Source organism: Rissa tridactyla, chromosome 4 (genome assembly GCF_028500815.1).
Source record: "Rissa tridactyla isolate bRisTri1 chromosome 4, bRisTri1.patW.cur.20221130, whole genome shotgun sequence".
NCBI lineage: Eukaryota > Metazoa > Chordata > Aves > Charadriiformes > Laridae > Rissa > Rissa tridactyla.
Genome location: NC_071469.1, coordinates 1,008,311 through 1,077,897, shown reverse-complemented (window position 1 = coordinate 1,077,897; position 69,587 = coordinate 1,008,311). Strand labels below are relative to the sequence as shown.

Genomic DNA, 69,587 nt, shown 5'->3' with positions numbered 1-69,587 from the left:
GCATTCCCATGGCAACAGCCGGGAGCCCGCAAAAGGAGAATTATGACTCCGTTCCCCCTCCCGGCGCGAGGAGAAGCCGGGCTTTACGGGATTAGGCAGATCCCAGCTCAAACATCCAGGGTAACACTGGGGGGAATAATGGATAGTAATAGCAGAATAAATGGCTTTCGATATAAGGCTCTGTCCAAACAGCGCGAACAGCCCTCCTCGTCTAAACTCGGTGGATGCTGACGAGGTGTCCACGAGGAGTACGGACCCTTTGGGGTTTTTTTTGAGCTTGTCAAACTGTGTGTCCACCCAAACCGGTGTTTGGCACAGCTTTGGCCACTCTGGTCAAGGCAATCGCACCAACCTGCATGATCCAACCCCAAACGCTTTGCTCATCGTGAGGACCCCGGTGCGAGGACCGTTTTGCCCGAAACAGAGGATTCGTGAGCAGGTTGCAGACTCTTCTTCCCACAGACTCTGGCACTAAGTCCACGTCTGATGGCTGAACTCATGCCCTTGGCAGCAAGGCTGCTCACCCTGGGGAATGAACCCCCTCTTTAGGTTAATTTTGTTGATAAGCAACCGCCCCGACTGCTGAGAGCTCGCGGGTCACTGTCCCAGACAGTCAGCTCCGCTGGCCAGCCGAGGCCTCGCCAAAAACTTGCCTTCATGAATTGAAGTTCCCTTTGCTCCGGGTACGTTCGTATCTCAGGAAGGCAGAAATCTTCACGCAGCGGGAATGCTTCCGACTGGTGGAGCACAGATCCTCACATGAGTGTCTAGTGAGGGTATTGGGGTTAATAACTACTTTTGCAGGGGCTACAGCAGCCAGGACGCTGGTTTAAGCCTCCTGCCGAGCCCAGGGCCGTGGCCACCCGCAGCCGTGGGGCAGCGCCTGCAGAAGGACCCACGTCCCCACGTCCTCTGCAGCAGCACCTCCCGCGTCCCGCACCCCCTGCATCCTGAAACCCCACATCCCGTGCCCCTGGCATCCCACACCTCCCTCATCCCGCACTCCCTGCATCCTGAAACCCCACATCCCACACCCCTGGCATCCTGCACCTCCGGCATCCCGCACCCCCAGCATCCCACACCTCCCGCATCCCGCACTTCCCACATCCCGCACTCCCAGCATCATGCACCCCCTGCATCCCGCACTCCCCCATCCCAAAACCCCGCATCCCACACCCCCCCACATCCCGCAACCTCAAATCCCACAACCTCGCATCCCGCACCTCCCACATCCCGCATCCCCAGCATCACGCACCCCCCGCATCCCACAACCCCGCATCCCACAACCCCGCATCCTGCACCCCCCGCACCCCACACCTCCCACATCCCGCACCCCTCGCATCCTGCAATCCCCGCATCCCCCACCCCATCCCATGGGGAGATGCTGCCATCAGACATGTCAAAAGGGCCTCAACATCGATGGCTGTAGCAGCTCCACCCGTTTCCTGGCTTCTCGAGGCGCTGCTCTTCCTCCCTGCCGCGGTGTCCCCGCGCTGGGACGTCCCCGCGCTCACCCCGCCGTGACAGCGTTTGCTTCCCCTGCCAGCCCCGGTCCCTCCTGTCACCATCGGGTGACACCTTCGCGACACCGGTGCTGACGCTTCCCCGGGAAATGTCACACACTTGTAATGAGCTGGGAAAATCCGCTCAGCTCATCCCTCTGGCTTCTCCCCCGGCGGAATCGCCGAGCGAACCAGCCCCGTTTTCCCCCGACTTCCCGTTATCCCCCCAGAAAAGCCCCTTTTTGCGCAGCTGTGCAGCTTGAGCATCACCTGCGGCCCCGCCACGGCTCCTCCGGCCTCTGTGGCAGCGGCTGCCGCGTTTCCTCGGGCTGTTTGCGGGGAGCTGGGCGCTGCGGCGGCTTCTGCACAGCCCAACACTCTTCCCGAGGAAAAGGAGGCGGGAGAAGGAGGCTCCCCGGCTCCGCTCTTCACAGCTCGTTGACCCTGACAAGGTATTTAGTGACATTAGTGACATTTGCTGCTCAGCACCGACACAGGGGACAAACCCACGCTGAAAAAAAAAAGCAAAGTAAAGGGCAAAAATGACCAGAGAGCAGAGCCACGGCATGAAACTCCCCGTGGCCATCAGCCTGGGGCTGGCAGGGAGACGGGAGCTGGATTCCGGGCTCTCCAAAGCGGAGAATCCTTGGCCTTGCCTCCCATCATGGATGCCCCGTTCCCAGGCAGTAGAGCTGCAACGGTTTTTCTTTTCCCACAGGATCAAAACCCATCCTGACGCTGACGTCTGCTCCCAAGCCTGGGAGGAAATGCTGGATCGCCCCTTCCTTCTTTTCGTTCCTTTTTCTCTCTCCTGGTAATAAAACAACAATAAGGAAAGCTGTGGAAAGGGAAAATGAAGAGAAGTCCGGTGCCTTTCCAAAGGTTGGGTGCTCATCCCTGCTGGAATATGCGCGGCTGGGGGCTGGGTACGGAACCTCCAACCAAACCCCGTCCCCAGCCACCGCCGGCTCAGGAGAGCTTCATTCCTGCCAGGTGCCGCACCAGGGCTGGGTCTTCTTGGGAGTTACGAGCACGGGGCAGCATCTCCACGGCTGCCCGAAAACCCACCCAGCCCCTCCGCTTCCCACATTCCCCGTTTTCCCCTCCTCTTTCATGCTCACCTCTCCCCGCTCCGTCCCCCGGCTCAAATCCTCCTCCCCTGCCGCTGTTCCCCTCTGCTCCTCACATAAAGCCCCTTCCCCTCACTTTTACCTCTCCCCATGCTCATCCCCTGCCGCCCCCCTTCCCTCCCCTCGGGGCACGGGGCACGTCGTTTGCCCCAGCTAATTGCCAACCCCAACCCAAACGACTCTCCGCAGCACCACGGCAGCCCCAAATCCCGGAGCACTGCCCGATTTACTTCCCACAGGAACCGCCGTCCCCAGACAAATCTTCCTCTGCTCCCGACTCTGCCTTTCCGAGTATTTGTTGATTCAAGCCAGCCCCTCAGGGATTCAATTTCTGTGCAGAATGCGAGGATTTAGCCATACAGCTGATGTTAATGCTAATAGGATTTGTACAGCTAAACTCCGAACCTCCCCGTAAAACTTACTGCCCCGTTGTTATCTGAACCCTTTTGCGGCTCACCGCGTACCTGACCTACGGCCACCAAAGGATGGAGGTGCAGACGCTCCCCAGCATCCGCATGAGCCTCAAAATGTGGGTGCTGAACCCTAATTCATCCCTGCCACCCATGGGACTAACCAGAGGTTAATAGATGATGTGTCTGCGTGTACTTTCCTTCTCCAGTGAGAAGTCAGTATTGTCTTAATGAGGCTTTTGGAGCTTTGTCTGGTGTCCCCACCAAAAGCCCACGGGGGTGTTGCTCCTTCCTTGTGCTGCTCTGACCTCAAGCTACTGAAAATAAGGAGCAAAAAACAACCCTCAGGGCCGAAAACATCTCCAAGTGGGATGCTGGGTGCTGGGCATCTTTGGGAGCTTGGGGACAAGATGAGAACAAAGCATCCAGCAACCACATTTTTTTCACATTGAAGAAATAAATGAACAAATGGTCACAGCTCAACCAAGCCTTTCCCACCCGGGGACTCAATGGGTGCTGCTGGGTGTCCAACAAGCCTGCGGTGGGTGTCCGCCCCAGCAGATGGGGTGGGTGGTTTCAGACGGCTACGGGCCAGGAGCCAACATTGCCCTGAGGAGTGTCGGGATAACCGCTTGGGATAACCGGGCGGGATAACCGGTCGGGACAACTGGTGGGACCACGCGATGACAGCCAGGAAAACCCACCCGAGGTCTCCGTCGGGGCCGAGCACACGGAGCTGGCGGGTGCTGGTGGGCACAGAAAGGGAGAACCCCCCCCGATGCGGCTGTGTGTCCCCCCCCGCAAGCCCGGGGCTGTCCTCCGGAGGCGGCCGCTTTCGGGTCCTGGCTCGTTCCCCGAAGCCCGGCCCAAAGACGGACCCGGGAGGTTTCCACCCTCGGAAAACGGCGAAGAGATTTAGAAGAGAAACTTTTTTTCGGTCCGATACGTTGGGGTAACAGAAGCCCCCCCCGGATCCCCCTCCCCGGGAGGGAGCGCTGCCGCCGCCCCCCGCCCCCGGGCCGCCGATCGCCCCCGCCGGATCCGGTCCCGCCCCTTCCCCTCTTTGTCCCCGCTCTCCCCGCCCCGGGCCCCGACACCTCCCCCGGGCCCCGCCCGCGGCTGCACCGGGACCGCGGGATCCGGCCCCGCCGAGCATCTCTGCTCCGTGCCCCCCAGCATCCTCGCCCGGTGTCCCCAGCATCCCCGCTCCGTGCCCCCCAGCATCCTCGCCCTATCCCCCCCACCATCCTCGCCCGGTGCCCCCCAGCATCCCCCCTCCGTGCCCCCCAGCATCCTCTCCCAATGCCCCCCAGCATCCTCGCCCGGTGCCCCCCAGCATCCTCGCCCCGTGCCCCCCAGCATCCTCACCCCATAACCCCCAAGAATCCTCATCCTGTCCCCCCCAGCATCCTCACCGTGTCCCCTTCAGCATCCTCTCCCCATGCCCCCCAGCATCCTTGCCCTATCCCCCCGAGCATCCTCACCCCCTACCCCCCAAGAATCCTCACCCTGTCCCCCCCCCCCAGCATCCTCACTGTGTCCCCCACAGCATTCTCTCCCCATGCCCCCCAGCATCCTTGCCCTGTGCCCCCCAGGATCTCACCCCGAGTGCCATGCCCCCGTAGCAGTGGGGAGGGGCCAGAGAAGGGGGTGAGCCCCTGAGGGCAGAGGGGAGCAGCAGAGAGCCGGGGGGGGGCTTTTTTATTTCAACTCCTAGGTCGGAATTTGTTTTATTTACAATGGTTACCTATATATACACAGCCCAAATGGCGTATATCTAATATTATTGAAACCACGTGTTTACGAACCCACACTTTTTGCACATCACACTTGCCCGCTCGGCTCGGAGACCCGAAGCGAAGCCGGACCCGTCCGTCTGCGCTGCCAGACCTGCCCATTCCCACTCCATTCTGGTGACGAGCGGGTGCAGCAGAGCAGGGTCCCGCGCTGGCCCGGAGCCGCGCTGGCCTCGGGGGGAGCAGCTGATGTGTGGGGGCCAGTCACACACGCAGTACTGCAGTTGTGGGGAAACAGGACCCACAACTCTGAACACATACAGCCAACGGATCTATCACGTTTTTTAAAGGCAAATATCACTTCAGCGTTGCGTATCGCCCCGTATTTAAACTGCACATGCTTCATTCATGTTTTATTTTCACTTTATTGTGGGATTTTTTTCTTAAAAAGCCTTAGAGGTGGCATACAAAAGCTCTGCTTAGCGTTTTCCGTATTTGTTACACACAGAAACACTCCAGCAGTACTCTAACCTCATTGTTTCACTTTTTCTCTCTGTTTGAACAAAAAAAAGAGGGAGGAAAGCAAGTACCCCAGCTGATCCTGGACCTTCCCGAGGACACCTTGTGAGGATATCCCTCCTCGATGAGCTGCGCGAAAGACTCCTTTTTGCAGCGGTGCGTGAGGCAGGAGGTTACACGTATGTTCATCTCAACACCTGAAAGAGTTTCGAAACAAATGAGCACAGAAATCGCTCGCGCTTCCCGTTTCGGCGAGTCCTGGTGTGTGCAAAGGCAGGTGTAGTTTCTTACGGAAACACAAACATCTGGCAAAGCCCCTTCCAAATTAAAAACAAAATTTCTGGTAGACTCCATGCTGATGTTCGCTGCAGACCGGGGAGTGGCGGGCAGAGCCCCGGGAGCCCGAGTGCTCCTTCAGGACTTGCCTGGGCAGAGCCGAGTTTGCCCAATCTTGGCCTTTGTCAGTAGAATATTAAATATTGCACATCCCGTTCCTCCGTAGCATGAAAGCAGACAAGCAGGGCCTGGGAAAATTCAGGGCAGAAGTTCCTCAATAAAGCAGAAATGTGCCCAGAATCGTGCTTGATCCGTTCAGGCATGCCGGTGGGTGCGCTCCAGGATTTCTCCCACCAAAGTGGGAACCTCGGTGGCAGGCAACCGGGACAAATTCCCCAGAAGCAGCTTCACAAGCCCGAAACAGCAAGAGCTGCCGTACCCTGGGAGATGGAACAGTTTTCCAGCTAGAAAAAAAATAATACTGACGCCCTGCGGTGTCCGTTGCTGCGAGAGGTGTCCGTCCCGCCAAGGAGCACCCCTCACCCAGGCACGGGGGCCTGCCCCTGCCTGCGCCCCTGCGGGCACTCGCCGGTGCTTTGCTCCCACACGCGGCCCCTGGGACAATAAAAACTGCAATAAAACGGGATCTGGGTGGCTGACACCCCAGAAGGCCGTGCCACCATCCAGCCAGACCTGGACAGGTCGGAGATCTGGGCAAAGAGGAACCTTATCAAATTCAACAGGGCCAAGCGCAGGGTGCTGCACCTGGGGAGGAATAACCCCCCGCACCAGGACAGGTTGGGGGTGACCTGCTGGAGAGCAGCTCGGTGGGAAGAGACCTGGGAGTCCTGGTGGACAACGGGATGGCCATGAGCCAGCAATGGGCCCTTGTGGCCAAGAAGGCCAATGGCATCCTGGGGGGCATCAAGAAGAGTGTGGCCAGCAGGTGGAGGGAGGTCATCCTCCCCCTCTGCTCTGCCCTGGGGAGGGCACAGCTGGAGCGCTGTGTCCAGTTCTGGGCTCCCCGGGTCAAGAGGGACAGGGAACTGCTGGAGAGGGGACAGCAAAGGGCTACCAAGATGCTGAGGGGACGGGAACAGCTCTCTGATGAAGAAAGGCTGAGGGATTTGGGTCTCTTCAGTCTGGAAAAAAGACGACTGAGGGGGCACCTTATCAAGGCTTGTAAATACTGAAAGGGGGGGTGTCAGGAGGATGGGGCCAGGCTCTTCTCAGTGGTGCCCAGGGACAGGACAAGGGGTGACGGGCACAAACTTGACCATAGGAAGCTCCATCTGGACACGAGGAGGAACTTCTTTGCTGTGAGGGTGGCAGAGCCCTGGCACAGGCTGCCCAGAGAGGTGGGGGAGTCTCCGTCTCTGGAGACATTCAAACCGCCTGGACGCGTTCCTGTGCCACCTGCTCTGGGTGACCCTGCTCTGGCAGGGGGTTGGACTGGGTGATCTCCAGAGGGCCCTTCCAACCCCTGCCAGTCTGGGATTCTGTGATCTGGCTTGGGGTGATGGGTTTCCAGTGGTAACCACATTTCAGCCCTTTTCAGCACTTCAGATGTAAAATCTTGCTCTCGGCAGCACCCACCGTCGCTTCAGAGGCTGCCAAAGCTGCTGCTGCTGCTGCTGCTTCACACCCCGTTTCATTGCTGAGCAAAGAGCCGGTGCCACGGTTTGCCCCGGGGTGCTGGCGTGGGGGTGGTACGGACCAGGGTCCGTCGGGGCCGGGCTCTGTGGGGCCTCTCCCCGCTCCCTTCACCTGCCCCACACCTCACAGGGGCGACCTGGCACCAAAAAGTGAGGGAAAAGCTTGGCCAGGTAACGGCAGCCTGGCATTTTGGGGGCTTTTGGGGTTCAGACACTCCAGGGAGGAACCTCCAAGCTCTGACACTAACTCCAGACCCCTGAAATGGTGTTTGTTGTCGCTGATTTTGTTCCCTCGTGGTATTTAGTGGTACTGGTACCGCTTCTCCACAAAGGTCCTTGTGCCCGGGATCGGGTGCGACCTCCCAGGGTCACTGGAAGTGGTGGGGGGTTTATTTATCTCATGCCAATGTACCCCCAGGTGCTTTTCAATGTGCCTTGAGCTCTAGAGCCTCAGGGGTGAGGTACCTCAAGAGCATCGTTAGAGAGAAAGTGCTTGAGGCAAGGGCACGGGGGGGTTGTGCTCCGAAAAGCCGGATACCGTGGAGTCCTGTGTTAATGAGGTCTCAGTGGCCACAGGCCGGATTTGCTCAGTTTCCAACCACATCGTGGTTCGCCCGCTGAAATCAAACCCGTGTCCACCAACGTGAGCCAGGATGGGGGTCAGCTGCATCTGACATCTGTGCGGGTGCCCGAGGCCTGGCGTGGAGCGAAGAGCGGCGAGGAGAACCCAGAGTGGTAGGGGTTGGCAGGGACCTCTGGAGATCATCCGGTCCTACTTCATCACCCGTCCGGCAAGAAAGCCCTGCGCTCCCTATAAAACACTTTTGGGGCTGAATTGCTTTGTAAAGGCTGAGCCACCTTCAGTGGGAAAAGCCTGAAGCGTTAATCCGTGAGTAAGAGCGATCCGGAGACAAACGCGTTCCCTGCCTGCTCAGCGGTCTAAAGCTCAGCGGAATCGGGAAGCTGGGGGGGAACGGTATCCCCGGGCTCCATCAAGGCATCAGCATTTCTGATGTCACAACCTGCAAAACCCCACAGTGGGTTTTCTTGATGCTTGAATGAACACCCCCAGTTTCAGGTTTTTGATGTATCTGGGGTTTTTATCACCTGCGTGCACGCCAACGGAGATGGACAGCATCAGCTCCAGCTTGGGGGGGGCGGAAATCCAGCTCTGTGCAGGCTCCAGCCGCGGGATATCCCACGCCAGAGAGTTTTTATTGCGGGTGGCCACCGAGCAGTGGTGGATGCAGAGTGACGGAAAACCAGGAACTGCTTCTAACTCCCAGGGAACCTCCTGCCCCCCCCGCCCCCAATGCACTCAAACGTGCAAAACCCGGCAGGCCCCCCTCACCTTTCTGTGGAGATTTAATAGCGGGAAATCTCAGGTGGACTGGACTTCATTGTTTTCACAACATACGCTACAGACGCCACTACCAAGTATTATCATAAATAATTCAAACGAAGCTACAAATGATAAAATAAACCAGCAAAGTCCATTTTGGGAAACATTACCTTCCTTTTCGCCTGCGTTTTCCTTTGCTTAAGGCGCTAATTCACAACTCCAGGCGTTTGCAGGGGGATTCACCGCAAACTGATGAGGTTCTGCACAACGGCACCTTTCAGTGAACCCGAAAATGCGGGTAACGGAAGAGCTTTTTCTGCAGAGGTCACCGAATTCCCGGCCAGCTCGTAATATTTGAGATGGGTTTTGTGGGTATCACTCTTGATGGTGATGCCCGTGCCAGGTTGGAGGACGTCTCCCGGACTGGTGCGAGTCGGAGCAGAAAGGCGGAGGAGGGATGATTCTCCTCGGCAGCTCGAACCACTCGGTTATTAAATCAAGTCTCGTGGCCGGGGGCTCACAGTGCTCCTGGGTGCCCGGAGCTCCTGCAGAAGTGTCCGTGGGGAGGGCAGGGATGCTCCTCACCCCCACAAAGTCACGCTGTTTTATTTTGACTCCAGAACCCATGATTTTGCCTTTGCCTGGGCCATGAGAGCAGCAGGGGGGTCAGTGCCAGGCTGGTACGGAGGTGTGCAGGGGGGTTAATTCCCAGTTGAGCCTCTGGTCCTGCTCTCCATCTGCCCCGGGGCTCTCTCGCCTGCTCTAAGGACCCTCCGGGCCAAGGCAGCAGCATTAGCACCGTACGTGGATATTCAGCCGCTTGTGCAACACCTCCAGAAGCAGAGCAACATCATCTTGGTGCTGGATGAGAAGCTCAACATGAGCTGCCCATGTGCGCTGTCAGCCCAGAAACCCCCCCATCCTGGGCTGCATCCCCAGCAGCGTGGGCAGCAGGGCCAGGGGGGGATTCTGCCCCTCTGCTCCCCTCTGGGAGACCCCCCTGCAGTGCTGCCCCCAGCGCTGGGGCACCAACAGCAGAAGGACACGGAGCTGTTGGAGCGGGGCCAGAGGAGGCCCCGGAGATGCTGGGAGGGCTGGAGCCCCTCTGCTGTGGGGACAGGCTGAGAGAGCTGGGGGGGTTCAGCCTGGAGAAGAGAAGGCTCCGGGGAGACCTTCCAGCCCCTTCCAGGCCCTCAAGGGGCTCCAGGAAAGCTGGGGAGGGACTCTGGATCAGGGAGGGGAGCCATGGGACGAGGGGGAAGGGGTTTCCACTGAAAGAGGGGAGATTTAGGTGAGATCTGAGGGAGAAATTCTTTGCTGTGAGGGTGGTGAGCCCCTGGCCCAGGTTGCCCAGAGAAGCTGTGGCTGCCCCATCCCTGGAGGGGTTCAAGGCCAGGTTGGACGGGGCTTGGAGCAACCTGGGCTGGTGGGAGGTGTCCCTGCCCAGGGCCGGGGGTGGAATGAGATGCCCTTTAATGGTCCCTTCCCACCCAAACCATTCCGTGATTCTAGGATCTTCTCTGTCTTAAGCCCAGGGAGCCAGAGCTGTGGGGGCCGGGGCGCAGAGGAGCAGCTGCAGTGGTTGACGAAGCTGCCACCCCTTTTCCTCCCCGCTTTCCCCGCGGACATCACCTCCCGGCGGCCCAGCCAGCAAAACAGGTTGGGATAATGCAACCACCCCGGAGCGTGGAGGAGCAGACACAGGTCCCCCCTGCCGCGGGCAGCCACGCCAAGGAACATCCCCGGAACGTCCCCGTCACCTCTGTGTGGCTCCCATCCACCTGGGGGACACAAAGAGAGGAGGGGTGAAGTTTTTACCGGTGGTGCAGCTGTTTCCTATGGAAATACAGATTGGTTTGAGCCCCTGCCTTCGGGATTTCTGGTTAGGTTTCCTGTATTAGCCTTGCGCAAGGAAAAAAGCCAGTGTTTGGGGCTGTAGACAGAGCGATGGCTTTGTCCCCACGGATGTACCCAAGCGGGCCATGCCGAGTGCCGTGGGATGAGAAGACAGTGCCGGCCCCCGCAGGCAGTCGTGCCGGTGCTCGCAGCCCCCCCGAATCCCCAGCCTTCCACAGATGGCCGTATAATCACCGTTTGCTTTCCCATCGTGTCTTTTTGGGACATGTGTTTTGCGTTCGGATTTCTCCAGCCTCCCTGTTTTTGTGAATCACACTTCATAAAATAATGGCTACCCGGGGAACGTAAGGCATAACGTTTTATTCTTCCCGTGCATATGAATTTTTCAGTGCCACGATGCAGCTCATAAAGCAGAGTCCTCGGGTTTAATCCTTATTTTGCAATATACGTAAGCACACACCTACATTCCCCTCTGTCCATGATAACACTTAGGGGTTTTTTTTAACTCTTACTCCTGTGATTTTCTGCTTTAATTTAATCCAGGTCTCACCTCCTGGCTGCGCTGGTCCTCACCGAGCTCATCTCAAGCAGAGGTCATTGTCCCTCCGTTTTTTCTCTCCATCACTAAATTTGGCTAATGGTGCTTATATATTCCTCACTAAAGCAATTTGAAGTCTTAAGATGAGGGGTGAAATAAGAAACGCAAGACAGCAATCTCCCTTCTTCTGCAGCGCACGTGGGCTGAACTTCCCCGGCTCTGCTGCTCGGTAGACAACAGCACCTGGTACAAGCAGCATCAACTTTTCTGAAACTAAAATACAATATAAAATAAACCTTCATGGCAGTAACAAAGCTGAAACCCTGCAGATGATTCCCTGAGACAGAAATACAGTACTTTTTATTTGCCGTTTTTGCCAGGCGGGTAACGAGATGCTGCAGGATGCCTCTGTGCCGGCAGACCCCGCTCATCCAGCCCGAATCCCTCCTGGCTTCTTCCCATGGAAAAGGGGAAATATTTCACCCAAGTACGAAAGGAGCAAAAGCTGATGTTTAAAGAGAAATCTCAAAGGAAGCTGCCTGTGTAACCACAGCTGGTGTGCTGCGTACCTAAATAGCCACGGCCAATTTGCTGCTTTGGTGTAACACAATTCCGCGTCAGTCAATGGAGCTCCACCAGGGAGTCTCCTGGCCTTCCCTAGTTGCTGGGTTAGCCCCGGCGGGGGGGAAAAAGGAGGGGGACCACTAAAACCCACCTCTCTTTGGTGCCGGTGCAGCACAAGCAGTTTTTGGGCTGGGGCATCGGGTGGGATGGGATAACTCAGCTGACGGGGATTTGGGGATGTTTCCTTGGTGCTGACCCCCCCCCATTCCAGGAGACACCTGGAAAAGGAGGGACGCACAGGGGATAGAGATGACGCACCGAAGTAAAGAGTTTTTAACCCAGCCCTGCCCGGGCAACGGGAGCCTTCCATCCCTTCGCAGGTGCGGCGGGTGCAGGTGAAGCTGCGGGGGCTGCGTGTCCCGGGGTGCTCTCCCTCCCCGCTGCTGCCAAAAAGGGGGGGCCAACAGCCCCTTGCCAGCACGGACCCCCGAGCCCCAACCTTCCTTTCTTTGTCCTTGAGCATTGCTGGAGGATTTTTTGTCCTCTTCTTAGGTTTTTGTGTCACTTTTTAAGGCTTGCCACAGTTGTTCCCGCAGGTCGGACGAGCCGCGAGCGCTGCTCCGGGGGTGCACAGCGCAAACACCCCTTTCCCAGCCCCGGCTGCTGGTCCGCAGGGGGATGCGGGGGCTCTTCCCCGGTCTCTCCGCAGTTACGCTCCTGAGGGACAAATCAAGCTTTTACTCCTGAAACTAAGAGTGAAGAAATGTAAGATCCTTTTCCCGCTGCTCGGTGGTGAGATCCTCTTTTCCCCTCCTTCACCCCTCCGCGCCGGCCGGGCCGTGCGTGCCTCTCCCACCCCAGTCCCTGTTCAGATGAGGGGCGCAAGGAGGGAAAATCTGTCCCATAATCTCTGCTGCTCCCCGGCCCGTGCTGGGGCTGCCCCAGCTCCTCCCGTGGCTGGGGGGCTTTACATCCCCTTTTCCCAGGGGGAACAACCTCAGCAAGTCGCTGCCGTAGCCCAAATAATGAGATGGGGAGCGCGGCCGCAGCAGATCCACCCCCCTGCTATCCAGGCTGTACGTAGCAGAGCAGCTCTGGATGTCATCCTTTTCCCAAAAAAACAGGCCAGAAGCTGGAGTAGGAAGATCTTGTGTTGGGGCTTTGGTGGTTTGTTCTTCCTAGTTAATGAGGGAAGAAAAAAACCCAAAGCCCATGTCTCGTCTGTGCCTCTGTGCTGACAGGCTGAAGAACAGCAGACGCGCAGCCATATTGTTCTGTAATCAGCAATTAGCTTTATTATTTTTTTTCTCCCCCCTCATCCCTTTGAGAAAGGGACAAGGAAAGGCCCCACTTCAGAATAAATTAGTTTCTCAGAAGGGAGGGAGCTCTGCAGATGGCTTTGTCGCGCTTTCCACCCTCGTAGAGCTCTGGAGCACACAGTCCCCCACCCTCAGCCCGCCCGTGCTCCAGATGTTCTCCTGTTCCCAACACCTGGATGAGGGGAGGTGGCCTCACCTCCACCTTCCCCAAAAAGCGGCTGATAAATGTCTGATATTTACGGTTAAGCTTCAGCATCAGTTTTGTCCAAGGCTTTGCCTCCCAAATGCTGTGAAGCTGTAGGTTTATCGCTGGGGTTGCCATATGGCTTCAGCCACCTCCAACATGGACCAGGCACGGCGGTGGGAATGGGTTGGTGGCTATTAATGAGGCACTAATTAAGATGGGGGGTTCGTTCATGTGCTCTGTTTCTTCATGAAGTGCAGGAGTTCAATGTGTGTGTGAGGAGGGGCATTTTACGCCTACGCTGCTATCCCATAAAAGGGTTTTGCAGGATTTTGGACCTGGCCAGGATGAAGGTCCCCATCCCCTGACTCAGCCTCTGGGGCAACTTCTGCTCCTCTGGGGAGACAAAACCTCCGCCCCCAGCAGCAGTTTCATCCCTGCTATGGGCTGGCCCTTCCTGGGGGGGCTGTCTGACCCTCAGGTGAATGTTTTTTCTCCAAAGAGCCCCTTTGGAGAACGCGTTTGGTTTTTCTTGCAGCCTCCCGGCGCGTGGCTCCTGGCGGCGGGTTTTTGGCGGGCTGCTGTGGCAGCGCTCTGACGGGCTCTGGTCCTCGTCCCCTGCGAAGCCAGCCCTCAGCATCCCTGCTGAGTTACCGCATCTCCGCGGTGAGCATCACAGCAGCAACAGACAGCTCCGGAAACCATCATTTCCAGCCTCCTCGTTTTCCTGCTCCCAATACGAGTCCCGTGTAGCCGGGCGAGCCCGAGGTGGTAGATTTCTGAAGTCACCAAAACGTAACCCGCTCCGGTGCCCAGCAGTGCTCTGTTACCCTCCTCCGGGCTCCCGGCAGAGGGGAGGGCTCTGCTAAAAATGGCATTTTTGGGGGCACTTTGGCAGCAATATGATCCAGGCAGGAAGGAGACCACCCCCTGTGCCTCCGGAGCGGCTCCGGGTGATGCTCGGCTGCGTTAAACGGAGCCTGTGACAGTCCCACCCGAGGGGGCTTTGCCCCCAAAGGAACCAGTGAAACGGGTAATAATTAAGGAGAATTGCCAACCCCTAAGGCAAGCGATGGAGAGCAAGGGTGAGTGTGCAGCACCAAGCAGGCTCTCACGTGCTTTTTGCCACAAACCCACTTATTTTTTTCAAAAAAACAAGTATAGTCCTGCATGGGGCTGCATCTTTTACCCCACCGAGCGCAGGATGCAGTGAGCGAGGGACTAAGCGGAGGGTGTAACTGCACTGTGAAACACAGTCCGTCTCTTCAGTGGCATCCAGGTGTCCCTATTTTCCCACCTCTTCCGTCCTGCTGGGTACGTAAGGGGTGTGCTAACTTCTCGTTTGGTAACGGCCCCGTGGGGGTCTCACAAACACCTCCTTGCCTGAGCGGTTGCCCACTTGAACGCTGCCTAAAGAGCCGGGAAAGCTTAATCGTTCGGTCCGATGTTATATTCCAAGTCTGCTGAAGCAGGGGATCTGGCGCTGGGGAGGTGCAGATGCTGCTGCCCGTCGCCCTCACGGGCTTCCAGGGTTGTAGCTGTTGGGGTTATTTATTTCAGCTCTGTTCTTTTCTCCTGCGTCGCCCGTGGTTGGTATTAGTTTCAGGCAGTTTATCCGTGCGTCACGCTGAGACGCAGCGCTCGCTGCTGGCGACTGCCCTGCCGGGCTCCCACCTTCTCGATGGGCCCCCTCTTCGCCCCGGGCACGCCAGGAACACCATGGTGGGCACCATTTATCCGCCCGGCTCATCTGCACCGATAAACCATCAGGTACGGTTTGACCAGGCAAGAAAAATGTGCGGATCCCTTCTCTTATGCGTGGTGCCCTGCTTGAAGCGGGCGCTGCCAAGCCTGGGTTGTCCCCGGTGTCACTCGGTCGTGGTGGAAGAGCTGCTGCTGCTTGGAGCTCGCAAATCCCAATTGCAGAGAATGGCTGGATTTATCACTCCTACACGGAGGAAGGAAGAGAAACCTCACTTCAAACTTCAGCTACGAAGGAAACCACACATTTTTGGAGTCAGTGTCTCCAAATAGCTGATTTTTCCCTCCATCTTCTCCCACGCGGCATCCAGCTCCTGCGAAGACCATACCGGTGGCAGATCCTGCTCCCGCTTGCGAGTCCTTGTGGGCCCAGGGCCACGGGAACAAGGCAGAGAAGGTGTTTCAGCCTCCCAGATTCCCCGCAGTTCAGCTGTATTTCGAGCAGACCCTTGGGGCTCGGGGGGGTTTAACTCATCGTCTGTATGTTTTTCTCTCCTGGTGCACCCTGGGTGCCTGTCCCATGAGCTAGTTGCTTGCTTCTCACAAGTTTCTTAAGCTTAAAAGAAATTGAACAAAAAAACCCATTCTGCAACAGGAGAGACTCCAGTGGTAGGGGACGGTGGTGCTGGCAAAGACCACTCACTGATTAAATAACTGTTGTATCTCCTGTAGGTTTTTAAATGCATTTTCAGGAGAAGATGGAGAGCTATAGGTGCTCTCCTGGTTGGGAACAAGAAGAAATCGCTGCCGCGTCTCAGGCCTGTTGGTGGAGCCCACGCAGACCACGTCCTGGTGGGGACACAACACACGTTGGTGGAGATGGGCTACGCGGGCAAGCTCTGGGGCACCTGATAATCCCCTGTTGGCCTTTTTCCCCCTCAAAGGAGCAGGGAATTTCACCGGGCTGCTCGGGGGAACCAGCCAAGGAGGGTTTTTGGCCTTTCGCGCACACCCGTCCTCGGCCGAGCAGCGCTCGGGGCATCACCCCCGGCGCCGTGTCCTCTGCTGGTGCCCGGTGCAGGTGGTGAGCACACCGCCAAAAGTGCAAAGTTCTCCAGAAAGCACCGTGTCGAGCTATTCCTCCTGCCGCAGGAGTTATTTTGGATAACGCACGGGCCGCAGACCAGCACCGCTCCGTTCTGACCCCCGTTCACCTCCATTCCACGGAGACGCTGCCGTATTTCATCGTTAAATCGCGTGTGCAATAACCGCTAAGCCAACTTTTGCGCCGTGTTAAACAGATCGCCCAGATCGTTTGAGGTTTCTGTTCGGTGGCTGTTGGGCTGCTCCGGGTCCTCCCCAGCCATCAGGGCCCGGCTGGAACCCGGGAATGCCGGGAGTGGAACGGGCTCTGCCTCCCGCTTCTCCCAACCCGACCTTCCGTTGCCCAAACCACCCTGTTCAAGCCCCGTTTTCGCTTCTCCAGCCTTCTCCTCGCGAAGAGATGGGATAAAAGTTTCCGCACAGCTCCCGGCGCGACCGTCGGGTAAAGGCGATATTAAACCTAAAGCGTCATTAGTTTTATTAACGAAGCAGCTTCGTTACATCCCCAAACGTCCCACCTTTGGCATCTCCCACCCAAAGCCTCGCTCCTCTCCCCCGGGGCAGCTCCCGGCCGCCCGCCGACCCTCCGGCACCCCAAAACTTCCCGGGAGTTTGGCTGCCGGGGCTCGGTTTACCGGGGAATGGGGGGGGGCACCCCCCGGTGGGAGACCCGCAGGCCCGTCCGCCGCCCGCGGGCCGCGCAGGCCGCCGGTGGCCGGGCGGGGGGGCGCTGGGAACGGCTGCGGGGTGCGAAGGCGTCCCGGGGCAGCGGGGGGTGGACGGGACACACCGACCCGCCGGTGTCCGCCGTTCCCCGCCGCGCTGCCGGGGGGCAGCGCCTCACGCTGCCGTCCCGTGAGGAAACCGTCCCCGTCGGGGGCTGCCCCGCCGCCCCCAGCTCCGGGGCGAAGCCGGGGGGGGGGGGCACCCCCGGGCCCATCCCGGTGCGGCGGGAACCGGGGATGGGGGGGGCCGGGGCGGTGAGGGGCGGCGGGGGGGGGGGGGGGGGGGGGCGGGTGCCGGGGGGGGGGCAGTGAGGGGAGGGGGGGTACAGAGGGGCGGGGTCGCGCGCGGCGATTGGCCGTTGGCGGCGGGCAGGAGGGGGCGCGATTGGCCGGCGCGGCGGAGCGAGCGGCGGAGCGGCGGGCGGCGATTGGCTGCGGACGAGGAAGTAGGAAGGAGGACGGAGGGGCTCGCGGCTTGCGGGGAGTTCGGCGGCGGCGGCGAGTGGCGCCTCCCTCCCCTCTCCGCCCCCCCTACCCCCCCCCCCCCCGCGGCCCCGGTGCCCGCCCGCCCCCGCCCGCTCCCGGCCTCAGCGCCGGCCGCGCCGGATCGCGACGCCCCGCGGCGAGGGCGGGCGGCGGCGGCGGGGGCGCCTCATCCCCATCCCGCTGCCGAGGAGGCGGCGCTGACGCAGCAGCGTGGAGCCCGGGACCCGGGCGCCCCGGCAGAGCTCCCGTCGCTGGATCTCTTCCCCCCACAACCGGGGCCTGCGGCAGCCCCGCGGCGCGGGAGCGCGCCCCGGTGAGTCTGCCCCCGACCACGACGTCGGACCGACCGCCCGGAGGAACCGGCGGCGGCGCCGCCTCGTCCCCTCCGCCCCCGGGAACTCCGGCGGGCCGGGAGCAGGTGCCGCCGCCCCGGGGCGGGAGCGGGGGGTGCGGGGCCACCGGGAACTTTCCTCGCCGGCGGGGGTGGGCGGCTCCGGGGGAGCCCTGGGAGGGAGGGGAGGGCACGGCGGGCGGCCGCGGCTCGGTCCCCGCGGGGAAGCGGCCTCGGCGGCAGGTGGGCCGGGCCGGGCCGCCCTCAGGTGCGGGCGGCCGTTGGGCGCGCGCGGCGGCCGTTAACTCGCCGAGTACCGGCGGTGCCAGGCCCAACCGAACCCCCCCCCGGGCCCGGCGGGGCCTCCCCCGGGGCGAGCCCCTCCGGCCCCCGCGGCTCGTCAGGACAAAGGCGGCGGGGCCGGCTGACAGGCGGTGCGGGGCGGCGGCGGGGGGGGGCCGGGCCTGCGGGCCGGGGAAGTTGCGGGGGCCGGAACCGGTGCGGGCTCGGGGGGGCGGGGGGTGGTGGTTTGTTGTTGCCCCCGTTGCGGGGGGGGCTGCGCGGCGGGAAGGTGAGGGGTGGTCCCGACATCGCCGGTTTTGAGGCGATTCCCGGGGAAAACGGGCGGGAGCGTGGGTCGGCGGAGCCGCTCTCCTCCGGCCCCCTCCCGGGGCACGGGGGAGGTTTGGGAGCCAAACCGGGCATAAGTTCGCCCAGGGCGGCCGTGGCGGTGGGTTGGTGGGTTGTGTTTTTTTGGAGGGGTCCCCCACCCCCCAGCGTGGTGATAAACCCCCTCGCTTGGATGGGCGTTAATTAACCGGGTGAGTTCGTCATCGTCGACTTTGTGGCCGTTGGCCGTGTGGTGTCGGCGACGCCGCGCAGGTCGCGGGCGGTGGATGGAGGTGAGCGCAGGTGGCTTCCAGCTGCTTCGGGGGACGTGGAGCAGTTTTAATTTTCATCGTGTTTTAACCCCCCCCCGGCCTCCTCCCGGCTGCACTTGCCGCCCGTTCCCCGCGGCCCTGGACATCTCTCTTTTCCTGTGGGTAGCTCCGGTGGCCCAGAGCTTGTTTCCTCTTCTCCTTTTGTGTAGCGGTGGCTCCTAATGGAGGCAGCTCCGCTGGCTCCCTCTTTTCCAGCTGCTTCTACGAGGCGCAGGAGCCAGCGCATGTGACTGGGCAGATCTCGGCAGCCGAGCGAGCTCTCTCCCGGCCGCCGCTCGACAGCCAGCCGCCCAGGCGGGCATGCCGCGGGGACCCCCCCTCTGTCCAAAGAGCAGCCGTGAAAACTTGAAAAACACGAGGGTTTGGGATCTATTCTGTTTGCCCTCTCTCCCCCCCCTCTCCGCCTCCCGCCCCCTTTCCACGAGTGCTTATCTGAAAGAGGTTGTGGTTTGGTTTTGTGTTAAAGAATACAGCTGCCCCTCGTGCTCGCTCTCCATCTGAAGTCATCATTGTCAGGAGCAGGCGAACCTCAAAGTGAAAGGCTTTTCTGGGCTTTTGCTAGCCTGATTAATTGATCTGTCCATCAGTTTGCCACAATTAGAAAGCGCTCGCTCCAGACTGGCGGGCTCTGGGTGATCGTTGGTGCTGCAGGGGCAGGATCGTGCCCCGGGGTCTCAGGTTCTTCTTTTAAGGTTTCCAGTCCTTACGGTTGTGAGAGGTAGGGTGACACGAACTGTGTGATAGACTGATGCTTTTGAAATCTTAATGTGGTTTAAATACCAGCACGCAACTGATCGCTTTAACAGAAATATCCTGCTAACATATTCATCCCGAACCATCCTTCACGTTTGTCATGTTCTGGCTACCTGGATCCTTCTCCAGCTTCAGCTGGAACTGTCTAAATATTTGCTTGTGATAGGAAACTGTGTGTTAGTCTGATTTAACAGGGCATTTTGGATTTAAACATTGATTTCTGTTTGTTTTCCTAATGAATTCAGTCCAGCATTTTAAATGGAGCAGCAGCCTAGGCTTTCCAACTGCTGTTCTCCAGCAGAACAGAATTGCTGCCACGGGGAAGTGTAGCACCACTGATAGGTGTAAAATCAGCTGGAAACCCCCAAACCTGCGGGTGAAAATAATTCCCTCCACTTTGTGAGAGTGGATCCGTTCTGGATGCTCCATTTGCTGCGGGTCAATGGTGACAATTGCACAGGACAACATATTACTGCTCAGAAATGTAGCATTTGGGGGGGTTGGAAACAGGCACAGCCTTGGTCCCGCAGCAGAAACGTTGTTATTTCAGAAGCCACTGAGGTTTCCTCATCCAACTGCGTAACTAGTCTAACGCTGGCATTCTGTCCGTCTTGCCAGTCGTCTGCGTCACCTTTCGGTCTCCCGTCTGACAGCCGTTTTACTTACTTGGTTTTTCTAACCTCTCTGGGCAGAATACGTAAGCTAATTTTGTTTGCTGTGATGGTGTTAATTGCTACTGTGTGATTTGGGGGCCGTACGGACCACGGGACGCATGTGCTGGTACAGTCTGTGGATATCCGATTTAGATAGCGCTTGGCGATTATTTTGGGGAAATACACCCTTCAGCAAATGCTTTTCTAATACTACTGCAGTGCTGAAAATAAACCCTTAGCAGCAAATCTATCCAAAGTAAACAATTGAAAAATAATTAAAAATCGTAGGCAAAGGCATGCTCGCCGTTTGGCATTAGGTTGGGATCACGAGAAAATGAATGAATGATGATATCCGGTGCTGCAAAAATAGGAAGGTATGCTCAGACGGGCAAATACTGCGTGTGAAAGGAGCCATGTGGGGCTCTTTTTGCCCCGTCTAATACTCAGTTAACCGTGGCGATACACCCCGTGGAGGTAACGACAGGAACAGCCCCCGCTTCATGCCCAACCTGCCGAACTAATTAAGTCACAACTATCACATTGTTAATAATACATGAAACGGCAGTTGGTATAACTGGGAAATACAAAAACCGAAAAACAAACACCCCAAAGAAGTCATAAAATTAAAAATAGCTTCCAACAGAAGCCAGGCTGTCGCAGGCCGGGGGGGTCGGGTGGTCCCGGGGCTGTTCTGAGCGCCTGGGCAGCGTTTGTTACTGCTGTTTGCAAACCGCATTTAAGGGGAAAAAGGGGGCGGCTTTGCAGGCATCATCCCGGGGGATTGTGCCCCTGCTTCCCCATGGGGCTGTAAGGGCAGGGGTTCTGCAGGGATGCTCATCCCTGTCCAGCGCAGCCAAATCCCTTCTCATTTGGACCAAAGGCATGGTTCTTAACGACAAAAAATATTAAAATTCATGGTCAGCCTGCGAGTCAGGACGAGTTATTTGTAACAAGACTATTACAGTTTAACCCTCTACGCTTTTGCACTTGCAACCCCCGTACTGGCAACCAATATTCTCTAAATGGGGAAAATGCACTTAAATGTGATGCTAGTGGTTTTATTTCTTAAGACCGAAAGCAATGTGATTGTATGGGACAATGTGATAGCCCTTTATCCAGTTACCGCCCAGACTTGGTGTTCTAGCATGAAACTTTATTATAAAAAAAGCAGAATAAAGTAGAGTCGCAGTGATATTTCATGTCAGAGTAAAAAGTCTTCCATTGGAAGAGCAGGAGAATGGGAATCTTTATCTTGATGTAAAGCGAAATGAGGGACTGACGGTATCATTAAAAAGTTAAACCAAAGGATGTCATTAAGAAGAATAAATGTAAGTCTGATTTAAAATTAATTAACTTTGCACCTGTTCTCTGTCCCCTGTCAATATTTGTGGCATTGGAATTGAATTCATCTGTTCATGTTACTACTACTCCTGCGGTGTGTCTGAAAATCCGTAGGAAATAGGAGAGAGTATGGAGGGCTGGCAAGGTGTAAAAAGTGTGGTCAGCTGAGTGAAGTGAGCAACCCGGACCTCTTCTTAAAACCTCTGAATTACTGACGTTGCAGTAATATAATTTCCAAAGAATATTTCAAGTTAAGTCGTAGTGGAAGCCCCTCATGTAGGTGATGGCAGGGCTGTGCTCTGGTCCTGGCGGAATGTGGTTGAAAATGAAGGTAACTTGGCTGGAGAAGCGGTCGTTTTTCCCTTATTCAGATAATTGATACTCATTGAATTTCACGAAATCTTTCGTAGAGGGTGTGTGGTTATTAACTCCAGGTGAGTCAAAAATAAGACACTTCTGATTTTTCTTGGGGTTCTCTCTGGTGCGAGCCTGCTCGCTGCTTGGGCAGGTGTTAAACAGCCTCTCGGTGCCTTCAGGCCTTACATCTACGCTTTTCACATGTCGCATGGCCAGGAATGCTGCTTTTATCACCTTTTTTTTTTTTTTTAATAAATCCTGATTGAAATTATAGGTGCATCTCCATTAATGGTGCTCGGTTGAATTATTGCTGAGGGCTGCTTTCGGTCCTCCGTTTTGCAGTTCTCCTTCCTTTGCTGTTTAAATTTCCCAGCCTGTTCAGAGACTCGCGGTGCGGGCTCTCGCGAGGTGTTTGCCGTGACACATGCGGCGACGCAGAGGGGTCTGGTGGCATCGGCAGGGTGTCACGTTGGGTACCGTGCTGGGGCGGCTCGGGGTGAGAGCCTGGGGATGTTCTCCTCTTCCCAGAAGGGGTGTCCTGCAGCCCCGGGGGGCTTTTCCCTGCTGGAATATGCTGCGCTCTGGGTGCTGTCCCCTGCGTCGGGGGTGGAAGCATTCCGCAAATGGCATGCGAAGCGGGTGGGCCACTGCGTGGCTGATCTGGAGTGGGTTTGGCATTGAAGAGCCTGGGATTTACGTTAAATCTGTCGAATTCAGGAATAAGACGATGTTTCGGTTCAGAGCTGCCAGTTGCTGTATTCCTTGTGTCCCAGTTCTCTTGAACAAAGGTGTGACTAAACAAGAAAATTATGATTTTTATTTTTTTTTCTTCCTCTTTGTAAGCCACATCACAGGAGTGCTTGCTGGCACCCATTGTTCTTCAAGCAGTTTTTTGAAGGGCTTTCTCATGCTCAGCTTTGAAACTATACAGCTTGCCCAGCTCAGCAGGCTGGATTATTATTTTTTTTTTTTTAATAAAAGATCTTGGCTTTTAGTGACTGCATGTGTATCAATATTTCAAATTATTTACGATGCTCTTAGCAATAGAAAAGAGGCATTTTCCTAGCATTGATTTGAATAAAACCGCTTTGCTGGCAGCTTATTTTTTTTGGTGTCTGAATTATCATCCTTTAAATAAAATCGCGGTGCTGGAGCAGCATCGAGCTCCGTGGACGTCGCTGAACTGTGCTGCTTCATACGTACACCATGCGTGGCCTTCTATTGTTCCTGCCTGTGGCCTGTGTAAAGCACTGAAAATAGCAAGCTTTAGCCTGCCTTCACGCCGTACAGCATTATCCGCTGCCGGTTGGCTTTGTTATGTCTTCGAGTGCCTGCGGAATACCTGGAACAGGCTGAAGGAAAGAAATTGGGAGTTCGAGGCATGTGGGGAAAGGATGGTTGAGTTGAGTTTGGGGGGGCGGGAGGGAGGGAGCCGGGGCTGCGGGGAGCGGCAGCGCGGGGCTGGCACAGCACCCCGTCCTCGCCGGGAACGCTTCACGCTAAAAAGCCTTTTAGGTAGACCCTGAAATGGAGGGGGGGGCTCGAGGTTTTTTTGCGAGATGATGTTTTTTACATGATGGTTTGCTGCGAGTGATAGGGCACTTGGCAGATTGAGCGCATTCTCGCTGATTTTAGGTTTGGGAATACCATAAAAAGGAAAAGGGTTTGGTGGGCGGCGGAGGGGAAGGGTGGAGAAGGGGCATCGAGGCATCCCCCTCTGCGGAGGAAGGATGGAGGGGCGCCGGGGGAATGCAGGTGGTGAGGAATAAGCAACAATAATCACATGTTGATAAACGTGGAAGATTTGAAAGGAGGAGGAAGGCACAGGCTTCTGAAGGAAACTAGTGGGCAGCAGGAGATTGTTAAAAAATTTTTAAAAAAAACCAAAACAGATGCAAGAGAGATGTTTGGTTTTGTTTCTTTGTTTGTCCAGCCGAGTCAAAATTGGCTCAAGAAAGCGAGGTTGGAGGTGGTTCAGGGTAAGGAGACACAGCAGATCTCTCCCAGGTGAGCAGGGCAGCAAAGGAAAAGGGTTTGGCAGCTGTAACCACGTGTAGGCAGAGAAGAAGAGATTTTCTTAAAATCCTGGCTGAACACGGGGTGGGACAGGTATGAAAATCCTGATGACTCGGACGGGTGAATCCCAAACTGGGAATTCCTTAGACTTCAGCAAACTGCATGAGTGACAGAAGCGAGCGAGGCGTTTTGGGGGTTTGTGCCCTGAACAATGGCTTAGTGACCCCAGCTCTCCCGCACACCCTCCTTACCTGGAGGTAGTGCGTACGATAACCAAGCACGTGCCGGGCAGAGCATGCAATGACTGCTGCCTGCCCCCCCTCTCCCTCGCCAGAGCCCTGTCCTCTTGTCTCTCTCCCTTTCTTAAATGCTGGATTTCATGAAAGATCTCTAGGAATGTAGTTATTTGGAATTTCTGCTGTCCTTCTTGCATTCTGGTTGCAAAGAAGTGAATCCTTTCAATTCAGTAATTCAGTTAAGAGAAGACAGACAGTGTGGCTGGGAAAGCACTGTTTAGCCTGCAAAAAAAAAAAAAAAAAAAAAAGAAAAGCCATTTTCATTTCTTGCCATTTCCATTTCTTCCCATGTAGTGGAAGAAGAGACAGGGAATAATTCCCACTTCAGAATAAATTATCAGCTTTGCTGAAATTGCAGTCCTGACACCTCCGGGGCTGTAGAGGTGCGATACAAAACGTGCCCGTCTTGGTGCTGGGGGGGGAGGGGGCTGCAGCTCTGCGTGGGGCTGCGGGTCAGCGCCGGTCGTTGGCCATAACTGCAGCCTAGCGCCGGAGGTTTTGGTGCGAGGAGCACAATTACAGTGCGGACAGTGCGTCGCTACCTGCGAAAGGCTCTTGGCTGCGCTCAGCGTATGTGTGATCTCCATCAGTTGTCCTGCCCGAAACCACTAATGAGCTTAAGGACACTTCTGTTTTCTTGGCACTTAACAAAAATTAAATCCTTCCCTCCAAACAAAAATGCTGTCGCGTGCTCAGCCCAATGCTTTCATGCAGGCACAATGGGTAATCGCTGACCTTGCCTGAGATGCCACCTCGGAGCTCATTACTGAATAATTAGGTGATCCTTAACCTTTCCACAAAGTTTGGGGAGCTCGGGGGGTGTTTTTTGTACTGATAACATGACATATCCCAAGGCTCGGCCTCGGATTTCAGGCACTGGGCTGTTCCAAACTCCATCTGTCCACTAAGTGAATATCAATCCAATTTAAGCTTGCATATGTTTCCAAGGAAACCATCAGAGGCAACGGTGAGACGTGGACCACGGAGGGGCAGGGAAGCAGGCGCAACAGCAGCATTTTTACTTTTCAGTACTTAACCGTGAGGAAAACTGAGTTATCTGTGATAACCCTATACAGAGCCGTGTTTAGAGTGCTTGAAGGTCAGATAGTTCCTCTTGGAGGAGTCCGTGTTGTGTGGAAATGAGACAGAGTCAATTTAAAAGTAAATAAAACAAAAAAGGAGAAAGTGGCTTCAGGTGCTGCCCCAAGGTCTCCTCATTCCAGCTCGTAGAGCTGTACACTTTCCTCTATAGACGGTGGTTTTGTGTAGTGGGTCCCAATTTTCTTTCCTTTCTGGCAGGCTGGAAGACTCATGCAGCCATATAAAAACCTGCCCAGCCACTCGGCCGAACAAAGCAAGCTGTAAATGCTTTCTCCCTGTTCTACCCAAAGGAGTCTTTATGTGTATATTTAGACCCCCCAAAAATATAAATAGGAAGTGTTTAGGTAAATTAAAGGTCAGTGTCCTGGACATGTTAAAAGAGTAACAAAGCGTCCTGGTGCTGCATGCTGGTGTGCGTATTGCTGCGCGGTTTTGGAGGGCAGCAGTAGTGATCTGCGTTGCCCGAGGAGCAGGAAAGCAGATGAACATTCGGATATTTGCTTCTGATCACTCAGACCAGCTGAAGGTGCTGCGGTGCCCCGAGGGCTCATCTTTTACCCGAGGCCTGAGAATTTCCAGGCGCTTGGTTTCTGTTTGGAAGATATGAGGGTTTTTTCCCCCCATTTAGAGGAATTCATCTTTAATTGAGAGTTTAAATTCTGCAGAAGGCAGAATTGCAGGTCTGCCTTGCTTTCCGAAGGGAAGTGTATTTCTGCTTGTTAATACAGCCGTTAAATAAAATGTTTATCTTGGTTATTGAAATGAGTAGCGAGGTTCTCACTTTGGAGCTCTAAAGCGGGATATTATCTGTCATTTTAGTTTAAAGAATGCTGCTAGCACGCTTGGGCTTAAAATGTTTTACTGTGACGAATAGCTGAAGCAGGAGCTGAAATTCTGGTATCTGGGGATATCCTGCGTGGGTATATTGTGTCCTTGTGCATTGTAACCGCAATACGAGGCAGGAACTCTGCAGCTCAGAGCTCTTTGCAGCTGTTGTCCAGCATCAGATCCTCTTTTTGGAGCAAATCTCCAGAGAAGGGGACTGCCAGCTTTGCACGGTGCTGGGAGTCGTCCTTGGGGCTGGGACTCGGCGGCAGCAGGGTGGTTCTGGCGGAGGGGGGCTGAGCAGTGCGTACCTCCTTATCGGCTGTTTGCCTTCCCCGCCTGGGCACGGCATGGGAAAGCAGAGCTGGCTGCGGCTTTCCCTATCTCCCAGCAGCTCCTGGAAACTCTCTGCCAGTCCTTCCGCCCTTCGACCGGTAGCTGCAAGCGTCTCCCGCTGCCACTTTGGCTCTGCTTCAGCTGGCAGGTCCTGCAGCTGCAGGCGTCCCTCTCCCATCGCCTCTCCGGTCAGATTTACAATGGTCGAGCTTCACATTTTGTCTGCTTGTGCCCCAGCCCGCTGGAGTCCGCAGCTCTAAACGGTTTGCATCTTTCACCCTAGTACCCTTGTGCTGGTGACTTGGATGTGGTGTATGAGGGTCCTTTTCTCTTCCCCATCCATCTGCCTCATGTATTGAATATCTCAGTGTTCAATCAATGTTCTCAAATCCTGTAGCTGACAATCAAGGGGTAATACTGATTATTTTTTTGTTTCTCCACTTGTCGGTGCTCGGAGTTCCTCAAAAGTTTTGCTCTTTTCTTCCCCGTTGCGAATATATTCTCCGTGAAGCCACAGCTGGAGGAAGCACAGGGAGTGTCTTCGAAGTATCAGAGCACTCGTTTGTGTAGGGCAGCTTGTGTAGCACTCGTAGGGCTCTTGTCCCCAGTACTCAACACTCTTGGATGGTTTGAAGCCATAGCCTGACTTCAAGGGACCTTCCTGAAAATCCATTTGGAGGCACCCATGACATTTCCACGAAACTAGGTTGAACTGTTTAAAAGCATTGTGGTTCCCAAGAGGAAGTCGTAACTATGCTGCTTTGCCAGAGATCTGATGATTTGCCTTCTGGAGTTCACACTGGCTTCATGGTGACCTGCACTGGTGTGAAAATGGAAGTCATCAAAGGCTGGATGTTGCTGGGTTCCCCTTGAGATGAGACGGTGCCCCAGCTCCGGGAGCAGATGTCTAAACGGCGGCTCTTGTAGCCGCGAGTTTGCATGTGAGAGTCCAGGTATGAATAAAGCCAGAGTAACTGTAGGTGAGATTTGCATTGAAGCTGGAAGTCATCTAATGAAACTGTTCTAGTCTCAAAGCGAATTGTAGCTCTTGGTGCTCAGGAGTTTGCCTGCACCAGAAAATGCCTGTGCTCTGAGTGAGCCGGACCACTTCTGGGGTTCCTTGTAACGCGGGATGTGCAGTACACACAGCGTGCGTGGCACAGGGTTACCGCGACGCTGCTTTGAGTTAACCACCCTCTTTCTGTGCTGCAGTCTTGTGAGAGGTGCCGTTAGCCTGAACCTGCGCTGCTAGGTGGATGTGGAAGTTGGGGAGCGATGCAATGCTGAACGTGCGTGGTCTTAAAAATCAGTGGTGAAAATGGCACTCGCGCTGCAGAGCGCCTTTGCTGGCTGTATGGCCCCGTGGGTGTGTTCCCGTGGCAGCAGAGGGTGTAGAGAAAGCACTTGGAGCGGCTGTAGTCAGCCCTGCTGTGGGGCAGGGGATGGGGTTGTACCAAAACCTTGCTGACAGATGTTCTTCTAGCGTTTTCTTTTTAACCTCAACTTCTTTAGGTGATCTGGTGCTTTTTCTAGTCCAGCAGGAAGGAAAGACGTAGGAAAAGACTTCTAAATCTCCCTAAGCGCAGTTTAAGGCCTCTCCTTCTGCTCCCGTTCCCTAGAGAATGCTGTATCACCATCTTTTATGAACGTTTTCTCTCTGCTGTTTTTTCAATCGTGTGACTAAGCCCCTGCGCCCTCTCCTTGCTGGTCCCCTCCAAGTCCTTCACTGCTCCCCAGCTCGTCCAGGATTGCACAGGGCAGGGAAGATGTGGGAAGCTGGAGCGCGCTCCCGTTGGGGCTCCTTCTGTGCTGGACATGGTGGGGCTGACGGGCTCCTGGGCATCTGCCCCGGGAGGGCATTTAGCTTCCTCAGGGCAGTGGGAGGCTGTTGACTCATCCAGCTTGTGCTCCTCGACAAACCTCAGCTGCGTTCTGCAGAGAGCCCCCTCGCTGCCTGCCGCCCGCTTGGCCTTTGTGGGACTGACGATTCCTGCCTGCCCAGTGTGGAAGTTGTGTGTTTGTCCCTGTTGATGGGCTCTTTAAATTCTTTTTTAATCCTTCTCTGGTCCGTCAAGACCATAGGTGAACCCACTGCTTGTCTGCTGACTTGTTTGCTGTCCCATGTATCACCTGCAGGTGAGACTGACTTGTGAATAAAATACTGTGTGACTTGCTAATAAAATATTGAATAGTCTCAGGCCTGCCCTGGGGAACCTGCTGTGTCTGGTGCTGTGTTTCGTCACTGAGCCCTTTGCTTTGGGGAAGGCCGTGTTTGACTCTGTGCTGGTGGTTTTCTTCAGGCCACGTATCCCTCGCTGGCTCCCGCGGGTGTCCTGGGGAGCAGAACCCAGCGCGCTGCTCCCACAGCACTGGACATATTGAGTGGCAGAGACCAGGCAGGTTCAGTGGATGGTTCCCAAATATTTTTCCTTGCAGACAACTGTCATGAGCAGGGGCTGCTCGTGCGTCGCGCCTGGGGCATCCTTTCTGCAGCCCAGGGAGCAGAACCTCATGGGGCACCTTCTCCAGCCAAAACCCCTCATAAATTCAATCCAGAGCTCTTGGGGTCGAGCGTGTAACTTACTTATTGTTCTTAATCATTCCTGGTTGGGTTTTTTAAAGTCTGTTTTTCCTTCCAGCTGTGCAAGATGCAACAAAATCGAAGTCGTGCTTTGGTGGGATGCAGCTTAAATGGCTCACCTTATTGAAAACGTCTTATTGTACCCATTGCTTTGAAAGCTAAGTGTGTTTAATCTCTCCCTTTGTGAATGGCCGAATAGTGTCACGCGTGTGTAGGTAGATAAATGGAAGTTAATGAGTAGATATAAAACAAATCACTCCCAGCGCAGGTCTGCAAATGGTGTCCAGTCTATTTAAAGGTGATATTTGTTGCCATGACCGATCAAACCTGGGGCGCAAGCAAATGTGTGTGTTTAAATACACCTCTAACTGTATGGGTGAAGGATGGAAGAGCTGGGCCAGCTTCTAATGGGAGTTAAATGGGCTCTCGTGGAAGCAGTGTTCCAGTGATTGGGCTTCTAGTAGTCGAAAGTGGCTGAATTGCCTGTGTTTGACTTGTGGCTTCTGTTATTTTAGTACCACTTAACAGTTCTTGTATGGAGACATATAACAACATCCAACTGTCCAGCTTGGGAGTTTTCTCCCTTTGGATTTCTGATGGCAACCTCGTGCCGGCTGCTGGTCACCAGAAACGCTCTCCTAGCCCTGCTCAGGACCTTTGGCAATGCAGGTGTTGGGTCCCTCTGCTTTCCTGGGCTTAAATTCCCAGCATGAAGTTTGCGCAGGGGACAGGGATCCCTCGGCCGGGAGCGTGTGGCAGCCACGGTGTTTGACCTGGCGAGTGGTCCTCGCGTGATGCTGAGGTCTCCCCAGCCCACCGCGCGTGCCTCGTGGCTCTGGAAAGAGCCAGTGCTGGGCACTTCAAGGTTTTAAGTGCTAATTGCTTAGTAGTGAAAAGTGTAATCGCCAAGCAATTAACTTTGAGCACGTAGTGGCTGGTGGAGGCTCAGGCTGGTCTGATGAAGGCATTAATAACTTTAGGTCCCAGACGAAAATCTCCTCTGTTTCCTGTGCTTGGGGGCTGCCCACACGCTCCACATCCACCCCCCGAGTCTCTGCCTGCCTCCCGCCTTTCCACCCGCTGCCTCGCCAGAGTGCGTGTTCCTGGGGGCTGATTCCCTTAATGCAGGGTCAGTTAATTGGCTGCTCGTCAAAAAACAAAACAACAGAAAACCCACCCTTGTCTGAATTCAGTCATACAGGTGGGCGAGGGTGTTACCACTGCCGTAGGAACGGAGAAGCTTGTTCTCCTTTGAGAAATGAGAAGGTCTTGCAGCACCATTCAGTTGTGCCAAACTTTTTTCTGAGTGACCTAATATATTAAACCAGTAAAGTTGTGAAATTTTAAGAGGAACTCTTTCACTTACCTTGTCCTCATTTGCAGATACTGTGCTCTTGTATTGAAGAGAGGGAGGAAAGGTTTTACAGTAGGTTTAGGTTTCGTTAGGCTTGGTCGTAACTGTGTCGCTAGAAGATGCGGGAATGTACACCTGGGTGTGTGGTGTTGATCGAGTCTGTATTTTGTGAAGGAGAAAAAATAATTTTATGTGTATTTTAAAGTATTTTGTAGTGTTATTTTCAGGTGAGCTAGCCTCTTGAGGAAACCTATGTGGACACCTGACAATTTTTAGGTACTGGGGTGGTAATGGGTGTCCTATGACTTTACTCTCTGCCCTGCTTGGAGCTCCAAGTTCATCTGTCCAATTTGATGAGAATATCTTAAGCTTCAGCCACATCTGAAGTTTTATTCCATGAGTTCAAATGCAGCAAAGTCGGCTCTGGATTTAAGCTTCCTTTAGCATTCAGTGCGGCGCTGCGGTTTGTAAGACAGAGGGAAGGAGAGCGTGTGGTCACAGGGACTCCAGCGGGAATGCGAGAGTTGCGTAAGGTCTTTCTTGGACTCCGGTTCTGGATTGGGGTTGGAGCTCTCAAATGGAAAACTGCTCGTGCATCGTTTTATGTCACCTGTGTCCTCAGCTGGGGAAGCGCTCGGAGGATGCTGGTGTTTCAAGTGATGGTTGGAAAGGGAGAATAAAGGAATAGAAAGTATTTTCTTCTGAAATGTCTGTTGCACTTTGAATGTGAAGAGGAATCAAAACTTACGATGAAATCAGAAATCCCAGAAAGGTGTTCTGCCTTACGGACAACTTGCTGTCTGTAGACCAAGCTGAGGTTGCAGTAATGTGATACTTCTTTTAAACCTGCATAGAAACAATAGGTATTTCCAACTGAAAGACAACACTGTCTTAACTGCTTATTCTCGAACCGAAAATGCATCCAGACTCCAGTCTGAAGAGGTAGTTCTGGTCAGCGTATTTCAGCTGGAGATGAGTCACGACACAGGAATCCTCGAAAATATTACATGAACTTGTTATTTAACATAGCCCTTTTTTGCCTGCCTGGGTTTAAAGCTTCTGTAAATTTAAGCTGAGGTTATAAACACGCGTGTCTGTTAAATTTTAAAATGCAGTCTGTGTTCCGCACTGCTCTCGGAGCTGGTAACCGATGGAGTCAGCACCTGGAGCCGCAAGGCCAAGGATTCGGCCGCTGAGGTGGGGCAGCGTGTTTCAGGCAGTTCTGAGGGATGCTCTCAGGTGAGGAAAAGATGATGAAGATTTGGAAGAAAACAAAATCTTCCTGAAGTTGCATTTTGTGTGAGATTTTAGGATGGTTAATTAAATGCTGTATTGAAGGAATGCCTTGCCCTTCCCTGAATTTCCTGCATTGCTTTTTTCTCCCCTAAAGCAACTTTGGAGCTTGCCGAGTAGTAACATGTTGTCTTTGGATCTCAAGGGTGCCGTGCTGACAGTTTCCAGTTGAAAGAGCGGAGAGAGTGAATGGAGCCCTTTGTGGAGGCAGGCGTGCCGGGAGAGGGGCAGGGAAGTCGGGACGCAGAGATAGGGTGGCAGCGATGGCTTCGCGAGACGGAGAGGAGCTGGCAGGGATGCACCTGCCCGTGACATCCCCGGGGGCAGCACGGCTTTGCAGATGCACGTGTAATACACGAAATCACGGCGCATCTTGAATTATTTAAACCCAGCAGCTTGGAGGAAGTTCCTAAAGCGATTGTGGAAGGGTGTGATTTTAATATATAGAAGAGCTTTAATATTTACTATAGAAAAACCTTGCACCTTGTTCTTCAAAGTAAAGCCTTGGAAATAATTTGCTATTCCGTTTTGTCCGCGCCAGGAATGGTGCCAGAGCTATCTGAGCAAAGTGACATATGATTGATATTTTACCAGACTCAGCCTTCTGCCGTGAAGGAATTTATTTTGCATTTTGCATATATGGAAAATCAGATGAGCAGGGCTGGGGTGTTTTGGGTTTTGGTTTTTGTTGGTTTTTTTTTAAACCTTGATTAACTTGATTGGCAAAGCTTGTGCTCCTTCTAAAAACACGACTGTCAAAGCTGTCCTGAAATATTTTTGACTTCGTTTCTCCAACTACTTATAAGCATCTTGCGGGGCGTTGTTAGCATATCTGTCACGTAGGCAGCTTTGTGTGGAACCTATTTAAAGTTCTAATAGGCAATTCTTTGCAAACGTGTGATATTTGATGTAGCGAGTGTTTTATGCGTAGTAGTAGTTGCTGCTGCTGTTCTCTGGGATATTTCAGAAGAATTGCAAAATGCATGTAAACTCTACCCTTCCTGTGTCTCGGGCGGTCCAGGCTGTGCGCCCCCCGTGCTCGCCTCGCCTGACCTCTGGATCTGCCTGTCTTCGTTAAAAGGGGACCTTAATGACTGATTCACCGGGGAGTGATATAGCAAAAGCCAAGCGTCAAAGCGTCTCCTAAGCGCGCGTGCTTTCATTCAAAGTTGTCAGCCTTGAGACAAGTTAAGCCTGATTTTCACCCCCACCTCCACGTACTCATCTCCTGCGCTTGCAAATGCCAGGGATTTCCTTTGCCTTACCCGGGCTTTCGTTGCGGCAGCGTGGTTGGGGCCGGCTGTCCGTGGTTCGGTCTTTTAATTTTATTTCCATGCCGGATTTGAGAGGTGAGAAGCTGCCGGTGGGCTCTGCGCTGCGGGAATCCTCCCAGTGTTCGCACTGGCAAAGACACCGTGTCTGTTCGGGGAGGAGGTTGGCTTTCTCTGTGTGTGCTGGTTTGCTTGTGTCTTTAATGACATGGTTGAGTATTATTTTTCCCTAGAGCCCTGAGCTGCTTAGTGCATAAACAGGTAGAGTTTAGAGAATAATATCCAATAACACTGGGCCTGCTGGCCCCAAATTTTGGAGTGCCCATGGGTTCCTGCTGCGAGAGCAGAGAGGCTCTCTTGTAGAAGCACGAGTGATGAATGCAGGATTAAAATGCTGCTCAGGACTTGCCGTATGCCCTGGCACCCTTAAGGCATCTATTAGCTCAAAGTTCCCTTCTTATCCTGGTGTATCCCTCTTTAACTTGTTGAAAGGCAAAAGAAACGTGTCCCTTCTGAGCGAGGGAAGATGGTTGTTTTGTCCCTCTGAGTAAACTAAGGGGGAGGGCAAAATCCTGCTCTCCGACTGCTTCCCGGTCTCGTGGTGAGTTTTGGGGAGGTGAGGGCAGCTTTGCTGCTGGATAAGCACAACTTTTGCGTCTCCTCTGGAGAGCAAGTGTGAACCCAGGGCTGTGCCGTTGCCTCTGGAGCTTTAAGCTCGGGCTGGACCCATTTCCCAGGGCAGCGGGGCAAGGCTGGACACCACAGCAGAACCATCAGAGCGCCCCACGGACACGCAAAACACTGCTTTATGGTTGGGTCACAAGCAGAAGGTGTGTGGCCACCACTGGGGGTGGAAATCTGTAGTTCTTATAGGCCATAGGAAGTGGATTTTGCAAGTGTTGGTCGTGGCTCTACAAATAGATGTTCAGTGGAGGCTTCGCACTCAGAAACCTTGGGTTTACTTCAATACCAATGTGTACACAGACTGCGTCTGCAAGGCTTGATCTGGTTTTGGTGACTGATGTTTGAGTTGCTGAGGTCACATATTACTTCCCACATTTATTTTTTTACCATAGCATTTACTTGAATATTCAACTTAAGTTGCAGCCTTTCACTGAAAACACAGCAATACGCTTCTTAGCATCAGTCATGGGGGAAGGAAAGCTGGCGCCTTTCCAAAAAGGAAGGTGCTTTTTCCAGATATTGCATCAGTCCCCCAAACAACGCACCTCGTCATGGGGTTTTTTGAGGAAACATCTTCCCCCTCTCCCCCAGACTTATACATTGTTTTTTTTTCCGCTGGTATGGAAAGAGCTGGCTTTTCTCAGCTAGGTATGTGTTGAATGAAGCAGTTTACTCCTAAGTGAAAAAACTTACTCGGCAAGTGAGGTTGGCTGACCAGTTCTTGACACAGTCTCTTCTCCGAAAGCACGTGCCTGCCTTTGCCGAAAGATGCCAAACCCTGAACTTAAACCTCCCTGTAGCTGGGGCTATCGGTGCAGCTGGGATTTCTTTTTTCTTACTTTTTTTTTTTTCTTTCCCCCTGTGAGCGCTGCTCGCTGGGGCTGTAGAGAGTGTGAGAACAGCCTGAGAAATTTAATTTTGGCTTCCCTGCAAAGCACTTCAGAGCACTGCCACCAGGCAAGATCTGAAACCAGATAGTCACGGCTGGGACAAGCCCTCCCAAGAAATCAGCTGGGGAACTTCTCCACGGGGCGTTACCGGCTCTGGCTCGTGTTTCTGCAAGTGGTCACCCTGCAAGCAGGGACTGCGCCCCGGCGAGTCTTGCTCGCAGCTTGCCATGGCTTTCAGACAGGTAGAGCGCTTCTGTTTGTAAAGCATCGGATTATAATTGCAGTTGTGTGAGCACTGTAATTTATCACGGCCACACATGTTCTGCAACACTCCCAGCTATGTGGCTGGAGCACAGGCTTTCGCAACGAAGCTGTAATTACTGGTGTTGGACCAGGGAGTGGAGCAGAGTCCCACGCTGCTTCCAGAGGTCTCTGGTGACGGTGACAGAGTTGCCCCACATCCCTTTCTGCAAGCCTCCCCGAAGCTACGCAGACATGGGCTGCATCCTCCGGTATGGCATTCACATGGTTTTCAGGAGGTGCTGGCAAATGGTTAGGGCTGTGTTGATGAGAGAGAGAAACAAGCCTTTTCTGCAGCCTAATGAGCTCTGTATAAACAGTTTTCTCTGGAGCGTGTGGATGATGGAGCTTCCGATGGGCCTCTGGAGAAAAATCAGGGCTGGACTCTGGGAAGACAAATTGCAGCCTGCAACAATTACAGTTTTTCTAAATGTTTGAGATTGAAACGATGCTTCCACTCGTGGGGCTGGCGCAGCGTTTGTGTAATTCAGCCTGGGATACCTGACGCTTCTGTGATTTATCCGGTTTTCCAAGAACTCCTGGGAGGCTTCCTTCATGCAACGTGTTCCTTGTAGCACTGAGAATTATTCGGCTGTAAAAGCAGCAGGGAGAAAGGAGCCAATCCTCCAGGTACTTATAGGGCTGCTGTTGTAGCATAAGCTGCGCCGGTTTAAATGGATATAACTTCTGCAAGTGGACAGGGGCTGACACTCGGCAGAACGATGCTGTTGCACGGAGAGGAAGATCCATGTTGTCGTAACTCTTTGTACATTACTGAAGTGCCAAATGGATTAGGAGCTTTAAAAGCTTTAAATTTCCGTGCTTTTGGCATCGTCTCCTTGGAACAAGCGCAGCTCCGTAGTGAAGCCTTGGAAAGGAAATGGTGCTTGAACGGGTAGTCCCAGACTAGTTTCTTCTAATTTCACTTGCAATCAAGTGATGGAGAGGGAGAGACAGATGCTGCAGCTGCGTGATTACAGAAAATGCAGCTGTTAACACACTTGCTTATTTTCCTACTAATGAGGCATCAACTCTCTTCTGATTTTGCTGTTTGGGTAGTGGTTTTATTCTAGCAGAAAATTGGACCGGTGTTGGTTTTTTTTTAATTTGTCTTTATTCCGATCTGGTTTGGGTTCGACAGCTGTGACGACAATTTGGAGAACTGGTCCGGTTTGAGGAAGGCGGCCGCGATTCCAACTACGCTTTAAAAGGCTTGGTGGGCTCTGGGTGCAGCTGCGTACACCAAGCTGCTTTGTGGAACTTGTTTCGTTTCCGATATTTACACCTAAATGTCTTCTTGCCATTGATCCAGCTCCTCGGCTGCAAGCAGTAAATGGGTAGTTCTGGTTTAAGTATCTTCACTTTCAGTTCTGCAGATTATCTCGTGACTTCTTGGAGACTCTGGGCACAGTTGGTTTTTCTTCTTTGCTTTGTGAAGCAATACAAAGGTGGAAAGAGGATGAAGAGCCCTGACACTCTCCCTGCCCGGCTGAAACACGTACAATACGTGCTGTAAGTCGACTCGGCAGGACTCTGATTTTGAGGCACGATACACTTGACTGTCAGATGGTTTAGTTTGGAGCAGCATTCAAAAGCTCCGCTCCTGTGTCATGCTGGGGTAGAAGAGGGATTGTCAGATCCCAGGAAAGGCAGCAGCCTCAGCTGCTCGCTGCTTCTTCCCAGGAAGGGAACGAGCAGCAGCATCCCCGTAGCAACCCATCCAGGCGGCACAGGACATTTGGTAGGCGTGGAAAAACTTGGTCGCCCAGCATCCTAACGATGACTTGTGTTCAATACAGCGATCTCGTAAGACTATTTGGCGCCTGCTGCTGGGTGTGTGCTTGCCATGTGGCTGAATTGCTGATTTAGTATTTTTTTTCTTCGTGCCTATCACAATACCTCTCCAAAACTGGCAGCGGCATTGCTCGAGCAGCCTCCTAGCAAGGCTCGGGGTGGCTCTTTCTGCACCCGCGTGAGACAATTCATGGAGAACAGAAAAATGCGTGAAATTCTCCAGACTGAGAGTGACTTCTGTGGAGAGGTGAGAGAGTTTCTCCAAAAGAGATGTCGAGGAACAGATTTAAAACATTATACTTGCCTTCTGTGGGATATGGAGCCATCTTTTTTATTTCCTCCTAATTGGACATGATGGTTTGTAATAAATTCACATTGCATATGGCCCTGGAATAACAAGGTTCATTACGGATGCTAACCCTGATTGTTCTCACCTCCATTAGAGTATTATGTCAGAAAAAGGGCTTGGGAGGATAAACAAGGCCCCAGCTTCTACAGACCGCTCTGCGGGTCACGGTGGTTGTTTTATCGTGGTGATACCATGGGGAAGTTCCCTGTGTGGAAACTGTACCTTTTTAACCGCACTTTGTAACTGATCCACTCAAAATTGGTTTATTTCTGCCAATAATATACTGATAATATTGAGCCAGCGCAGAGCAAATGGCATTCAGTTGTTTGAAGACAAACAGAATTCACCTGACTTTGGACTTGGGTTTTTAGTGGGGTGTGATCTGGAAGAATGACCTCTCCGTCTCCAAGCTGAGCATGTCGGGGAGAAACTTGGCTGATTTTTGCCAAGGAATCCACTGTGGAAATTTTTAGAGAGTAATGCTGACTTCTGCATTTGCTTAAGCTACTTTGATTGTATTTCTGCATGTCGTCCTGTGTTTCTGCCGCAAAGCTGGATTTCGGAGGGTTTACAGTCGTGTGGAAGTGTTGCTGGATGGTGCTGGTGTTTTCCTTGCTGGCACTTTAAGGATTTACTTGGCTATAATGCCAAAATGTGTGGGGCTGGCTTATTTTGTCTTTCCACAACTTCCCAGATACCTTAGTTCTTCATCTGTAGATAAGTACTTCGTAGTGTCAGAGCAGCAGAACTCGGGTGTGGGGGAGAGAACTCAAGAGACCAGATGCCAAGAAGGAGATCTATGCAGGCATAACCTCCCTTCATTAAAAAATAAGAAATAAAAAAACGCCAGCTGCCTGTGATTGCTTGATTACTATTGTGCCTAAGAACTTGTCGTGTCAAAGGGCTTATGCGACTGAGACTCTTAAAGCAGATTGCATTGAATCGTGGTGCTCTTCCCGCTTTAATGCGTTTTTGACTCGATATCTCTATTGTCATCTTTGCATGTTCAACTCGAGTGTTTCTCTTGACGTTGCCGGTTGCAGGCTGTCAGCGCTGCAAGCTGGGTTACGGTATTAGCTGTAAATGCGGTACAACACGGCAAGACGTTGGTACCTGTTCCGCACTGGGAGATGGGTCTTGGCTCCGGCCTTTGGAGAGGGAGGGGGATTTCTCGCAGTTCTAGCAAATGTATGTTGAGAAAAAAAAAAAAAAGAGGGGAGGGGGGCAATCGGTTTTCATTTTGGGTATTGCTACTTAAAGCATTCCTATGCTTAGGTTCCAGAAAACATATTGTCTTTAAGCTATTGTTTGTCTTGGCGATCCTTGTGGGGTCAAAGAGGGCAGACCCTCACTGTGCTGTTAATGGGACTCTACCGTTGGAAAAATTCCCTTCAATCTCTGCTGGACTTTTTCTAACTTTAGAGCAGACGTGGTGTGAACAAAGTCATGTCTACAGTACTGGGGTTTTGATTGATACTCTCACTCATTTGACTACTAACAGGCTCTAAAGCCCCAGCGAGTGAAGGGTGTGTGGTGAGGGGCCAGAAGGTCAGGCTGCTGCTTGTGGAAGCTTGAGGAGAGGGAGGTGGCTGATGCTGGGTTTAAGAGAAGCCACGGCTGTTCAGTTTGGGTTTCTCACCTCTCTGCTCAGCATCTCTGCCGGAGGCTCAGTCTCTCGGTAGGGACAACAGAAAGTAGGAAACCACTGGTCCCTATAGCCTCCGCAGGGTATGGTTGTGTAGGATGCCTGGTCTACCGCTGCCAAACCCCACTCTGCCTGATTTATTTTTTAAATTACAGTCCTCTTGTGTGTGGTCAGTTTGACCTATTGTGCAAGAAGAATTCCAATCTGGGGGGAAACTGTCTGTCTGACTTGATAAGCATCCTTCTAATTTCCAGAACCTGTTTTTCTTATCAGAAAAACGTGGATATTGGTAAATGTTTGCTCCCCACAGAGCACTCCATTTGGGCACGAGCCATGGGAGATATCCTGTGTGTAAGGGGGTGCAAGGGGTCAGTTACCCCAAAGCATGTTGGGAAGAGTCTGACATCCAGAAAAGCAATGTGCAAACCACAGTGGGTTTCAATTCCTAAGTTTCTTTTAATTAATGTGTATATAAGCAAGTCAGTTAAAACACATTGGGCTTATTTCAAATAGATAATCTAATTATCAGCTTGATTAAACCATATCAAATGAACGGTTCTTGTAATTCAGTAGCTTTGTTCTAATCACTGCAAAAGCGGTAGTAGCTTTAATTAAGAGCCTTAGAAGTGGCAGACCAGCGTCGATGGTGTCAATTGGGGAGCGTTCCAGCCAAATACCTGATTGCAGGGAAGATAAAACCGCTCCGAGGTTGATGCTAATATGAAGACCAACTCTTTGGTGCTAAAAAAGGGAATCTGGCTATTTCATAAATACCATTAAATGCAAGCGATTGTCCTTTTCTGCTGTTTCCGATGCTCAGATACAGACTTAATTAAATCTATTCCATTATCACCCAATTAGGCTGTCTTTTTTTAATGTTTATAGGTGAGTATGACCTACCCATATCCTTTCTTAGCATTAGACCTACGGCTGTTTACATGAATGTCCGCTCCTTCAGACTGCAAAATTGCTCAATTCCTCAAATCCCTGATGCAAGCCTGCTGCAGGTCACTTGCTGAGGTTGAAATGCAAGAGTATGGAGACGTGGTAACCCTTCTGCTAAAAATGGAACAGGACAACTGAAAATTAGATTTAGTTTGCTGGAGAACAGCAGGCTGAGGGGAGACCTTGCTCTCTACAACTCCCTGAGAGGAGGGGGTAGCCAGGGGGGGTCGGTCTCTCCTCCCAAGGAACAGGCCATGGGACAAGAGGAGACGGCCTCAAGTTGCACCAGGGGAGGTTTAGGATGAATATTAGGAAAAATTTTTACCCTGAAAGTGTTATTAAGCATTGGAAGAGGCTGCCCAGGGCAGTGGTGGGGTCGCCATCCCTGGAGGGATTTCAAAGCCGGGCAGACGCGGTACGGAGGGACGTGGGGTAGTGGTGGGTTTGTCAGCGTTGGGTTGGTGGTTGGACCCGACGGTCTGAAAGGTCCCTCCTAACCCAGGCGATTCTGTGATAACTCAGGAAGCCGACGTGTAGCTGACGGGGTCTCCGGCCGGTGCTGTGCCTCTCCTGTCGCTTGCTTACTAAATACTTGGAGGCCGTTCAGTGGTAAGCTCCTACCCGTGGTGTGGGGCAAAAGCCCGGGATGTACTCCCTGCGTGAGGAGGCAAGCAGAAGCCTCTGCTCCGGGTGCTTTGGGGAAGGCAGTCGGCACTTGTCTCCATTCCCCCTGGGCCTGACGCTTCCTCCCCACCTTTCCACGCAGACCCCTCGCTCGGAGGGAGCCGTCCTCCTCCCAAGGCTGGCACGGCTTCTGCCTCTGCAGGAAGAATTCCCTCTGTTGGTAAATCAGAGCCTGACCGCTTCTGTCGTGCTTTACCTGGCCGGGAAGGTCCGGGGTGCTGGGGCTGCCGGCAGCTTCCCCGGGGTGCTGGGTGTTGGTTCGCTCAGCCCGGCCTTCAGCCAGGCGGTTCCTCTTCCGCCTGCAGATTCTTATCTCTTTCTTTTAGTAATTTGTGTTGGTTTTGAAGAGTGACTTGACATAGCATCTAGATGAAAAGTCGGGAATGACATACAGCTGAGTAATTCTTTTTCCTCCCGTGAACGTATTTTTAGGGCGCCTCTGCTGAACGTGATGATTTGGTTGTTTAATGTCCGCAACGTTTATAAAATATAACTGTAGGGAAAAACAGCAGCGAGTAGCCAGGTTCTAACCTGCATAGGGATTTGCATCTATTTAATTTATTAATGTTGGCAGATCTCTGCTTAATAGACCAAGTTTACCTTTCACATGAGTAGGTGGACTTTTTTGTTTTTCTTTTGTCTAATTGTTTCAGAAAATGACAATGAAGCAGCCTGCCTGTATCAACACGCAGGCAGTCAAATACCTGGGATTTATTGCTGCTGGATGCCCTGGACCAGCGTTCGGATCGGCTATAGTAGATTTGATGAGAATTTGTAACGTGTTAGAAACAGCATGGCTGTAACGGGGACCGTACTTGGACCGGGAGCTGGGAGAAACAGCTTTCTGGCCGTACCCTGGTTTTCCCAGCTGCTGTGGCATTTGCCGTCACCACCTTGCTTTTAATTACTATCGTGTTCTATGGCTTGATATTAAACCACATCTCATTGCATCCTGTCTCTTAATTGGCTTAACTGGCCATCGCCCAAAAAAACTCTACTGTGTATAGAAACGAGCTTCCCCAAATATTTCCTAATTGGCAGTTGGTGCTTTGTGAGGAGATGGGTCCCTCTCAGTGATATTAATAGATGTTTTCTGCTGTTTGTTCTCAGGATTGGACATTGATCCTATGACGCATGCCCGGAAGAAACAACTTTTCCTTCTGAAACACCCAGCTGGTTCTGCTGGCCAAGCATCATCACCAACAGGCAGCAGGAGGATGGACAGGACCGACGCGGAGTGCGGCGAGCAGAGGGACGGAGATGCCACCGAGGCTCCGAACTGTCCGAGTGGGTTTGTGGGGACAAACAAAAGCAAGAATTTGCATGAAGTGCGAAAGACGTACCCACTGCGGAGACGTCTGCTCCCCTCGGTGAACAAAAAGACCTGCAAAGTGCTCCTCACCAGGCTGGAGGATGTGGCCGGCTCTCTGTCCAAACAGACCCAGAGCTGTAAAAAAAAGGACCTTCCCAGCTGGATGGAGGGTTTGGGACCGGCTTTGTTCTCCTCTGAACAAGTTCAGCCTGTGGGAGCAGGGAAGAGTGATTCATCTGGGGAAAAGTGCACAATAACTTATCCAGGGACAGAGCAGGACCTTGATGCTGCTCCTTCAGAGCCCAGGAAACGCAGGCTGGCCTCGCTGAACGCAGAGGCCGTCAACAATCTGCTTTTTGAACGGGACGATGGCTTATTATCCGGCAGGCGTTTTCGGAGGGACTCCGTTAAAGCCGGTGGAGACTGTACCGTTAAGAGCTTGCATTGCAAAGCTGGGGACAACTGGCCCGCGCTGGAAAAAACAGCCGTGAAAACAGGTAAAGGCAAAAACCGGCACGAGCCCAGTCAGAAATGCAATAGCTGTGACCATTCACTGGATGAGGTCTTTGAGGATGGGACAAAGAGGGAGGACGGTGCCGTCTCCTACCATCCCACCCCAAAGAGACTGGCCAGCCTGAATGCCGTAGCCTTTCTGAAGCTGACCCATGAGAAAGACCAACCCCTGAAGCAGAGGAGTAAATCGGACGGAGAGGGCAAGTCCGAGAACCACTGTTCAAAATCTACGCTCAAATGGGCCAAAGCCGGTAGGAAGAACTGCGTCAAATCCAAGAAGGAGATGGCTAGCTTGAAAATGGAAGGTCAGCACGGCTGGCGAGGCCTCGCTGTAGGCGCCTTTGGGAAAGGAGAGCAGCGGGACTCCTCTAGGCTCTACGGGACGACAGAACCCGTCCCTTACGAGTCGCTGTCTAGCTCCTATGCTAGCACAGAGGGTTTCTACCACAGACTGCCTTTGCTCATGGGTGGACAAGCTTCCATGAAGCCGGAGTACGGAAGACCCGGAGAGAAATCCCCGACCCCCAAACAGGAATTTCATCAGCCTTCCTTTCCCGTGCAGCAGTTCCCTCCCCTGCCCGTGCCCGGGAATCACACGGATTGTGGATGTCTCTATGAATCCTCCGATCTGACTCCGTTGAATGGGTTTTATGTGTATTACGGCCAAAGTGGATACAGTGGCTACTCTCACTGCTCCGTTTACCCCAAGGAGGAGCTTTCGCAGTCTGCGACCTGCGAGGGGCTCTTGGTGTCGCCCAGCTCCTTGCCATCAGGTGCTCATTTCCAGCCACTCCACTGGTGTAACTCCCCGTACTGTTGCGGAGAAGGAACGGCCATTAACAGCTACAGCGTCTGCGGCGTGGTGCACGTGCCGGAGGGCAGGATCAGCAGCGTGCATGCCGGACGGAACAGCTACCCCTACAAAATGCCTTTTGCAGCAGGTAAGGTGCAAAGTGCGAGCAGATCTCATTCGGCGTTCCTAGGAGAAGAGGGCTGGTTCGGCGCGGTGGCTAATATCTCGTTGCCAGGAGGCAAGTTCCCTCTGCGCGTGGTGCCTCGCAGCCTGACTGCGGCTGGAAAAGAATCTGCCTTTCACCTCCCCTTCCCCCATTTTTAGCCCTGAGGGTTTTTCCCGCTGAAAGCTCTTATTGGTGTGGAAAGCATAGAAATGGTGAAAGGATTTGGGCAGTGAGAAGGTGACTCATGACTTGTCATGCTGGAGCTAACCGCATCGCTTTGATCTGGGTAAAATGAGTGGGTTTTAGTTCCTACGTGCTCTGCAAGGTTTCTCGCCATCCTGCTGTGCCGCCCCGAGCGGAGGGTCTGGAGCCCGTCGGGGTGAGGCGCTTCTCCGTTCCCAAAAGCTGGCTCTGGGACCGCAGCATCGGTGAGTCCGGCAAGCGGTGGGCCCGTCCTTGCTCTTAAACAACGCCTGAAAATGAGGCACTGAAATGAGCCCAGTGGCGGTGTGAGAGGCGATGGAGTTACTTGCCTGGCCCTCTTCCGTCCCCTCTCTGTTTTTCAGACTTTGTCCTCCGACGTGCTTTATCTCGGAGCTTTGCCTTTGCTATTGAAAAATATCTTTTGAAATATTTAAAAGTGGCTGTTGTGTGGGGGTTATCAGACACCAGTACTTTGTATAAAAGCCATCGTGCTAGACAGCGCTGCGGTCTGCAGACAGGGCGGTCTGTAGAGCAGGCTGCTTCGGCCGCCGGGAGTGTAAACACGGCGCTCCCGCTTAGCCACGTGCTCGAGTCAGGAGGAGACATGACTTACCCGCTTAAAACACATTTTCAGGTAGGTGGGTGAAGTTTTGGTTCAGCGCTCAGTTTGAGCCAGGCTTTATCATCTTCTGCCGTAGGAAGCTGCTGAAACCCGGGAGCATTTGGTTGAAGTGTAATTTCCGTTTTCCCTTAATATCCCCGCTGTCACGGTGCCGCTTCCTACGGCGGCAGCTAGACAGTGTTGGCTAGTGGCTTCGCTGCTCTGTTGGATGCTTGCAAGACAACTCGCTCGCTCAGCAGCGTGTTCTCGTCTGACAGCTTTCCCTGTACTGCCCCCGGGTCACGTCAGTCTACTTTGTTCCTGAAATTTTGCATGCTGGTGCCTCTACCTTTGCGCAACCAGGAGGGTGCAGGTGGTGCGAACAGTATTTTTTTGGAGTTCAGCCCTCCCTGCGAACGCGGCGGTTTCTCATGGTGCTGGCAGGGGCAGTGCTGGCTCCAGGGGCATGTATTTACTGGCCCCGTGTCACCCCGCTGCTGACATCTTTCTCGCTGTAGGTTTGTAAGTGGCAGGAGAATTTCCTTTCCTAGCACATTTCTGGGATGCGGTGCATTCTGGGTTAAAGCTGGCTGTAAGTATAAATGCTTCGCTGATTCTGATTTCCTTCCTGTGAGCAACTTTGTTCTTTAAAAGCCTACAACATTGGAATAATTTAGACTTTGTTTTGTGGATTGAGGTGTATAAGGAGGTCTCCTAGAATATTAACAGGGACTTGCGCTTAGGAGTTGATTTTTATATATGAGCGTGCCTCTGAAATCTCCTCCTTCCCTGGAGTGGGTTATTTTGGTGAATTAAAGGAGTACTTTGGCTGCAAGCGAGCCTCCCATCTGAGAGCACTGGTACGAGGGGATCCAGCTAGTCGTGTCGCATACCTTGTGTTGTATCTGTCTTATTTGGTGTGTTTGAGATGTTCGTATGGAAACACCGGTGTCTGTTTGGGACAAATCAAGGGGTGAGGCTGTGACCTGGGCGGTCGTGGTCTGCCATACATGGGGGAGAGGGGTTGCTTTCCCCGTCCCGTGGCTGGTTTGCAGGGTGGTGGGGATGGGACGGGATGGGCTGTGCAATGCTTTAGCCCCCGTGTGGGTGGGGGCTGGCCAGCAGTGTGTGTGTGTGAGCAGCCAAGGACCGCGTCCCGGGGTGCCGGCATGGCCAGCTCTGCGCTGCTCGCCTGGAGTTCAGTAGATACTTTTGTGAAGCTTCATCCTGCTTTAGTTCCAGCTTGAAAATGCTTTTGTAAGCAAAATACTCAAGAGGTGATTCACTGCTCCGTGGGTCCCATGCCTGCCGGGGCCAGGCAGGAGACCTGAACACGCGTTTGCTTGGGCATTGTCCACTCCGGGGGCATCTCCTGGGGCTGGCCTGAAGCCGCCTTCCTGGTCACCCCAAAAAGCGCGCTTTCGGATTGAGGGAACAGGGGTGCTTTGTATGTTGGGCCGGCAGCTTTCTCCCTGCTGACAGTGGGTAATTCAAACCCGACTTGCTCTTCTGTCGGACGCGTTGGCCTGGGTTGAGGGCTTGTTTTGTGATTCCTGGAGCGGAGGGAGGTGTCCTGGGATGCGTTTGAGAGGCAGCGTCAGCCAACTTAGGAACCTGTGGTTTAATGTGCCTGCTCTAGGGACATGGTTTTGCTGAAGGCAGCAGCGTGCATCATCTTACGTACTTCTGTTCCACGTTGTTTCCTCTTTCTGGAGTTAATTCAGAGAATCTTCTCAATTTTCCCTGATTAGTAGAATTTGGCTTTTTGAAAGAAGCTGGCTTCTTCTGCCAGCGTGGTTTAATCCTTCCCATCGTTTTGATAAGCCTTTTATTTCTTTTGTACATATTGACAGGCTGGAACTGCTTTGGACACTGGCCAGCCTTATGTGTGTTCCCGGCTGGCATTACTTTGGGGGATTTCAGATGGGTTTGTTGTAGTGCAGTGTCATCGGCAGCGACACGTTGGAGCATCGCAGGCTTAGAAATATCTTTGCTTTTACAATCCAGTGACAGTGCAGAATGAAATTACAACGTGAAGAGCCTTTACTGCTATAATGCAATCAAGGGAATTTCGGGAGAAAGCAGTGGTGGTTTGGGACAGTCTTGATTGTGTAGTCGTCTTATACTTCAAATGAGATACGTGTCTCTCTTCTTCCCTTCTGCTAGAAGGCTGCAAGTCTCTGGACCAGCTGAACCTCACAATCCCTGTGGCAGGGCACCCCGCGTCACCTGCCCACCCGCTCTCAGGATGTCCTGTACCCAGCGTGCCACCGGCTGCAGAACCCGTTCCTCATCTGCAGACCCCCAACTCTGACCCTCAGACCATGGCCCGAGAATGTCCACAGAGCTCAAAGCCTCCCAGCGGCTCCAAATCTGGGCTCCGAAATACTCCGGGCTGTCTCCACGCCTCCGACAGCAAAGCGGCAGGAGGTCACTCCCATCCAAAGCAGCAGCGCATCAGCCGGCGGAGAGCTACCAACGGCTGGATACCCGTCGGCACAGCCTGCGAGAAGGCCGTCTACGTTGTGGTAGGTGTCTGTGGGTATTGCCGTACATGCACAAAAACCAGCACTCCGTTCATGCAGCTTCAGGGATCATGAAGGCTCGCGAGCATTTTGGGCCTTGCTTCAAGGTGGAGATGGTCACTAGATGCCATCTAGAACCTCTTGGACAAGCAAATAGTGCCTTTTGGCTGGGCTTTGAGGCCAGGCTGCTCTTGGCTTTGTTTTTCTCGTGCACCCTGGTATTACCCCGCACAGCATGACGGGCTGTTTGGAAAGGAGGGAGAACCTGCTGCTCCTGTGCTAGCATCAGCTGAAATGCCACGATGATGAATACTTCTGGCTTTGGCATTTGCAGGGGTGGCACCTGCGCACGTGTGAGTCCATCCTACAGAGAGATAGTCCTCCAGCTTCTTCCTCCTCAGTTAGGGCAAACCTGTTTGAGAAAATGAGGGACATTTTAGCCTTGTTATAAGGGGCGGTTGTCTAAAGGTAGCTCTCATAAGGTGGCTCTTCTCACTGATGGTGTCTGTAGCCCAGCGGGATCTCCCAGAGAGCACAGAGGACTGAGACAGTGTCCTGGCTCCCAGATGGAATTTTTCTAGCACCCAGTATCCTCCTCCTTGTAGCTTCTCTGGTGGCATGGCCAGTCACTCCTTCAAGGATTTCACGTCTGTGCGTTCCCATTTGTTGTGTTCAGGGACAGAGACTGGCTCCTGCAAGACGGGAGATTTCCTGCCAGAAAATTTAATTAACTCTGGTACAAAGTCCGCTTCAATTGAGAGAGGAGGCAGCATACTTGATGTTGCTAAAACAGAAGAGCTGTGGACTTGGAATCTGGGCCCACGTGCTGTCTGGGAAGGTGGGACAAGGTGTTGAGCTGCGCGCAGTAAATGTCAGCGGGAAGAGGAGCTGTGGGCCGAGCGGAGCCGCCTGCGCTGCCGCGGTGGTGTGAGCCCGAGCTGCTGCGAGCATCCTCTGGGACGGGGTTCGCAGCTTCAGCCCTCGGGGCTGTGTCCGGGTCCCGGGGCTGTGTCTGGGTCCCAGGGCTGTGCGAGGATGGAGCTCGTGAAAGCCAGAGCCGGGCCTCTCGCGTCCGTCGCTCAGACTTCGACACGTGGAAGGGAGCAGCGCCCCGTTAATCTCCTTAAGTCCTGGCGCCTGATGCTTCTGACTTTGCTTGGGCGATCTGGCAGGAGGTTAAACCCATCCTGCTCAGGCATTCGGAAGTGAGTTTTTGGAGCAAAACTAAAATAAAATACGAAACCCCAGTTCACAGTCCAAAAAGTGATCGTTTTGTAATGTTAGAGGGTACAAAGGAAGTGATAGCAATGTCGTTAAGCTTTATGTCACGGCCTCCCTGCCCCTCCCTGCCCTGTTCATGTGAAATATTTCACGTTTTATTTGTTTTCTTGCAACGTGTGTATCGGAGAAATGCATAGCATTCAAAATATGCCTAGTTTTCCCTGCCTTTGAATATGAAGGAAATTCGTACCTAGAGGTAGGCAGATAAAATGGTGATTTTTTTTCTGAATTTTGGTGGTTTTTGCATGCAGAATAGGAGGAGAAATTGTTTTTTAATTTTAAATAAGGGTATTAATTTCAGAAATACATGCTTTTATGAGACTTGCTGTCCCACTGGTGAGTGGCGCCTTAGTGCCAGCGCTACGTAGGAGAAATAGTTGTGTTTTGCTTAATTTAAAAACGATGGTCGTGTATGACCTGCGAGCACTCGGATGTTATTCCCCAATGAACTTTCTTTACCTATGAATGCCCTACCCATAAAAAAAATAACTTGTTTGACCTGATCTTTGTTATAAACCAACCTGGGTGGGAATAGAGATGCCACGAGTGGTTTTGTGCTGTATGACTTCTCTGGGAGGTCTGCTGGAGTGGGAGCCCTTGGCTCTGGGTGGGTTTAGGCAAGTTTTTAATTCGCAGCAGGACTAAAGGAGACTTGGACTGGGGCAGCAAACCATAAACTAACTCTTTGCCTCTACATCCAGGTTGCTTTATCTTTTGTGTGTGTTCTGATGGTACAGAATGAACCAGAGCCGGCTGTTCGCAAGAGCTACCAGGCAGTGGAGAGAGATGGGGAGATCATCCGGGTACGAGACACTGTCCTCTTGAAATCAGGACCCCGGAAGAAATCTATGCCATACGTTGCAAAGATCTCGGCGCTGTGGGAAGACCCCAAAACAGGTACTGTGCCAAAAGAGTACCTCTTGCCTCTGTGCTTGGCAGATGAGGGTGAGCTGGAAGCGGGGAAGTGATGGATCTCGGGAGAGCTGCGAGCTTGTTAGGGTACTGCGCGGCTGCCAGAGCGGGTGATGAAGAGGAAGAGATTAGCTCCATGGCTTTCATTCAGATGGTTCCAGGAACTGAAATGCTCTTTAATCACTGGCCTGGGACTGGTAATCAAAATCTGTCTGGTCGTGAAAGCACATAGTATCTGCCAAGTGCCCGTCTTAGCAATGATCTCCTTTATTATTTCATTGCAACGCACATCTCGGGAGCTGCTGTTGACTCAGATGCTGTCTCCAACATCTGGGCTGGGGCTGGTGGGGAGCACGGGCTGGTCCGCAGCAGCTGGATGGGACCCGAGGGGAGGTGGGGACTGGAGAAGTGGGGGTTTGCTGTTAAGATCCTGTGTCTGACTAGCAATACCTGAGCCAAGGAAGCTGTGCCAAATGTTGTAAAGTACAGGTCATCCTTAACAATAAAATAAAAAAAAAAAAAAATTAAAAAGTTACATGTAAAAGCAGTGATTGATGTGTGGCAAGGCCCATCTCGGTCCTGTCATCCTGCAGCAGCAGTTCTGCGTTAAGCTGGGAGCTAACGCTGCGAGTGCCGAGCTTTGGATGAGCATCTTTTCCAGCTTGCAATCCTGATAGATACTTTTTTCAGAGGGAAACGTTTGGTTTTTGTATTTTTATTTTCTTGTGGTTGCAAACTGACCTCTTTGTGACGATGTAACACACGTAGAAGGGGGTGAAGGTGTAACGGAATAGCAACGTGACCGAATTCATACAGCTCCTTGCTGTAACAAAAGGACACCTAGTTCGGCATGAAATATTTATCACGGCACAGCTGCCTCTGCGGGAGCGCTATGGGAATGAAAGGGAGGAGGCAGGAGGAGGAAGCTGGGTATTAGTGGGAAAACACTACGAGAAAACTGAGGCTTGACATATTTTAATAAATCTCCTTGCAGGGGAGCTGATGATGAGCCTCCTGTGGTATTACAGACCGGAGCACACTCAGGGCGGCCGCAATCCCAGTATGCACCAGGTGAGCCATCCCAGTGCTGAGCTCGGGTATCCCGCTGTGTCTGGATTTCTGCGGGAAGAGGGGATTCGCCCAAGTATCTCCCCGCGTTCCCAGGTGGCCTCAATTGCGGGGGGCTGAGGCTCAGCTTCGGTGGACCTGTCTCTTGGCTGCAACGCAGCTGTTGCCAGATGTGCTGAGCGGTGGTGTCCTAGAGATGGGCTTTCTCCCAGTTTATCGTGTGCAGAAACGCTGGGCTGTAAGAGAAGCTGCCGCGTTCTTTACGTGGCCCCCTTTGTGAAGTTTTAATGTTTCTCCCTTTAATGTGAGAAAATCCTGCGCATTCAGTGAGAAGGTGTTTTGGCTGCTACCTTAGGAGTAAGGAAAAATGAGTTTATACTGAATCAAGATCAGACGCCTTTCCGAAAAGGGCATTTGAATTCACTCAGAGACACAGAGCTCACCGCAAAAGCTCCTGCTGCAGTTCTGCAGGCCGTTGGAGTACCTATATCATCATGCGCTGCCTTTTTATCATAAATCCCTTAATCTTCTTCTTAACCCTCCAGAAACCTGTTTGGTTTGTGCAGAAACGTGGGTGCATCGTCCTCCCCCTTATAGATTTATGATGAGAATTAAAGACTGACTCGCGGATGTTGTGCCAGTATAATAGAGTTCGCTTTCTAAAAGGAAAAACGTGTGAATCATTATGACTTCACGCCTTGCTCTGCTTTGCATGGGCTTGTGTTGGGTGACAGAACAAGCTGTTTTTAAACTGAGAATGGAGAATTTACCGCTGTTTTCAACCCACCAACATACATGGTGCCTTTTTCCTTTTTTTCCTTTTTTAAATTAAAGAGGAGGGAGGGGGTGAGAGCAGGAGTGGGGAACAGCCGGGGGATGGTACCTGCCTGACCTGCTGGCACAGGTGAGTTTCTAAACCAAAACGTGGTACGTTACAGTTTTCTGGTCCATAAAAGACTCGTGATTGTATCCAGTTGCATTTTAGAGCGGAGAGCGAGCACCACTAGTCTGGCCAGGAGGAATTAGGCCGGTTTTTCGCACACCTGCTAAATTACACAAGACTGCAAATGAGAGGGTGCCGTTTGGGCTGAGTAGCTGGGACGGGCTTGCCAAAGATGACTCAGATAGTTTTGATTTAAGGAGCAGAGCAGCACCCCCATGTGCAGAAGCAAGGGGTGGCGTTTCCCGTTTCTCCGATTGAGCATGTCCCCAGACGGTGACCCTTTTGCCAGTCTTTCCTTCCAGCGTCCTTCCTCGGGGCTGCGAGCAGAAACAAAGCCTGCAGGTAACGCTTCCAGACTGGTGCGGAGCATCCTTATTCCCAGAGATCATCTTTGCTGATCTAACCACGCCTGACATTCTTTCAGGTGGCTCCGTCTGGGTTGCCCCATATCTAACCAATCCTGCCTGCCGCAGAGCCAAGCTTCCCAAATTACCCTGGGAAAAAAGGTTATTGCTACTTCCCTCACTAAACCAGCTGTTTTAATTGAATTGGGATGAGGAAAGGGTTGGAAAAGAAGGGAGTCCTTTAGCTTCGATATAGAGATGGATGAGAACGGCTGTGTGTCACAGGTAGTAGTAAGGACAGCGAAGCGCTATTCAACCTCCATTGAAACTCTCAGCTGTACAAAGGAATTGGAAGGGTTTCCAGCGGAGAAAGGGAGCATGAATGAAGAGCATCCCTAGGAGCGCGGAGGAATGTGCGGGTGGGGAGTGCTCTGACCTCCTGCCTGCAGGAGCGTTGTTGACTGGGGTTTCTGGTTGCGGCTCCTTCCACGTGGAGTCTGTGCACGGAGTCAGATCTTGGATACGCTGGGGCAAAGGTTTTTTTCTTGCAGTGTTTTTTTTCTCTTTCTGAGAACTTTTTCTCTGCAGTACCTCCCATGATGAACTCAGCCTTCCTCCCTCTTACCTGTCTCGTTGTCTTTCCCAGGCATGGCAATAGCACTTTCAAAACGCTGCTTTTATTTTTTCCAGTGCAGCGCTGCAAGCGCTTGTCTCCTGGGACACTTCTCAGCAGTGGCCACAAGCTCTCTGCCGTCCCCAGGAGGAGAGAGGAGGCTGAGTGCTGTACCTGGGGGTGGTCTCGCTGCTGAAGTGCTTCTGTAAGGCTGGCAGTATGTGTGGGACTTGGACAAAGTGTGCTGGGCAGTGTTAAACGATGGGAGAACTCTTCATGCTTTGCTCGTGCGTTGCTGGATAAAATTCTGGTGTGCACTCCCAGTCAGCCAGTCAGTCCCAAAACACCTGGAAGGTGGCTGGATTCTGTGAAATTTTGGCTCTACTTTGATAGACTCCCCTCTAAGGTGAAGGGGGAAGGTGTGGAGCTGGCCCTGCCTCCCTGGGGCTCCTGGTCAGCGGGGTGACCTCTTCCTTCCTTCTCTTGCAGAATGAGATCTTTGCATCCCGGCATCAGGACGAAAACAGTGTTGCCTGCATAGAGGAGAAATGCTACGTGCTGACCTTTGCAGAGTACTGCAGGTAGGTGGTGCTCTTAACTTGCTGCGCTTCCCAAGACCTTCGTCTGTCTCCAGCTCTTGTCACTCTTCCCCATCACCCAGCAGAACCGTCCCAGCCCTACAGACTTGGGTCTAGCTGGAGCTGGATGAATGACTCGCTCTACGTACGAGTTTGGGACTGCAGCCTGTGGGCGCATCTTCCGCTCTACGTTCATTACACGTCTGTTTTGTGTAAAATATATGCTTTAAGGGTCTCACAAATGTTTGTACTTGTCTGACCTTGGTACCACAGCGTGTAGCCATCAGGGGAGGACAGTGCAGCAAAACCCATAACTCGGGGCTGAAAGCTAAGCAAGGCAGGAGATGGTGTATGTATCTGTCCCTGGGGGCCGCAGTGCCATAGCCAGCCAAAAAGCCTGCTTTTGTCAGCATTTCTCCTAGCCACGGGTGTATGTGCTCGCGGATCTGGGTGTTTTGGCAGCAGCAGCGCTCAGAGCAGCAACCGAGGCTTTTACTGCTCCTGCTGATTGAACGGAAACTCTGTCAGTAAGAACTTCTGAGCATCCATATTCAAGGCTGCCGTCCTTTGATGGATGGATGCGCAGGGCAGAATGGAAATAGGGGTTGAAGGGACACCCAAATCCATAATGCAGAAGTGCTTTACATCTCTTCAGTTTTGCTGGCTGCATCTTATTGACGGTGCAGTCCTACCACGGAGGGGATATTTAAGCCCTATGCACTCTTCTTAGTCCTTCTGCTCCTAACCTAAGGCTCTGCTGTTTGAATTTCTAAAAACAAACACTGTTTTACAAACTTCTTATAAGCTGAATTTTCCTCTTTTTAAAACTCTTAAAAAACCAAAGAAAATCCACAAAAAAAAAATCTGTAAGCTTTGGATCCAAGCAGCTCGTTTCCTTTCTAACAGCCCAATCCTCTGTAATAGTTGTTGGCAGGAAGTTTTTCGTGCTGTTGTGGGTAAGGTCACCTTCAGAGGTGTTGTCTGCAGGCATCCTGAGTTCTTCGTTTGCCTAAGCAGCAGCGCCAAAGCAGTAGAAGCAACGTGGGTTAATTACAGTCATCCTCTGTACTGTATGGCAACGGAGCTGGCGAGGGGGCTGGAGCAAGAGTCTGGTGAGGAGCGGCTGAGGGAGCTGGGGGTGTTCAGCCTGGAGAAGAGGAGGCTGAGGGGAGACCTTCTCGCTCTCTGCAGCTCCCTGAAAGGAGCGGGTAGCCAGGGGGGGTCGGGCTCTTCTCCCAAGGAACAGGCGGTGGGCCAAGAGGAGACGGCCTCAAGTTGTGCCAGGGGAGGTTTAGGATGGATATTGGGAACAATTTTTACAGTGAAGGGATCATTAAGCATTGGAAGAGGCTGCCCAGGGCAGTGGTGGGGTCACCATCCCTCAAGAGATTTAAAAGACATGTAGATGTGGCACTCAAAGACATGGTTTAGTGATGGTTTTTGTCAGTGTTGGGTTGATGGTTGGACTCGATGATCTGAAAGGTCCCTTCCAACCTGGGCAGCTCTATGATTCTATGATCCACCAGTAGAGAAACATAAACCGTTGTGCTGCTTCCCGCAGTTCAGGGTGGGATCAAAAGCAACAGTTACTTCATGTCCTTCTCTTGGGCAAAGCTCAGTTCTCCTCCCCACTCCTGCCCTTGCCCTTCCACCCCTCGGCCTCGGGCAGCCATGGCCACGGCTTCTGGCGAGGCAGTCTGTGACACGACCCGTGGATGAAACGAGCCAGTGTTAACGCTTCTAACGTAATTGCCTTGCAGATTTTGTGCCTTGGCAAAGCGTCGCGTCGAAGGGATCCCAGGCAGGAAGACCATTATGGTTCCTCCCTCGGAAGAGTACTCCACACCTCTGCACCGCAAGGTGCCCGAGGACACTGACCCCGAGCTGGTTTTTCTCTGTCGTCACGTCTACGACTTCAGACACGGGCGCATCTTGAAGAACCCGCAGTAGCACCGTTCTGCGGTCGGAGCGGAGTGGGGATGAGCGGCAGCAGAGAGCCGAGGGCAGGCTGGCGGGCCGGGACATCTCTGCGCTCTCGACGACTTACCTTGTGCTGCTTGCAGATGGGAGCGCCCAGCGCTCGTTCCTCGGACTGAAAAGCGTGCGCAGGAGTGGATCCCTGTGGAGGAAGGCAGCAGTTGAAAGCACAGCACTTCATTAAAAGCATAAATGAAAATATATACGTATAAAATAAATATATGTATATAGATATAGGTACTTGCATATGTAAATCTATATCTATATATGTATCTAGAGATGCATATATTGGGAGGGATTTGCAGGGGATAAAAGCCAGTAAACTGAATCCAGAGCCATCACTGGTGGGGAATGGTGGAAAGGCGCAGGAGGGATGCGTCGGTGCATTGTATGAGTCAAGCTGTGACATTTTTGTGGGTTTTCGTGCCCGGACATGGAGCGTGAGGACAGACCAGTTCCTTGGAGAGCGCAGGAGAGTCTCCTTTGTCCCGCAGGACAGACTGAGGATTCCCGCTGGGTGAGAGCTGCTTCAAAATACAGCCGTTGCTTTGGAAGCTGCCTGGATGCCGAGTGGCGTTGCGTCGTGCTTGAATAGGTTTTGCTCTGTCGGGGCAGAGGTGACCCCTCTTCTCCCTCATCTTCCTCTTCCCCTCACCTTGCCCTTCTCTGACTCACCGCCTGGACCGGGGCTTGGCAGCCAGGCTTGGAAACACACTCCGAGGCGGAGCAGAGAGGGAGCCGGCAGGACCATAGGCTTTACCCATCCCAGTGGGGTGTTCCGGAGAGCCTGGCATTGGCCACAGATGCCCTGACCCTGCCCCGAAGGGTCCCTGCCCCGTGGAGCACGGTGCCAGCAGCCGTGCGGCGCTCGGAAGCTGGGAGCACACAAAGTGGGCTCCACCTGCGAGAACCATGGTTTCTCTTCCCTTCCGAGTGTTGCTCTGCCTCTAATGGCTTAGGGGGCCGTATGGATAGAAGCGGGTTCACTCTTTCTTCCCAGTTTGTTCTCCTGTAACGCCGTTTACAGTCCCTGTTTAACCCCATACGTCTTCAGTGTGAAGAAGCTAGAGGCTGGAGGGTGAAATGGCAAACCCTTTCTTGAGTGTTTTAGGATTTTTTTTTTAAGATTTTAACCCCCCTTACGTGACCGTCCTGACCCTGGCGTGCTGTTGAAGCCATCAGCAGTGCTGTCTCAGCGCTGCCTTGCAGCCTCCCCCCCTCCAAGCTCATCCCGGCATCCGAGCGAGGTCACCAAAGTGGCGTTGTGGCTCCTGAAAGGAACTGAGCATCGGTCAAGGTTCGCATGGACAGATGCGACCCGAGTCCCACAGATACTGCCTCTTGCCTTACCTGTATAGATCCTAGATAGACGTTAGTTTATCTTCATGCAAACTGTTCGAGTTAATTCTAAAGCAAACCAAAGGCCAGCGCAACAGTCCGTTGAGTCACTCGCACCGAGCCGGGAGTCCGTTTCTAGATTGCACTAACGTAACGAAGGAGAATCAGCACCCTCTCGGCCCACGTTCCTGCTGCTGGAGTCGCTCGTTGAAACTAGGGATCTGCATTTTACCCGTCTTTTGGGGCTTCTGAACTCGTGTTAAATGGTGGAAGTGTTCATACTGCTTTAACGTTGTCCTGTCAGTGGAAGTGGCACTACCCGTGCTCCCCGCCGGCGCCGTGGGACCGGAGGACTTGCTGCTCGCTCCAGCGGCTGCCAACCCCAGCATCAGATCCGTTACGTGGAGATAGTTTAACGCAGGAGTTCTCCAGAGATTTGCTCTACATACCAAAGAGGGGAACGTGTCTAGAAGACGATGACTCAAGAGGAGATGAGAAGATCCGGTACCCACCACAGTAGGTGAGCAGGGCACGTGTCTCCCTGCCGTTGGTGGACGATTCCTGCTTGGTGTTGCAGAGGATGCTGGAAGAGCCCTCTCTGTTCTTGCCTGCGTAGCCCGGGGGAAAACACCCTGCTCCGGGAGGTCTGGTCCTAGGTGTGTGAGCAAGAATTCGGGGGTGAAGCGTCTTCTCTCATTTATACCTCAAGATACTGTTAGTGTCAAAGTAATTGCTCAGATTTCTCCTTAACAATTAGCTTGGGCACTGGTGGTCTCTTGGAAGAACGCGGTTGGGCTGCTGATCCGGCAGCGCGGTGGCGGGATGGGAGTCGGGAGCGCTGCTGGGGCTCTCGGATGGAAGCGCCACGGGGAGTGCAAGGAGGTGTTGGAGAAGGTGGTGTCGGATGCCCCTGGGGGAGGAGATTAAGCGGCCGCCCTCTGTAGCAGGGCAGGAGGATGCTGGGGACGCGGAGCTGCTCCTGCCCATCGCAGATGGGGATCGTGGAGGGGGACGGAGAGCCGCACCCTGGGGCCGTGGCGCAGGGTGGTGACCTGGAAGGTGACGGGAAGCCCTCGGTGCACACGCTTGACTCGGTAGGGACTCCTTCGGCACCCAGCCTGGAGCAGACGAGCTGCCCGCGGCCACCTTCCTCAGCAAAAGTGCCACCAGACGGGGGATGCTTCAAAACCCACCCGCCCGGCAAACCCTGAGCGTCGCTGCAGTCGGGGAAGGGGTTGGAACCAGCCCCGGGAACCGCAGCAGCTCCCTGCAACTCCTTCTGAGCCCTCTCCCCCCCGCTCCCGCCTTCGTCCTGGCTCCTCTCCAGGTAGAAGAGAAAATGTCCCCCCTTGTCCTGGGCCCGGAACGGGCTTTGGCCCCCGTCTGGAGAGGACAAATCCTGACTCTTCTCGTGTTAGAATCTGCTTCAGGCCAAGAACATTCTTCGAGATTCACATGGTTGCTTATGCTGTTGTGCAAACAGCATGTAAATGAATTGAAATGTCTTATCCATAATGAAAATATTTCATGCTTTTTTAATCTATTAGATATGGAAATATTTTTTGAAACTGAAAATGCAGTCGGTAGAATTTAAATTGAAACGTAATACATGTAAAATATATTTTAGTTGATAATTTTGTAAAATGCACTTTTTTTGTGTCTCTTCCCTGGTTTCCCAGATCTGTATTTCAGTGTTTACAGATGGAATGAGAACATTCCCTATACCCTCCTTCTGTGAGAAAGATATATTAGAAGTAATTCTTAAAAAATAAATTTGAAAAATGGTATTGATTTAGAAAACAAACCGGTGCTGCGCTGTTCTTGCTGTTCTTCTCTTCCTTGCCTGAACTCTGCGCTCGCAGCCGGCGGGGAGCAGGAGACAGAAGCGCTGGGAAGGTGCGGATGGGGGAGCCGAGGCGGGTGCTGGGGGGCCGGGGGTGGCCCGGAGGTGAGCTGCTGGGGGGGTTGCGGTGGAAATGGGGCGAGCGGAAGGAGGTTTGGAGCGGGGGTGACTGACTCTTTTCCCCAACCTGCTCTTGCAGGAATGCTGAAGTCTGTGCTTTCAGGCAGGAAGGTGGCGGTGGCAGAGCCGCTCTCCGCAAGGCTTGGTGTATTGGCCTGTGCGTTAGGGATCCTGGAAGGACGTGGAAAAGCGTCTCACTTGGAGCGCTGGCTCTGGAGGAGCAAAGGAGTGTCCCGGCACCGAGTCCTGCGCACACTGAGGACAGGTGCGACAGCCCTGCGGTCTGCACGGCCATCCCCGACGGCCGGGAGGAGGAGACACGTGGGATAACCTGCCCGAAGTCCCGCAGCGAGGAGCGGGATCTGGGGCGCGGATGGAAATGCCGGTATTTCAATGCGGGCGCGAGCTGTCTGCAGGCGCTGAGCTCGGGGCGCTCACAGCGAGCGGCGGGGCCGGGGCTGCTGCCGTGTGCCAGGGCTGCGCACGAGGGCTGCGAGGGCTCTCGCACACCCGTCCTCCTGGGAACGGCTCGTGCGGTCCCGCGTGGTGGCCCGGCTGTTCCCCACGCAGCCCCTGGACGTTGTCTCACAGGCTCTGCAGTCTCTGTGAGCAAAAAGGCTTTTTCAAGGTTTCCTTTGTGGCGGTGGGTGAACGTGGGGACTCTCCGCGCTCTCTCTGTACGATAACACAACTCCGGTACAGCTCCCCGCGTACCCGGGACTCTGGTCCGGCCGCGCTCGCTTGCCTGTATTAGCTTTGTCTTTTGGCCGCCTTGTCTGTCCTCTGCAGCACTCGCTGGCCGCGGAGCGAGCTCTGCCTGTCTCCCGGCTTCCAGGAAAGGCTCCTCTGCGCCTTCCATGATTTCCAGTCCCCGCTGAGATGGTGTTTGTCTTCCTGGGGCTGCGGCCCCTCTTTGCTGTTGCCTGTGCTCGTCCTGGGGACGGGATTCTCCCCGGGAACAGGGGAATTCACCTCGAAACTGTGGCAGCCTCGGTGAGGGCTCGGTGTCCTTGCTGTCACCAGGCGGGGCCGAGCATCCACTCCCGGGTGGGCGCCGAGGGCTGGGGAGCCGCTGGGGCTGGCCCTTGGAATTGGCTGTTTCTGGAAATAATGCCGTGTATTAATTAGAGCCGGACCCTTGCGCGCCTGGGGAGGGAGAGGATGAGTTCTGGGAACAAAGTGAGCAGGAAGAACAAGTAACGGCTGTTACCGGCGCTGAATTGGCTCCTAATTATAGGGAGGGGGGCGAGCGGCGAGCGTGGTTTGTGGGATGAATGCGGATGGGCTGGGCACGGCAACCGCATCCCCAGCGCGCGCCTCGGATCCCGCTGCAGCGTCTTCCACCGCCTTCTGCAGCACCTTCTGCTCCTGGGTGGCCTTCAGTGGGGGGTTCTGAGCCTGTCCGACAGGGGAGCCACGACCCCGCTCCCAGCCGGCCGTCCTCGCCGTGCCCTCACCCCGCCAGCGCCACCGCCTGCCCTCGCTGAGCTCCTGGCTGGAATTCTTCATGGGATTAGGGCTTTTGCTAGAGGATTTCTGCTTTCTGCACCCATCGCGTTCAGCGAGGAGCCGCGTTACAGCACAGCCCCTTGCAGGGACCCGCGGGCAGCTGGGCACAAACCCGGAGGAGCGGATAAAAACCAGAGAATTCGGGTGGAAAAAGGAAACCGCCTTGATACTGAAGCGTATTAAGCTGGGAATTATCTTCCCAAAGGGAGTGAGGAGCTCGTCCCGTCACACTTAAATTTGCCAGCCGGCGTGGGGTCAGCAGGCGGGATATCCCTGACCCCACGGCCTTGGAGTTCTGCTGAAGAACCAATTGGAAATTTTCCAGTTGTATTTAACGTGACTGGGCGGCCCGGAGGGATCCGTGATGTGGGTGCTGGGAAGGGAGCGGGAACCTGCGCCCAGTGCGTGCCCCGCGCCCCTGGGCAGCGCCGGCGCTTCGCCGGGCAGGGACAGGCCCTCGAAGGGGTCAATTAACGAGAAAACTGAGAAAAAGCTTTTCTGTCCCAGCTCTTCCCGCGTGGCGAGCTGTCGTCAAAAGGATAAGCTGTGGCGGACTGAAAAGTTGGGATTAATGTCAGACAAAATTGGATTTACTGTTGAAATCTGCTACCCGAGGGAGCTGCGCTGGGCCGTATCCGGCTCTCCTGTGTCTGCTTCACCCAACTCCTGCTCCTGTACCACGGCTGATGCTGCCAGGGACTTTCTGCTGCCACGTTGGCTGAGTCCCGCCGGCCACGGGGTCGTCCCTGGAGGTGACGCCGTGCGTCGGCAGAGGTGGCCTCACCCGGCTGTGGAGCACTGAGGGGTACTGTCACCTGAACCCTGCACCGCCTTGGCCAGCGGAGGATCTCGTGGTGGCTCCGTGTCTGGGTTTGATGACCCGAGGGTGATGTAAGGTGCTGGCAGAGCCAGGCTGCTGCATCGCATCTCCCCTTGATTCCACATGCGGTGTCGGCGGTGGCAGAGCATTGCCGGCCTCGCGGGAACGGTGGGAAGGTGGCACTTGGGGTGCTGGGAAGGAGCCATCAGAGCTGCCAGCACCTCCAGAGGCTCTGGTAAGGTTTGGGCCCTGGGACAAGTGCGCTGATGGGTGGGAGATTTTGAAATCTTGATGAGGTTCAACAAGGCCAAGTGCTGGGTCCTGCCCTTGGGTCACACCAACCCCATGGACGCTCCAGGCTGGGGGCAGAGCGGCTGGAGAGCTGCCCGGGGGAAAAGGACCTGGGGGTGCTGGTCGGCAGCGGCTGAATGTGAACCAGCAGCGTGCCCGGGTGGCCAAGGTGGCCACCAGCATCCTGGCCTGTGTCAGGAACAGTGTGGCCAGCAGGACTGGGGCAGGGACCGTCCCCCTGTACTGGGCACTGGGGAGGCCCCCTCTCGAGGGCTGTGTCCAGTTTTGGGCCCCTCACCACAAAAAACGACCTTGAGGGGCTGGAGCGTGTCCAGAGAAGGGCAGAGGAGCTGGTGAGGGGTCTGGAGCAGGAGTCTGGTGAGGAGCGGCTGAGGGAGCTGGGGGTGTTCAGCCTGGAGAAGAGGAGGCTGAGGGGAGACCTTCTCGCTCTCTGCAGCTCCCTGAGAGGAGGGGGCAGCCAGGGGGAGTCGGTCTCTTCTCCCAAGGAACAGGCCATGGGACAAGAGGAGACGGCCTCAAGTTGCACCAGGGGAGGTTTAGGATGGATGTTAGGAACAATTTTGACACCGAAAGGGTTGCCGAGCATTGGAAGAGGCTGCCCAGGGCAGTGGTGGGGTCGCCATCCCTGGAGGGATTTCAAAGCCGGGCAGACGCGGTGCTGAGGGACGTGGGGTCGTGGTGGGTTTGTCAGCGTTGGGTTGGTGGTTGGACCCGACGGTCTGAAAGGTCCCTCCCAGCCTGGGCAGCTCTAGGATTCTATGAAAAGCGCATCCTGAGCTTTGGGAATTCCATCCTTGGGGACGGTTCATCGGCATTGTCGCCGGGGTTCCCCGCAGCCTGGGGGTTGCTGGTTGCGGCTCTTCGCGCTGCGGCTCATGGCTTCGCGTTGGCGTAGCCCCTTTTGGCAGGGAAGGTGCCAGCTGGGCTCCTGGCAAGTGCTGCCCCCCCGGGGCTCCCACCACACTCCCCACCTCTCCCAGCCAAGCAGCGCCGCCGTGCCGCTCGGGGCGCGCTCCGCTTGTGGCTTCCCACCCGCAGCAAAAGCCACAAGCTCCTGGTTACGTTTAACCGCTGCTTTAATGCCGCTAATTATAATTGACTGTAATTGCACCAAAATCCATCCCAGCCAAGAGACGGCAGCAATTTGGACTGTCATATTAAGGTGACGGAGCGCTCAGTCACTCTCCCGGCTGGGTCCCTCGGAAGCGGCTGCTGACAAACGAGCTGTGCCGCAGCAGCCGCGCGTCTGCCAGGGCTCTGTCACGTCGCTGGTGGCGGGGCCGGCCCAGGTGCCACCCAGGGGGAAGGGACACATGTCCCCTCCTCAACCTGGCATCCCCCGGCACCCGAAGCGGGGGCGATTCCCCATCTTTACCGTGCCCTTCTCACCCCGTCGACAGAGGAAAAAGGCTTGGCCGACTGAGTTTGGGGGGTTTGGGGGAGGATAACGGAGCCCGGGCTCTGAGCCCTGTGTGCTGGTGGGGGCTCTGCCCCCGCGAGGCCCGTGCTGCTCCGGGTGCTCCCAAGACCCCGGCTCCACTCGGCGCAGGCTCCACCTGACGGGAAACGGCCGCAGCCTCTCGGCGCCGCTTTCTGTGTTGCTCCCACGCTTGCTGATTCATTTGAAGCTGAATAAAAATGAGGTTGTTTTTAACGTCCGTCTTGGCTGCTGCTTCTGCCGGTTGCTGCATCCCTCTGCGGGGGAACGGAGACTGGGACGTGGTCCTTGCTGCGGCCTCGGGGTCCGGGAGCCATGGAAAGCCACCCATCACCCTGCTCGGCTCCGTCTTTCCTGAAACACCAAGATGTGTGTGCCCGGAGGCCGTCTCCTGCCACAGAAGCCACCAGCAGAAAGGGAATTGCCACCCGGGACCGGGCGGCACCACGGTGCTCCGGGCTCCTGCCAACCCCAGAAACTCACCCAACCCAGCCCTTTACACGTCACTTCTCCCTGTGACGCCACCAGGGTGTTTAACCGCGGGGCTGCGGGGCTGTTCTTCCCAACGCCAGCCTGAAGCGCGGGTCGAGACCTCGGCGGGGGCCCTCACTTTCACCCCCCCGCGCAAAGCTGCGGCCAGTGGCAAGTCCCAGGGTTACCACAAGGGGCTGCCGGGCAACCTGGAAAAATTGAGGACGGTTCTCGAGAAAAAGGAGAACAACGAGCCCCAAATTAGGAATGGAGGAAAAATGCGGTTGGCATGGCCTGCCTCGCCGGGAGACACGCGCTCCCACCATCCGTTCCCATCCCTACGTTCCGCAGGGGCCGGGACCCCCGCGAAAAGGAGCCCCGGTGCCGTGGGTCCCGGTGCTGCCCTCGGGGAGGCCGTTGACAAGGACAAACACCGTATGGGTGCTGGGGGGGGCCGGTGCTCCCGAGGAGCCGGGGGGCAGCCAGTGCCTTTGTGTCGCTCGTTGCTCTGGAAACGGTGGGGTTTCCGTCAGAGCCTCCAGTGAGAGCCGTTAATCCATTTTTAAGAGGAAAGGATATTTAATAAAGGAAACAATTTAAACTGGATTTACAAGATACGCCGAATGGAGGCACCATTTATTCTGTGGCTTCGTATTTAATTTTAATATTTCTCTAAACCTCTCCAGAGTGTTCTGCAAAAACAAGCTGGAGTTGGAGCAGGTTCGACCGCCCAATAGTTCTTAAAAGCAAATCAATTTAACGATGCTGACAAAAGCCTGCATCTCGATGAGTATTTTTTCCGCTCTCCGTGGCGGCCGGAGTGCTGGAATACGCGTATTAGAAAACAGACAAACAAGCTGTTCGCACGGAGAGGTGTTTTCGAAAGGATTTCGAGCAAAACCTGGGCAAAGCAGGACTGGGAGTGCCCGCCTTCGCGGTGCCTGTATCCCACAAACTTCGTTCTCTGGTAATTGTGCAAGATTTCGGAGGAGGTTTATGATGAGGCAAGAAAGGGAACGAGACGCTGCTTTGCAGGCAGTGGCCGGGTGCCGCCGTCCCAGCCACCCTTCCCCGGCGACTCCGTAAATCCCCGAGCGCCCGCATCCCCGGCGAAGGGCTGTTACGGGTCCCAGCCGCCTCTTGTCTAAAATTAATTCCGTCTTTTGGACGCCGGAGACGCGTGTCACCGACCCCAGCGCAGGTTTGTGATGGCCCAGAGCAAAGCCGACAAGAGCCCGGCCCCCGGGCAAACGCCGGAGGGACTCCGGGCAGTTTGTCAGGAGGAGTTTTCCTCGTTGCTCTGAGTTTTCTCTGTGCCTGTAGATAATATGGTTCATGATACAATAATTTCATCAACAATCCAGCTTTTTTTCCCAGCCGTGCTTGCCGCCATTCCCAGGCCGCTGCTGGAGCGGGGATGCAGCGCTGGTTCTCTGCCGGGAGGAGGGAGAATCCCGAAGGAAAGCCGGGATGGGGACGGCGGCACCTGGCAGCGTTCAGTGCTTGAGAAGGCTGTGGAAATGCAGCAGGATTTCCCGCTGGGAAGCGGTTTGTGACTCTTCCCAGAGTGTCACTGCTTCACGCGCTGGGAACGCCGTGGCGTCGAAAGCATGGAGCACCCCGGGAAGGGCTGGCGGGAAAACTTCCCTCCTTCCTCCCCAGACGGTAAATTCCCCCCGTCCCTCAGTGCCACGGCTCAGGGCGCAAGAGCGAATTCTCTGCGTTTTCCCCCGTCCCTTGAATGTACCGATTTTTATTTCTTTTTTAATGCGCAGAGATCGAACCGCACAAGCCCGGCTGCGGGGGCGGTTTGTTGGAAGCGCTGAGCGTCTCTGGCGGGCCCCGAGCCACGGTGTCAGAGCCCAGCGCGGTGCCCTCTGTGCCCGCCGGCCTGCCGGGAGCGCCGGCTTGTGCTCTCAGATCTCCCCTTGCCCTTACTTCAGACCTTTCTTCCCTCTTTTTCCTCTTTTTTTCCTCGTAGCACACATATGACCCCCCCAGCAGGGGACGCAGCCGTCCTCTGCTCTCCATGGGGCCGAGGACATTAATTTCTGGAGGAGGGGACTCCACATGTAGCAATTAGTTGGTTTTCCTCCGTCGCAGGCCGGGGGATGTTTCTCCGTCGCCCAGCCCGGCCGCCTTCCCCGTGCATGCAGCGACCGGGGAGGGTTGAATTCGTACCACGTTGTATAATTACAGCCTATAAAAAGGGAATTATATGGCATATTAGTGCCATTTATTTTACCGCATCAGCTGTTTTCATGCAGGCAAACGAGTCTGGTTGGGTTTTGTTCTCGCCTGCCCGCGAGACGAAAGCTGGGATACCCCGGGGGGATGGGTTTCCCTGTCTCGGGAACACCTGGAATCATTCCAACGCCCGGTGACAGGGACTCCGCAGCCGCCCGTGGGTCTGGGACCTGGGAACGCAGCAGGGCCGGCCCGCGCGCCCACCCCGTTCCTAGGGACTTCATCCCTAGGATTTACGGAATTTACGGTAATTTACAAGTAAACTTACAGAATTTACAAGTAACTACAAGATTTACTTATTTATTTTATTTCTCCTGATGTTTATTTTAATTTAGTTCTGTTGGGACAGACGTCAGGCTGGAATTGTTGCTCAAGTTGCTTCCAGTGGTCGATCTAATTAACAATGGCGCATGTTTCATATTCGCTCATTTTCCACGAGGGATGGAATTTGCTTATTCTTTTCTGTTTCCCTTTACTTACATCCTGAGCTTCCTCCCCAGTTTTCTGCTCCTCGGTGCCCGTTTTCAAAACCACCTTTATGCTGATACATTTAAGGCTTGAAAACACCTTTCCAAACATGCTGTGTTTAGAGAAACGTCCAGATTAATCTTACGTGTTTATTCACTTAAGAACAACCCATACAGAAATCAACCTTTGTTGGCAGCATCTCATTTGGGACCTGGATTTTCCCACTGTCTCTTCTCGGGGCAGCGGTTCGTGTTTGACCCCACGGTGACAGCAGCGTGGCCCTTCCCGTCACCCCGAGGATGTCGCCGCGATGGCGGAGGGCCCGGAGCTGGCTCGGTCCCATGGGATCAGCTGTCGGGGCCGGATTTCTGTGGCCGAGCCGGGGAGCTGCGTTGCCAAGATCCAGCGGTGGCTGCCATCTGGTGCTGGTTTCCTTCCTCGCTTCCGCTGCCACCCTCCCGTCACCCCAAACCACCCCAAACGCACCCACCCCCTGTGAAATCCCGGGGCTCATTTTCCCAAGGGCGCTTCTGACCTCGCCGATGCTGAGCATCGTCCAGGCGCTGATCAACCAGCAGCAGGAGGCTGCGGGGAGATTCCCCGTGGCCGGGAAGCAGGCGGAGAGCGGCTCGGTGCAGGCACAGTGTGCTCTCAGCCAGCTCCACCGCACGAGCAAGGACCTCCAGACCCTTCTGTGGCAGGTACCGACCCAGACCTGCCCCGGCCCGGCCCGCCCCAGGTGATCCGAGCACTCACGGGGTGCAACGGGAGAAAGGATGAGCTTATTTCCTAACCCAAACCCAACCTTTTCCCCTGTGTCAGAGAATCCCAGACTGGCAGGGGTCGGAAGGGCCCTCTGGAGATCATCCCCTCCAACCCCCTGCCAGAGCAGGGTCACCCACAGCAGGTGGCACAGGAACGCCTCCAGGCGGGTTTGAATGTCTCCAGAGACGGAGACTCCCCCACCTCTCTGGGCAGCCTGTGCCAGGGCTCTGCCACCCTCACAGCAAAGAAGTTCCTCCTCGTCTTGAGATGGAACTTCCTATGGTCAAGTTTGTGCCCGTTCCCCCTTGTCCTGTCCCTGGGCACCACTGAGAAGAGCCTGGCCCCATCCTCTTGCCCCACACCCTTTAGCTCCTGCTGAGCGTTGATGAGGTCCCCTCTCAGCCTGCTCTTCTCCAGCGGAACAGCCCCAGGGCTCAGCCCTTCCTCAGCAGAGCAATACTCCAGTCCCTTGATCGTCGTCCAAAGCCTGGCTCCCAAAGGAAACGCGTCCGAGAGGTGAGCAAGGTGCTGTTTGCCAGGTGTGCATATGAAAGGGTGTGGGGTGGGGGGTTAATTGGGGCGGATAGCCAAGGAGCAGAAGGGAATGTGCCTGTGACCTCGTGAGCTGACAGCATGCAGAAACACCGCATTTAACAGACACAGGTCTCGGTGAAACAGGTGGGCTGGGGGCTCATGCGGGTTTTTCCCTTCATGTTTCATGCGGGTGAAACACAAAGGGAAAAACTCGCCTGCTCCCCATCAGGCCACGGCTCCTCTCCCAGGGCTTGGATGGGGTGAGGAAGGCTTGGGGTGAGGAAGGCTTGGGGTGCGATGCCCTGGCTCCTCTGCCAGCCTGGGCTCCAGGCGGACGGCTCCACTCCTCCGGGCAGCCCCCTCTGCTGCTGGACCGTCCTCTCCGGGACAAGCTCCTCTTCATTTCCAGCCGGAGCCGCTCTCTTTCGGCTCAGACCCACCATCTTCCAGCATCCATCCACCGCCAGGCTCCAACCTCCCCCATGAACAAACTTCCTGGGGCAAAGCACGTAGCTTGCAGGCTGCTTACAGCTCCCGATGCGCGGAGATAGACTGCAGCTCTAAACAGGGCTGAGTCAAACGGGGAATTATCACTCCCTTTCCACACACCATTTTTTTTTTTGCCTTGTGGCAATGATTTCTGGTGTCAGAGACAAGAAGCTGCAGGTTTTGGAGCACCGGAGCAGATTCAGTCCTTGTTCCGCTGCCTGTGAAATAAGTGGGTCACAAAAAGCATTAGTCGGACAAATTCAAGCAGCAAACGGCAAAAAAACTTGGTGGTGGCACGGGGAGCTGGTGCTGGCAAGGCCCCCAGGGCACGGTACAGCGACCTGGGCTCTGACTCCGGCTGTTTTGCCAGAAAGAAGTTTCTGTTTCTTATCCTGACGTTTGATTTTTGTTTTATTAAGGAATGTAAATAATTTCTTTCCGCTCAGAGACATCGGACCCAGAAAAGCATTAGGGGCCCTGTAGTATTGCCCGCCCTTGACAGATATTTCTGCCTCTTAGTTGAGGCTTGGGAGGAAGACTCGTAATGAAGGATTATTTCTAACCCTCTACGGGACTTGCATCAGTGAGAAGAACCTGTCCTCAAGAGATGATCAACCCTCCTGAAACTATTTTCCTACTGGAGACAGCACCTTGTCTGGCCCGCTCCTGCCGGGGGGCCAGTCCAGCCCCCTCGGCGATTTAGGACGTGGCACAGCAAAAGCCCTGCGGCAACTTCCATTTCCATGGACGGGTCCTGGCGCCGCAGCACCCCTGCCACATGGAGGAACCCGGTTACTGCTACTGCTGGCCCTGCGCTGAGCTTTCGGCGTTATTTAGGCGTGCGAGGGGATAATGATGCAGGTGGTGACCCCCGGGAGGGACCTGCGGGACTCACAGCTTCATTACGGCCCCGCCAGAGCCGTTTGGGAGCCTCAGGCTGGTTGTAAAGAGTCGCAGACGTAGCCGGAATGAGTTAAGAGACTTTGAGACTCTCCCGCAACAAGGTTTCAGAGCTGCATGGGATTGAGCCTGTTGAAAACCGACAGTAAAACTGCAGCGAGCTGCCAGCACCGGTGTTTGTGTGGGAATCCAGTAGCCAGAGGTTGCCCAGTTCCGAAAGGGCTGAAGGGGATTAGAGGTTGGTCAGTGGGTTTGTGGCGGATAAAGGGTAGAAAAAGGAACTGTGGTTGTTACATGCTGTCCTGGCATCCCCGGGGATCCCGACGCGTCCCCTCCGCGCACCAGTGTCGGGAGCCGGGCAAAGCCCCACTGGGACCAGCCGTTGTGGCTCCCACTGGCCATGCGGGTACGTGGCGGTTTTCCTGCATGAAAGAACTCGAGCTCCCGAAATGGCTCAGTTCAAAAGCAATTCCATGGTGGTGCACAACGGAGCAGGGAAAGCCGGAACTGAGCGCAGAGTAAGGTCTGGCGAGTCCAGTCAGCTGCGTAGCAATTAACTTGCGGTTGCAAGAGCAGCAGATCCTTCAGCGCCGCGTTTGCCTTGAAAACACTGATTTTTGTTATGAGGGAGATAGAGTGAGCCTATCCTAACATTCTCCTCTGAATTATTTAGTTTTAAAAGACTTTTTTTTTTTTCTTACAGATAAGAAACTCTGCCTTACATAGTGAGCTGATTGTGAAATGGCTTCCGTGCGTATCCGCTTGGTTAAGAGGCTTTATTACGCTAAATTACTGGATAATCTCCGGACACCCGGCCACAACATCAGATCTCTTCTTCCTTCACTTGTTTTACTTTTTGATCTGGAGCTGCTCGGGTCCGCCCAAGGGGGCTCGTTTCCCTACGGTAGGAGTCTCCGTCCCGTTGCTAGTCTGGGAAGTCAACACCAGCTCAAACTGGTGTTTGTTACAGAAACATCCTTTTTTGGCTAAGCTTGTCGAGGGCCCTCGTGCGTCCTTCCTTTGCGCGGTTTCTCAGACCAAAAGCAGTATCTGCTCAGACCCAAGTGGCCAGCAGAGCCTCGGCAGGGCACGTGGCACTGCTTGTGATGACAATCCGTGCCCAACCTCACTCCAGGCTGGAAGGACAGGGACGTCCCTCAGTCTTTCTATCCATCCCCTCCAGGAATTGGCACTTTCCCTTTGAGACCACCGGTTCCGATAGCCAAGGCTGAGTTCTGCAGCCTGCTTTGCACCTGAGTGTGCCCCGCGTAAATGACGCTGGGGGACCAGCCCACTGTAATGCATGTACTATTGTAATGCCTTTTATACTACTATTATACAATAATAGTGATGCATTTTAATGTTGGTTTTCTGCTTATCCAGGAGGAAAAGGCCCGGAGGATTAACCGCCACAGCTGGCAGCTACCTGGGGGCGCAGGGCTGCTGCTGCTGTGGTGCGCTTCAGGCAAAGGCAAATGCTGGGGTTTGAAAGCGTCTTGAAAAGTGCTGTGAGTTACAAAACCCCTCCTTATGTACCTGTAAGGAGTAATTGTGGGGAAGAGGCTGGTGCCGCACCCCCAGGGAGATGAGGATTGATTGCACCCAGATCTGGCAAAGCATCTCCCCAGGCAGGGCTGCGTGGGCTCGCCGTGTGCCGTGGAGCTGCGTGCACCCGTGGGGTGCAATTTACTGTCACTTGGGGCTGGGGAAAGGGTCCCTGTTCTGCACCACTTATAGGGAGTTTGGGATTCCTACGGATGAAAGGCGCGCTTTAAGTGATTTACCCGTACGTGGCGAGGACAGCTGGGTTTGGTTCATCCGTGGGGCACGCTGCGACGCCTGCCTGTTTGCTGGGTGCCCGTGGGGCGGGTGGACTGAAAAGATTGTTCCGTGCAGAGTTACAAGGGACAAACGGCAACGTGCACCGCACGCACTGTCCAAGCCACAGAGGCACGGATTTGTTCAGCTGCTGCGGATGTCTTGAAAGGTGGAAAAGCAATGGGACAGAATCTTAAATGTTACATTGAGTGAGTCGGTACACTTTATTTGACCACGTAGAAGGTGGTTTCTTGATGCAATGCCCTACTTGCTCGCCCAAGCTCCGGTGCTAACGTGGGTTTGCTGTGGCTAGTTAGGGCTGGGCGGGCAGAGGGTGCCTACCGCAGAAATACTTACCTGTGGCGGAGAAACAAGCATCGAAGTGTGTCCAGAGTGCACCAGCACCACGAGTCAGATGAAACAGCGCAGCTCAGGCCTCTTCCTTCCTCGTGACGATCGGCAAGACGCTGGCAGATGCTCTCATCACCAGCTCTTCTGCTTCCATGTGCATCTCCCGCGCCGTCCCTGTAACCGGGGCAGAGCCAGAATACAGATTTACTCAGCCAAAACAAGGGGGTTTGCCTTTAGCTGTTCGGAATAAAGTGACAAAGGTGAATGGCAGGGTTTGAAAGCACCGTGAAAAAGGGCTGTGAATTATAAAAATCCTCCTCGTATGTACATAAGAAAAAACTAAACGCTTCCATCACTTGCAGTTTGTAATATAAACGTGTAGGCAAACCACAGTAGCCTAAAGTTGGGTTTCCTCAGTGACAATTTATTTTCTAAATGTGCCCTTTCTGAAGAAAGGGATCTGCCTGTGAAATGTATTCCCATAGTTTTGCGCACTCTGAACGTGGGGCTTCTTTTAACTGCTTTGAGAATCAAATTAATTAACAC

General features: G+C 54.0%; 1 protein-coding gene across 1 annotated transcript; it reads left to right on the top strand.

Annotated features, from left to right (window-relative positions):
- The first annotated feature begins 17,149 nt into the window (after positions 1-17,149).
- BAHD1 (bromo adjacent homology domain containing 1) lies at positions 17,150-56,735 on the top strand. The gene is made up of 7 exons (XM_054200756.1): positions 17,150-17,361; positions 40,899-42,554; positions 45,544-45,905; positions 47,921-48,080; positions 49,090-49,166; positions 51,553-51,644; positions 53,402-56,735. The coding sequence occupies exons 2-7, from the start codon at positions 40,916-40,918 to the stop codon at positions 53,589-53,591; spliced, it is 2,520 nt and encodes an 839-aa protein (XP_054056731.1). The 5' UTR covers positions 17,150-17,361; positions 40,899-40,915; the 3' UTR covers positions 53,592-56,735.
- Positions 56,736-69,587: the final 12,852 nt, after the last annotated feature.

Excerpts from the sequence above, each read along its gene's own strand:
- BAHD1 (XM_054200756.1), top strand. The coding sequence starts at position 40,916 with ATGACGCATGCCCGGAAGAAACAACTTTTCCTTCTGAAACACCCAGCT. Across the intron at positions 49,167-51,552 it reads GCAATCCCAGTATGCACCAG|AATGAGATCTTTGCATCCCG; the intron begins GTGAGCCATCCC and ends CTTCTCTTGCAG. Across the intron at positions 51,645-53,401 it reads ACCTTTGCAGAGTACTGCAG|ATTTTGTGCCTTGGCAAAGC; the intron begins GTAGGTGGTGCT and ends ATTGCCTTGCAG.